The sequence below is a fragment of the Salarias fasciatus genome, chromosome 8 (assembly GCF_902148845.1).
Source record: "Salarias fasciatus chromosome 8, fSalaFa1.1, whole genome shotgun sequence".
NCBI classification, from domain to species: domain Eukaryota; kingdom Metazoa; phylum Chordata; class Actinopteri; order Blenniiformes; family Blenniidae; genus Salarias; species Salarias fasciatus.
This window is the reverse complement of record NC_043752.1, coordinates 10052117-10111894: the sequence shown is the minus strand read 5'-3', so window position 1 is coordinate 10111894 and position 59778 is coordinate 10052117. Positions and strand designations below refer to the sequence as shown.

At 43.0% G+C, this 59778-nt stretch overlaps 2 protein-coding genes across 2 annotated transcripts in view; both read right to left on the bottom strand.

The window, feature by feature from the left end:
- Nucleotides 1-3712, bottom strand: part of LOC115393758 (5-hydroxytryptamine receptor 3A-like) — a 12751-nt gene extending 9039 nt beyond the window's left edge. The window contains exons 1-2 of the mRNA XM_030098865.1: nt 3676-3712; nt 2999-3162 (exon numbers count right to left, since the gene is read on the bottom strand). Coding sequence (XP_029954725.1) covers nt 2999-3162; nt 3676-3712 — 201 coding nt within the window. The remainder of the gene's footprint in view (nt 1-2998; nt 3163-3675) is intronic.
- Nucleotides 3713-15235: 11523 nt separating this feature from the next.
- LOC115393757 (5-hydroxytryptamine receptor 3C-like) lies at nt 15236-37334 on the bottom strand. The gene is made up of 12 exons (XM_030098864.1): nt 37230-37334; nt 36839-36920; nt 36130-36293; nt 20611-20655; nt 20381-20490; nt 17237-17406; nt 16963-17126; nt 16042-16252; nt 15807-15956; nt 15648-15721; nt 15343-15472; nt 15236-15246 (listed from the first exon to the last, which is right to left on the bottom strand). The coding sequence occupies exons 1-12, from the start codon at nt 37332-37334 to the stop codon at nt 15236-15238; spliced, it is 1416 nt and encodes a 471-aa protein (XP_029954724.1).
- Between the last annotated feature and the right edge of the window lie 22444 nt (nt 37335-59778).

The following is a 59778-nucleotide window of genomic DNA, read 5'->3' as shown; positions in this document are numbered from 1 at the left end:
CACTCAAAGAAATTTACAAAATCCACTTACTTAACAAGATAGAGAAATCCCTTAAAGAACAGCAGTATCTGGACCAGGCCTGCTGACAGCTTTTCCTGGGCCCAGGACAACTTACTGCTAATTGGGCCCAGTCCTGACTGTCAGACCGGGGAGGGGGGGGGGGGGGCGTTGCAGCGCACAGAGCACTGCGGAACGGGACAACAGACCTGTTTGTCCGCCCCTGTCGGCGGGCCTGATCTGGACCTCCAGATGAAGAAGACGAAATTGGAAAGTGAGATACTGGAGCACAAGTTGCAGGTGGATTCATGGTCACAGGTGTATTATGTTCACTATTGTAACATGCACTGAACCCTTTGTTTTGTTTTTTTATATATAGGAAATAAAGAAGACAAAATGAAATGTGTGTCATGTCTTTTATTTGCTGTGGCGGTAATAATGGCGGTGATTTAAACCCCTAAGTGCTCTGCATCTCCAGTGTTATATAAAAAAACTCCCATTTGCGAAGAACCGCAGCACAACACATAATATCTGCTGGGATGTGAGTGCGCGACTACGTTTGGTTATGCTGCAGATGTATGGACAGAAAACATTGTGAAATGCAGCGCATGGACTTAGACGTGAAGCAGTACCGTTCAAAAAGATAACTGTCCGGAAACGCTAAAACATCTATGTGCGGTCCGTAAATAATTTCCCAACGAATATTCAATTCACGCTGATTAAAGGACATGCCATTTTGACAGCTACACAAAAACTCGCCAGCTGACTGAAAGAATGAGGAAATGGAAAAACGCCTGTAGCTGAACGGGGGCGGAGCCAGAGAGAAACTTCAGGATTGACTGAGAAAAACCTGCTTCTGACCAGGTCAGAGTCATGGAGTGTGTTACTGCGGTAACTGACCGACAGTTTAAGTTACCTCTCCTAGTGGAACAGGCCGGACTTACTCCTCTGTCTCTGGTTTGAGTTCTCTCCCTTTGTGGAATGGAAATCTCAGAGTTTCCCTCATTTCCGGGTTATTGAACACAGAGTTTTCTTTAAACCTGCTTGGTGAAATAGACCCCTGCTAAATGCTTTTGTATTGATGACTAAATTTGAGACAACAATAAACAAAACAAATGGGATTTGTAATTCCTCTTCATTGGAAAATATTCTCACCCTTATCTGAAGGATAAATCCCTGCTCACTTTTGATTTTTTCTATTTTGCTTACTGTATTAGACTTTACAAAATTTGCATATCATGCGTTATGACCGAGGTCATACGGGGAAAGCTGTGGCCTCCTTAGATGCCTTCCCTTCCCCCCTGACTTTGTGTGTGTGTGTGTGAGAGAGAGAGAGATTGGTTAATTGAACAATTCGCTGGCTGATGGCAACCAGGTGTGGGAGCGGTGCTGAAACTACAGGAGGACCTCTGATTGGCTGGCCAGGGAAGAAAAGGAAGTATTTAAGGCTGCCAGGGGTCAGCAGCCTGTCATTCTGCCTTCACACTTTTCCAACAATGTCAGCAACCATTGTGTGTGTGTGTGTGTGTGTGTGTGTGTGTGTGTGTGTGTGTGTGTGTGTGTGTGTGTGTGTGTGTGTGTGTGTGTGTGTGTGTGTGTGTGTGTGTGTGTGTGTGTGTGTGTGTGTGGTGTGTGTGTGTGTGTGTGTGTGTGTGTGTGTGTGTGTGTGCGTGTGTGTGTGCGCGTGTGCGTGTGTGTGTGTGCGTGTGCGTGTGGTGTGCGCACATGCAGGTTCTTTATGATTGTGTGTCTTAGTGTGAGCCTTTCTTAAAATTGTGAAACTTCCAGTGTATGTTTAGTATTTTTTGGGTTAATCACTGTGAATACTAACACTGTGATCACTAGTTTAGAGTTTGAGGGTCTTATTTTTTTATTTTTTTTTTTTTTAGCTCTGCCACTCCTTTTTCTTCTGTTTCTCAGAGTTTAGATTAGGAGTTGTCTTTTTGTTCCTTTTATCTTTTGGTTGGATTGGCTGAGTGCTCTTTGTATGATTTGGGTTCATTGGATTTTCACCCTGTACTTTCCATGAAAAAATGCATTGTTTTTGGTTCGTCTATTACTTGTAAGCACTGGCCTTCTTGCCAGTGGGAAGTGTTTGAGGGGCCCAACAACGTGTCCCCAAAATCCTAGACTGGGGACATAATACATGTCACAGCTAACGTGATTTGGATGGATGGAAGACTTTATGTAACCTGGCAAAAGCCATCTTGACATGTGCAGCAACGAATTGCTTCACATGTCAATCTGGGATTTCACTCAGCAAATCTGTTCGGGGAAGGAGGGACTTGCTGTAGAACTCTTTGCGTTCATTGGACTGAAGGACACAGTGCGCCCGCCTAACCATGTTTGGTTTCAGCCAATCACTGCAAAGAAAAAATGCAATAGAGGATTCATCCAAAACAGATTTAATCGCCGTCAGGACATCCATTGTTTTTGCTAGCCATGCTAATATTATTAGCAGTCCGTCGCTTCCTGCTTCCGTCAAAGCTTCATGTCCCGCCCTAAACGACGTGTGATTGGTCCGACGGGAAAAAAGTCCAAGCGCATTAGCGCGAGTAGTGCAAGATGGATTCTCGTGATGTGTGTGAACAAATACCGCGAGAATTCAGCTGGCCGACAAGGTTAGACTTTATGTCAGGGGCGTCTACCTCTGGTTCTCAAGGGCAGAGCCGGCCCGGGCTTCTCAGGCACCCTAAACGAGCCCGAGACGAGCGCCCTGTTGGAGCAGGGGTGGGGAGGACACACGCCCTGTTGACTTCCTGCGCTGACACTACGTTTAGTACTGTAGTTTACTCAGCATTAGTTTACTTAGACCAAGCCCAGTCTATGAATATAGAGGCCCCAGTGTTTGATCAATCTGCTTCATGAAATGGACCACAGGTGTGCTGTAGCTTAGAGATAGCTAAAACATTTAGTACTTCAGCCCTTAAACACTGAGTTCGAACACCCATTCTGTATGTATAAACTAAAAGAAAATCAAACCATATCTCTAGAAACTCACCACATCAAATATCGAGGAAAGCAGCATTTCAATGGATACCTTAGTAACATTTTTAAAGTGCTTGACAGGCCGACTCAAGGTAAACAGCTCCGTGTTTGTTGTCAGGTTGAGATAGTTCAAAATAGCTTCATAGCTGCAGCTGTCCTCATTTGTTGTCACATTATCTGGAAAGATGGAAAGACATATTCTGTATTATGTAACTTAAAAAATACCAGTGAATACTGGAGACTTGAAAGAACAATGCAGTTTGTCTTTAAAAGTAAGTCAATTTCATGGGTGAAGGTATTTTAATAAGCCGCCTTTTAAAGGACTGAATCCTCAAGAAAAGGAAGTTTAGGACTGTTCCTTCATATCTTCTGTATGAAATGCTCAGTGGGACACAGAAATACTCCGTCATTATGTCTGTCATCGAATCTGACTGAAATAATTGCCTATTGGCTTCATACCAAACCACTGAGGTGAGTGATGCAACATCTTTCAATATTCATTTCTCTTTCAGAAACAAACAACCTATAATTGTATTTCACCAGTGGCTGGTTTTTCTGACAATCAAATGAAGGAGTTTAATTTATTTTCATGTGGAGGCACAGACACATACAAAAGAAATCACATTTTAGGTTGAATTTGCATCAATGTACAATGTCATGCATGATATAGAAGTAGAGATCACAGCTTACCAGTGAGGAGGAGCAGAAGGAAGTAACCTACAAGCATCATAGGACTAAGCATAGTTTCATACCCCTGTAAAATCTGCACTGTCTGGAGAGGATCAGTCCTGTTTTGCCTATATTGGAAGAGAGTGGACAAACGCAACAATGTTTTATTTGCTTTTATCAGCTGTGACTGGCTGGCAACACCCACAGCACTTCACTGAGCCTGGGCAAATGGATTTGCCTTTCAAACCACGACCGTGTCTGTGGTCATATTGATTCTGAGATAATGGTCACTCTTTCAGATAGATATTTATGTAAAAAGATTCTGGTAAAAGTTAAAGCAGCCTGGTTTCATGATGGTCTGCCCTCTGTCCCTCCTACTATTAGTGGGAAAAGGCTTGCAGGATTCAGAAGATAAACCAGCAGTGAAGGCCATGTGAGATGAAGGCTTCTCTGGTATTTCTAAATAAAAGACTCCTGAAATCAAACTTAGGTCTCTCACAATGTGCACTCTGAATGATAACTGCAGTGTCATTGTTTTCAGGTTGTTCCTTGAAAGAGCAGCAGGTGCCAGTGGGACAGCTGAGGCCAGAGACATGTCTATCCACTATAACTTCCTCCAGAGCTTCCTATTTGATGCTAAACTGCTTCCAGACGAAACTCGAAGTAGAGTCTCTGCAGCAGGAGCTGGATCCACCTCAGCACATGCGGGAAGACCATTTAGCTGGGAGATCATTAATTGATGCAGGCACAGACAACAAGTGAGGCTGATCACAAGGAGAGACACGGACACAGAAGAGGATGGGAGACCCCGCCAGGGCGGCAGGGCCCAAAGGGTCCACACTAGAGCAATAACAGAAATGTCGACTCCGGTCGCACAAGTTGATGTAAATTTGAAGCAGTCGACAAGTCGTAGGTTATTCTTTCTCTCACCTGATCACCCGACAGCGCGCAAGCCTTCATCCAGCGCAGGTCAATGCGCTCATCTTTCTCCATGAAAACATGGAGCGCATGCCCAAGAATGTGATTGAAGGTGACATAGAGTAAGATTACTAAATTGATAGTGATCTATGAATATTACAGCAATAAGGATTTTTTTTTTTACCCTTTGTCTTTAGAGGCTGGCGAGTTTCAATTTTTTTTTTTTTTTATTATTGCAAGCTCAAGTTGGTTTCTTAGCGGTGTCTATTGAAGTTTTAATGGTCTGCATCTTGGCTGCCGCTGCCTTAAGCATTTTGCACTTTATGTTATGTAGTTAAATTTAAAAGCAACTCAAAGTATTAGCCTTTGTTTTGTTCGGGTTAAAATGTCAGAAGGACTGTTGATGCTTGTGTCTTGTTCGCGTCCGCTTTGGAGAGTCCGCACACCACCGATGTGCACACGGTTTCTCCCACACTTTTGGGCTCAGAGGTGCGCGTTCCATGCAGGCGCACTGATCCACACATCCTCGAGAAGCTTTTCGGCACTACAGACTATTTATCTACTCGTTTATTACAGATTGTTTATGAAAAATTAAGCACATGCATTATCAATTCATTATAATTTAGAAATAGAAATGTTTAGCCTTTTTTTTCTGTTTCTGAATCGTGGGGGTGGCACCCGAGTGATTAGATACTTTCTCTTCTGTCGGCAGACCTTCTCATTCCTCCAGACAGAGTCTGTTCTCTCCGTCCATGAGTTTTTCACTCTCTGGATGTCTTTGTAGAAGGAGCTACAGCATGATAGCTTCACAGAGTCACTTTTCAAAGTTACCCACTGTGCAATTTTATGTTGAAATAACGTCTAATCAACGTAATTTTTTGACCTCCAAATCAGGTCTGCTGTAGGTGCAGAATGAAAGTTTTTATTACGTCTTTTTTGGACGTCATATGGAGGTCCGAATCTGATGTCGTGCCGACCTCCAATGCAGAGTTGGTTTTAGTTAAACTGAGCAGTATAGCAGCAAAAGTGCATAAAATTAAAAATTAAATTGACCACATTCTAACCACTGGGCTTGCAGTCTGAGGTTCAGGCATATTCTTTCAGTCATTTCAGCATTTCATTACAGACCAGTGAAACACAGGTTTTGAACTTACAACTTACTGTTCAGCGATCCTCAGCCTTACCTGTTGAGTTATAAGTTTTACTGTGTATTTAATCTGTAAATGGGAGGGTGACCACTAGTTTGCAGAAAACTACTTGAATTATGCAATACACATGAAACAAAGTGGTGGTTTTAAAGATGTTTGTTTGTTTTGTTTTTCACCAAATTTCACGATTTGATGAAATTACGTACTAAATTTAACCGCTTGAGTGGCTCTTTTATTGGACATAATTCTGTCTTTACGAGACAATGAAAATAAACAGACTCAAAGAAAAAGAAATACAAGGCGGGGGTTAACATTCACATAAACACTTTTTCAATGGTAAATTTATCAACGTGTCTGGATGTTGAAATAACGTTTTTGTTCAACTGACATATTTCAGCAAAATTTTTAGAAGTCATGATTTTAAAAATACTGACGATTACATATACATCTAAAAAATGTTGATATTTCAATGTCGAATCCACAGTGAGTTTACGACACAACTTCAACCATTTAGTGTCAACGTTGTTTTGACGTTGAATTAACGTTTTTCATCAACTGACATTATTTCAACTAAATTTCAACGTTTAAGGTTGGTTGAATGCCAGCTGGGTCATTATGTCAAAAAAAGGTCTGAATCTAAGACCTTTTTTGTACGTTCTGCTGACGTCTAGATGTGGTCCTTCACAGATGTCCAGATCATGTACAAATGTGAAGGTCACTGTCACGTCTAAATGAGGTCCAATAATGACGTCTGAATCTTGGATCTATTTTGTATGTTCTGCTCACGTCTAGATTTGGTCTTTGGATGACGTCCAAATCCTGAACGTCATCATGACGTCAATAAAAGGTCCAATAATGACGTCTGAAATTTGGATCCATTTTGTACATTCTGTGGACGTCTAGATATGGTCTTTGACTGACCGACCCAATAATGACCTGATCTGCACGTCTTCCTGACGTCAGATATTTGTTGGGTAGCATCCATTGTGTGACAAGAATTATTGAAGGTTTATACTTCACAGGGACCAATGTGCAATGCTCACCTACGCAGACATGTGAAGCATGGACGAGGGCACGAGGCTGTACGTTGCAGTGAACTTTAATAGAAATTGCTCATTGCTGGACAGTTGTGTGTCCGTGTTGTTCCCCCCTGTCAATGTGATGACGTCATCACGATTTGCCTACTCGACCTCGACTTTATTGGCGGAAAAGACGACCTGAAAAAAACTGACAGACAGGATCCCCCTAACCCCCTCAAGGATGGGCACCTGCCAGCCCAAAGTCTGAAAGGTGGGCCACCCTGGCCCAGGAATAAAAGGGGCAAAACTGAAGTCTTCAGCAAGGAGTAACGAGACCTGGACTGCCACAACTAAGGGCCAAAGGACCAGAGGACCTGAGGCTGGGGAGACAGAAGACACTGGGGACAAACAAGGACTAGTAACTAGAGACTACACACTCCAGGGACACAGAAACTCAGGAGACTCACAAACTGGGTTAAGCTCAAGGGACTCGGAAAAATGGGAAAGGTCAGGCAACTCAGGCACCAGGAAAACTTGGAAACAAGGGCTGGAAACACTAGAAGACTGCTGAAACTGAAGACTGCTGAAGCTGAGAACGAGACAGACTGGGAATGGGCCTGCTGAAGCCAAAACTGAAATGGAGACTGAGAGCTGCAGACTAGGACCTGGAGACCTGAAGCCTCACCGTACATTCATTAATAACTTTTGATAAGTAAGTAAGTAAGTAAAAGTTTATTTATATAGCACATTTACAAGCGGCATAGCCGTGCCAAAGTGCTTCACACAAGTGCAGAGAATAGAAACAAACAAAAAACGGTGAAAAGACAAAACTGCACAAACAATTAAAACACATCTCAAACTCGAGCACCAAGGAAAGACCTAGCTGAAGGCCAATGCAAAGAGGTGGGTCTTCAGCAGTGATTTAAAAATTCCCACAGACTCGGCCGCGCGGATGTGGGGGGGAAGGGAGTTCCACAGCCTCGGGGCAGTAACAGAAAAGGCTCTGTCCCCCCTGGTTTTTAGCCTGGTCCTGGGAATGAAGAGGAGGCGTTGGTCAGCCGACCGTAACGCTCTGGAAGAGTTGAGGGGGTGGAGAAGATCGGTCAGGTAGGGAGGGGCGAGGAGATGAAGAGATTTAAAAACTGTTAAAAGAATTTTGAAAACAATACGGTAGCGGATGGGGAGCCAGTGAAGGGAAGCAAGAACCGGAGTGATGTGGGAAATTTCTAAATGAATTGAGGAGCCAACTTATCAGAATAACAATCATTTTAATTTCCAAGTACAGTTGCCCATACAAGGAATTTGGAGAGACGCCAAGGGAGCCATCGGCGACGCCTTATCTTGAAGAGTGGGGGGGGGGGGGGGGGGGGGGGTGTTAAAAAAAAGTACATCATTTCAGATCATGCTTCGTAAGGGAGTCATGATCAGACAAAAATAAAGCAATGACATAAGACAGTTTGCTTCCGTTCAGCAGATCAGCCATCTCAACTTCCTAGAGCGCCTGCCCATCAGCAGGAAGGGTGGTGTGAGGTGGTGGAGTTTGGGAGGGAGTGTGATGAGTGCAGTGTGTGGATTTAGTTTATGAGTTCAGTGTGTGTGTGTCTGTGTCTGTAGTAGGCCCGCCATCTCCTTTGGTGCTCCAGTCATTGTGTCCCAGTTTGCAGATTACAATTATTGTGGAAATGACCTCAACAGAAGTAGTCCAGAGGTGAAGCAGGTGGCATTGGGAGAGAGAGAGAGGTGGATATAGATCAGCAATCTTTTGGCATTGAGTATTTCAGGGGGTTGTTTTGAATGCCAAGGGGCACCAGGAAGGGTGGGAATGGGATGGGGTTGTAATGGGCAGATCCTGAACCCACACCCAGACCTGTGAGTCCATCCGATAGCAAGGAGCAGTGAAGCAGTGATGATTGGCTGCCCATTTCTAGGCCGACCCAGTGAGGAGTAGCATGAGGAGGGCATGCTCCCAGATGACAGCTTTAATGACAGATCAAGGCAGTGGCTGAGGGAATACTGACCTCTGTCTCGAGTGCTGGAAAAAAGGGAGTTTGGAACCCCAAAATACAGTTGAAGGGGAAGACCTCTGTAGAGACCTTGCAGGGTAGGGAGTTGTGGGCACATTTCACCTGGAGCATTGCCCAGGTACAGGGTTTCCAAGATGCCAGTTTGCAGAGTCCATTCTCCATCTCCTGGTTGAGCCTCTCTGATCATCCATTGGTCTGTGGGTGATAACCAGAGGAGAGACTCACCTGCGCCACTGGGGAGGATTTAGTTGGGTATAGGTCGACTTGCACCTCAAAATGGAGCTCGCATTGTGTTAAGAATGCCCTGAACTGGTTAGGATTTGTTTAGTATAGATATTGTGTGATACCTGTGTTGTTTTGTTTTAGATATTGCGCGATACCTTGCCTGTGTTTTTGCCTGATAAAGTTGCCCAGCATATTTTGACAACAATTTGAAGTTCGTACATATGTTTTGAAACTCAGAGTACAATATATCAAAACAGTCTTAAGCGGAAACATTGCATTCCTGAGTGGATATGGGAAATTACAGCATGTTTACGTTTGAGGTTTGTTAAAGCCAGGATGTGGCTAAACAAGGCTTGTAAATGAGTGCTTCTACAATTTCAAGCAGAACTAAGGGAAAAAGAAAAAACAAAAAGAGCTTCATAAAAGCCTCTCCTATTTGGAAAAGGCTTTACCGGCAACATCGTCAATAGCTGTTAATTTTCTTCTGTAAAACTGGAAACGTGGCACATCATAGAGCTTCCGATTTCAATCGCATTTCCAAGAAACTATATGAATAATGTTTTGCCACAACATAAATCTAATGGAGGTTATATAGTCTCTAACTTTCTACATGATGTAATTGTTTTGGAAAAACATTTTCAAAGAAAATAACCTAAACCATGCAGCAAATGAGGACATAGAGCTGTGGTCGCCTCTTGCTTCAGGTAGCAAGTTAATCGGCTACAGCATAAACCAGTCCAGTCTCATAACATCCTTTTTCACTGGAGGTGCTGTACTGAGCCACTTCATGAAGTTTGTACTTCAAGTAAGAAATAAGGGTAAAACAGGTCAGAACAATGTTTGATTGCCTGGAATTCAAATGTGGTCAATCAAAATGTATGGTATATGCTTTAAAAACATACAGATAAAGTATTTTCTCAGCTAATTATTTTCCTTTAAAAAAAAAAAACACCCATAATCAGCATAATGATAAACAGCTGTGTTCTATGTCTTAATGTTGTCAAATATAAATCTAGTGCAACTAAAGGGCAACACATATATCTCAGCTGTGTCAGGTTCAAAACCTGATAGAAAGCAGACAACAGACATGACAAAAAGACACAAGACTCGATCGAGGTTTTACTTCTGTCGGAAGGAGAGCCTGACTGAAGGACGTATCCTCCAGCCTGATCTCTGACTCTGTCTGCCGACGACTCTCTTTTATTGCGAAGGCATCACATACACACCTACACAGCAAGTCTTTAGATAACAATGAACTTTCATCCTATACGTCTTATGCTGAGACAGTGTTGAATAATTTTATAATATTCTTTACATCATGCTTATTATATTATGTTATTTACTATTGTTCATGTAATGCATGTCTCTGTTAGTTATAGTATGCTAGTAGACACAGGTGTAGAAAAGACATGTATCCTTTTTCTGTCCGCCAGCCTGCCATTTTTCATTTTTACGGCAGCCTCTTGGCAGCTGGACAGTTTGTTTTTTCTAAAGTCAAGACTTTAGGCTCTAATTTGACGGCGCAACTTGGCGATGATCAGCGGCGGAGGCAGCGCATTCCTATTTTCGACAGGCGCAGAAGAGGGTTTCTGACCGGTCTGCTGCACTTGCGCCGAGATGGGCGTGGCGGCGCACCAGGGGGAGGGCTCGACAGAATCAGCTGGCGCAGTGAGAGTTTATTGCAGAAGGTGTGAGCAGGCTGGGGAGGAGGATCTGATGATAATTTGTCTGAGAAAACCTCAGAGGCAGGGTTTCAGCTTGTCAGTGTCATGAAAGATACACAAAATCACTCATGAACCACATAATTGTTTTTATTATCTTCTTTAGCACTAGAACATCCAAGACGATCTGACAGACCATTTGGGTTTTTAGAATTCAAATAAATCTGTTAAAAATAATTCCCCTGTCCTCTAGTTCTTTGACTTTTCCTAAATATGTGTCTTGTATGTTTTTCTGAAGCAAATAAGGTCCTAACAATAACACAGATAATATTACAAAGCATTTATACCTCCAAAGGCCAACAGTGGTCTGTGAGACTTATTATTTATTTATTTATTATTATTATTATTATTATTATTATTATTATTAGACTGATTAAAAAGATGCACTTCACAGGGCTTTTTTTTTCTTCTGTGATTGATTTGTTTTGGGTCATGCGCGCATCTGAACAGGGGGCTCTGACAGCAGACAATCAGACAGATGGCCAAAAATATCAAGCAAATCCCAAAAGAAAGATAGTAAAAACAGGCATAAATAAGAGATATAAGGTGGAAGAAGCTTTAGCAATGATACAGGAGGTCAGTGAGGGGGAATCGGATGGCGGAGACGTGTCGGACATCAGCGATCTTGACTGGAGTGAAGAGGAGGAATGTTCTGAATCAGAGTCAGAACAGTCGCGGGCCAAACAGCGAAACAAATATAATGCTGCTGCCCCAAAAATACCCGACCGACCTCCAGCTACTGTACAGTCCAGCGTAGAACCTGCAGTGGCGCATGAAGCGCTCACGCGTCACCTCCAGGTAGAGAATTACTGTAAGCTGCTGTCAGTTTACAACTAAATAATAATAACATAAAATGGTGTAAAATTATTATTATTATTATTATTATTATTATTATTATTATTATTATTATTTAAACTAATGTAATAAATCTGAGCACAACAGTGAACACGGTATTGACAGCAGGGGCACTGCAGCGTCTCCAGATGTGCCAGTTACAGATTCAGGTAAAATATTATATCCTCCATTAAAGTACAGCAAACCATGTATTTTTCGTTTCCAAAAATTAATTTTAGAACGAACATATTTTCTGAATAAATACCTTTGTCCTGTTGAGCGGTGTGGGAAGGTGTCCGTCCTGGTGCGCAACCGGGGAGACTTATTTTACTAATTTTAATATGTTCTTGATTATTATTGACAGTTAATAATACAACTATTTTGTGTGTGTTGGCGTGTGTGTGCGTGTGTATCAGGGAAACGAGTGCGCGGAGTGTGAATGAGAGGTACGCTGCGCAAATGCGCACTGTAAAAAGTTCAATACATTTCAAAACCTGATTTGAGGCATTAATAAAGCAGATATGAGGCAGAAGTTTTGCTGATCCACTTGATTTAATATTTTGTTTCTTTACCTTAATTTCTAATGCAATAGATTACAGAAAAGCAACCTGTTGGTGTGCTCCTGCGCAAAAACACTGCATATGACAGTCTGGCTGACCATAGCAGCCTTTGGAGGGGGGTAAGAATGCTGGCAACACGTGAAGCAGAGCGGAGGACGGAGCAGATAGCAGATGTAGCCACCATTCTCTCATAAATGATTATCCTTCGTCTGGGATGGCCGGAATGCCATGTGTGTGATAGGAATTACAGGGAATCATTTCAGAGGACATCGATCTGATGACAACTGAACCAGCAGTCCTAAGTAGACTCACCCAGCTCCGCTGTGCAGCTGCGCTGAGTGATTGGCACCTGTAATTCTTTGTGCTTTCCCAAATGTATCTTTAAGAGTTATGATGCACACAAATAAAAACAGATTTTCCCTTTCCCTACAAAGTCTGTATGTAGCCGCTAAATGCAGGGTGTCTGCATTTTTATTTCATTTGTCTGGCTCCCCAAGCGCTACAAGAGATTATTTATTTCAAAATGCAGTCATATACATTGTTGCTTCACTATGGTTTAGTATTGAGGCCAGGAAATAAAATGTATTTCATCATGTTAATGTAGCAGTGTCCTTCTTTGAAAAAAAGGAGAGGTGTTCATTTGATTGGTCAAATTGCGCTCAGCTGGGTTAAACCCACTTTCTCTCCTCTCTCTTGCGCCACCTGCGCCGGTGGGCGGGATGGAGGCGTGACTGCGCCTGGTTCACGAAATTAGGACAATTTTCTGGACACGCCCCGTTGACTTTATCTGCCGACAGCGCACTTTGCGCTCCGCTGACAGCCGGCGGATTCGGCGTAGTCTACCAAGTTAGGGCCCTTTAGGTCAATTGTCTCTCTGTCTCCCTCTGGTGCAAATGAGGCTCATTGGATAAGAAAAGTGGCACTATGATTTGTTGCACAACACCTGGCATTTGGAGACTTGGAGGCTGAGAGGGCCTCCAAAGGGGTCACGGAAAATGACCTTTGTAGGGAGGGGAGAGCAATTGTGCCTTGACGAAGACTCAACTAAGACTCAACGAATGGTTTGAACAATTGTGTCTTGACGAAGAATTAATTAAGCAGCAACGAACTCCAAAGAAATAGTATAAATAGATGGAGCGGAGAGCGATCGGCACGTCAGTTCTTTTGGTCAACCTGGCTGCCAGGAGGTGTTTTTGGGAATAAAGTCCTCCTTTTACATTCTGACTCTGACTCTGCCTGATTTTTCTGAGGAGAACTACGATGGAAGACTTCAAGAACCAAGTGTGGATATACTTGAGGATTTTACGTTTTTTCTGGAATATATGTTTGTGGGGTTTTTTGCACTGTGACTAGCCTAGGATACTTTTTAAAATAAAATTCCACGACAACAGGTAAAATGTTACACATGTGTTCGTACTCTCTGAACTTGTTCCATCATGATAACATATTGTGCATAACTGGGACATTTGTGCAACGATAAAGCGCACGTACTCAGTGGCATAAGTATTTCTACTAACAGCTGGCACATCTTGATTGACTGTTGTTATCATGTCCCTTGCTTTACACTGCTGAAATACAAACTTGTTGTCAAGAGGAAAAATGGAAAACAAGATGGAAAGATTTCTTTGGCCCTGTGAAGACAAGAAACAGAGACACAGACACTGCTGCAGCTTGTGACCATTGTGAATGATATCAAGCCACATCCTCTGTGTGAGCATTTGTTAGATTGGTAAATTGTAGCCATCAGTCATAGGCAGTGGCTGATTGGCACGAGGCATCGGCGGTGGTTGATTGACCAACGCTTGCTCAAATCGCCAATGTATGTGCAAATTAAGGATCCACTATTTTCACTGAAAATAGTAAATAAGTAGATTGTGCACATCGTTGAAATGTGGCTGACATGAATATGTCCAAATTTGATTGGATGAAGGACCCATTTTACTGTGACGCAAGTCAGTAGACCTACCTGCACCTCTGCTGATTGATCTTTCAGAATTTAACTCTTCAGAGACTAAATTCATGAGTGACAGTGGAGGAATTCCAGTTTGGAGCTAGAGATGAGAATCCAGGGATCTGACTATGTTGTAAAATAGTTGGGTCCCTTTGGACCTGTGTGAAGGTGGATTCTGCTTGTGCGCATGAAGTCAAAGTACCGTCAGCATCTGGATATTCGGACTGAGATGAGCCGTGCCCTGTCTACGAGAGCATCTGACTTTGAAAAGCTGCAATGAGGTGTAAGTTCAGTTATCATATTAAATGTGCTGAATTGAGACAGAAAAGATAATCTACAACAGATGGAACAAACTGAAGCTGATAAAAGCACAGTGAAGCTTTCATGGAGAGTCTAAATTATCTGAAGGTGTGGCATCAATAATGGACTGGAAATCTGTGCAACATGCAATTTTAAGTTAAATTCCTCTGTATGTATGTAGAAATGAAACTATACCATATATAAAAAATATTACTCAACAAACAAAAAGTTCAGTGCAGAGGAGTTTGTAAGGTGTTACTCAGCATGCTTTTTGCCATCAGGCGTTCACCTTAGGAAAGAGTGTGTCACATCCGACTGGAGTAAGCGGGCAGTGTTGTGGATGTCAGAGGCACTTGGTTAGAATGCACTGGGTGATGCATAGTGGAGTTTGATATTTGTAACACATTACTCATGTATGCATGACTGACTCTTTTTGGGAGACTTCTGCATGTTGATTTGTGATGTGTGCTTATACAGAACCCACACAAGCGCCTCCTTTCCTCTTTAATTCACAGCATTTAGAATGGACCCTAAAATACAAGCTTGGACAACAGCAGGAACAGGACATTCAAAAAAATTGTTACATTCATTAAGTATACAGTTTAATATGTTTTCATCACCACGTGATTATGAATATACAGCAATGAGTAACTTTATTGAGTAACCTTACCACACTTATCAATGTATATTATTGTGTATTTCTTGAAGAGGAACATTGTGAGAGCTCAGTTTCCTGTCAGGGTTATAATGATGAAAGACTGGAAGGTATGAATAACATTATATAACAGTTTTTTTGCTTTTAGTCAATGGAAACAAAACACATGTGAACACAGATGTTACATCAGGAAAACTCTGTGTTAAGTGAGGAAACAGCATTTTCACTAATCCTCATCTGGCATTCTCCACAAAGAAAAGATGACAGTTAAAAACACACTGGCACTTATCACATAAAAAACTATGAAGACCTTGTTTATTTGCTTTGCCACACCGGTCCAGTAACCAGGTATCTTCTCTTCTTTTTCCACCTCCATGCCTGTCATTGTTTTCCCAATCTGCTCCAGCTCGTTTGAGATTTTTTCCAAAGTGACAGATGCCTCCATCAGCTGGCTGCTGCTGTCCTGCAGAAAAAAAAGATCATCAGCTTACAAAACACTCAGGTGTTTCTTGTTGTTATTTCTAATGAAATTCAAAAATCGTCATTTGTTCTTTACAGGAAGAATGATGAGATAATTTACTATTTGCTTCACAGTTTGTTCTTTGATTTTCAAATTCGTAGGTTAAGCCAGTTCTTACCTCTTTGGTGTTTGATGATGTTTGACCAGGAGAAACATCACTGATCGATGCACAGTTTTCACATTTCTTCAGCCCTGGGAGGATACATCAGGAACAACAATTAACAAATAGTTTGATCAGTATTGAGCATTTCACAGTTAATATAAATAACGTAGCTACCTTTTAAACAACTTTGTTTGCTCCTATTCAGGCTTAAGTCTCTGTTTGTCTCGTTTTGGGATGCGGCATCTTTCTCCATTAAATACATCACAACGATTGTCTCCAGGAGGCTCAACATCATTAAACCAAAAATCCCAATGCAGAAGAGCGCTGAAGGGAGGAGACAGCATCATGAATGTAGAGAAGTGACAAGTGAAACGCAATCCTATTTGGAAAAATGCCTCTGCTTGTTTACCTATAAGAGGGATCCTGTCCGATGAGGAAGGCAGAATCTCATTGAGAATGAGTTGCATGACTGTGACGGCGAGCATCACAGTGACCTTGAAGCTGAGCTTCTCTCCCCCACTGTCTGATATCAGGAAAGAGCTCAAGTCCAGACAAAAGAAGAAGAGGACAGGCACCAAGAAGTTAGCGATGTAGAGGACTGACCTCCTCTTCATGTGAATCTGTGGAAGAAGTTACAAAGGTCCATTATGCTTCTGATTTCCTCCAAGAAGACATGAACGAATAATGAATCTGTCACAGTAAAGTTATTTTCATGTCATTGATCAAATACTCTTCTTTCTCAAATCTTGTGTATGTCCAAAATATTTCATACTTCATTCTTCCTGTTCATTGGAATCCATTGAGTCCACCTCGAAGAATATCATGTGTTTTACATGATGAGTGAGGTGCTCCCAATGCAAACAGAAAATCCTACCACCCTCTGACCTTTACATCAGCAGCAGCAACACAAATACAAGTGAGAAAAACATTACAAATACCTGAAATTACATGGATTTTATATTTGGAAGTTTTGGGACTATGGAGGGAACAACAGTACTTTGAGGGGTGCGCACACATTCAGCAAGAACTCCACCGCACAGGTGTAGAATCGAACACTGCACCTTCTCACTATGAGTTTGGGAGGGCTAACCACGATAGCACCATACAACTATGTCATTTGTTCATGATACTTCAGTGATTCATTTTCATGTTTTTCAGATGGACAAAAACTCACACCACTAGTGAGAAATCTGTCCCAACAGGTGCTGCCTTTCATGAGGTTGACTTGCAGTCCAATGTCTTGCCCATTCACAAGCACGACCTCATCCATCATCTGAGCCACAGCTTCTAAAACTTCCATTTGTATGTGACTGAATCTGCAAGTACTTACAGTGTAAAAAACGATGGTTTGGTTTTCACCGATGTACAAATGCTCCGTTGTTCTGTTTACTGTCAACTCCAAGAACAGCCACTCATACTGTGTGTGCATCACGCTGCGGGACCAGTTGGTGATTGCTGCATTGTTGTCAATGAAAGTTAAATATAATTCTTCATCTGAGGAGGAAAAATAAAACTGATGTAAAGTTGTGTCAAAGATCCACAAGACAGAAAAACACATGTTGATATAGAACAATGTGCAGATTTGCATAGCTTAAGAGTCTCACCATTGTAAATGAGAGACCTGAAGGAGAGGTTGCACTTCTGGATGTCAAAGGGGAATCTGTAAACATGCATCTTACAGGAGCTGACCACCACCTGGTCATTAGAGTATTTCACAAGGCCGTTATAATATATTTGAAGATAAGGACTCACAGGGGTCTTGTCCTTCTCAACCCTATAGATGAATAAACACACACACAAAGCAGTATGTTTCACACTGAATCTCACTCAAGGGTCTGCTTTACATAGGCATTTTTTTTTTAAATCTGATTAAAAAAATAGCATTAAATGCACTCCACATTCAATAAAAAGGCCCCAGCTGAAGCGAATTATTAACCTTGCCGGCAAGCTGAATTCTCGCGGTATTTGTTTACACACACCACGAGAATCCATCTTGCACCGCTCGCGCTTATGCGCTCAGGCTCGGATTTTTTTCCTAAAAATCACGCGTCATTTAGGGCAGGATATGAAGTTTTGACAAAAGTAGGAAGCAACGGAGTGCTAATAATATTAGCATGACTAGCGAAAACAGTGGATGTCCTGACAGTAATTAAATCTGTTTTGGATGAATCCTCTATTGCCTCTTTGAAAAACAAACAACAAGAGGCACTTTGCGCATTTTTGAATGGCAATGATGTGTGTGTGTCTGTTGATGTCATTTTTTTCTTTACGGTGATTTGCTGAAACCAAACATGGTTAGGTGGGCACATTGTGTCCTTCCATCCAATGAATGCAAAGAGTTCTACAGCAAGTCCCTCCGTCCCCGAACGGATTTGCTGAGTGAAATCCCAGATTGACCTGTGAAGCTGTCGCTGCACATGTCATGTCAATCTGGCTTTTGCCAGGTTAGCGAATTATATGGTGTCTTCCCAAATGGACAACATATCTGTGACACGAATGTAATGTCTCTGAAGAAATTTTCAGGTTCTGATCTCTAACTTTGCAGCCAGCAGTCCTCAGCACCTAGCAGAGTGTTTTTATCTGCTGAAATGGTGCTCAAACGGTGTTCCATGATACTCTGCCCAAAGAGCGAGTGCTCCTCCAGCTGGCGTCCCGACTCATAACTCGGCACAACATTGGCTGGCCTCCAGCCCGCTGGGCTCCATTGTGGTCTTCCGGCTGGTGTCCCAGTGTTATGCTGAGTCAGGGCCGGCGATTAGGCTGGGCATCCGGGGCAGTTGCCCAGGGCGCCGAGCCATAGGGGGGCGCTTGATGTGGCCGTGAGGCGCAGCGCCAAAGTTGCGCTGCTGTGACGGCTGTTTGAGCAGCGCACTGCTTGGTTCGCTTGCTCGCAACCCCCCCCCCCCCCCTGCTCAACAACTTTCGGCGACACTCTGCGTTCTCATTCTACCCCCCCCCCCGCCCCCCCCCCCCGCTCAACAACTCTGGCGGCGCAACTCTCCTCGCCACTACCACGGGGCGTCAGGTTTGCCCAGGGTGCCTGACAAGCCCGCGCCGGCCCTGTGCTGAGTTATACACCAGCGGCTGGCCTGCATCATGCGGGGCTCCTTTCTGCCTGCCGGCCTGCCACTCTGCCGGTTGCTGGTAGTCTACCACAGAGCTCTTTGAACAACTCACTGTTGAGCGATTTGCATCCATCTCGCCTCCCAAGTATTTCCTCTGTCAGAGATTTTATCAAAAAGTTTTTCTCAACCAGCACCCTGTTCTTCTCTTTGTGTGTTTGAGTTTCAAAATTCCCAATTTCTGTTTGCTACACAAATCATTACATACGAGGGAACACATGTGCAGAACGATGCCCTCGTACAATCTGCTCCGCTGTCAGTTGAGGTTTATATGAGGCACAAGAGAATTATTGATCGGCGTAGACTACCTTGTACAATCGGATCCGAAATATAATCCACTCCGAGTGAAGCAAATATATTCAGGTGTTTATATGACACATGTACAATCCGATTCACCTTACAATCTGATCATAAGGAGGATTTGTAGCCATGTAAACATGCCTAAAGTTTGATCTACGAAAGCTTTGCAGGCATGAAAAGTGGCACAAAGGCGTTGTTTCACTGAGGATCATATGCGACATGAGCAATATAACACTACAATCCATGAAATTTGACTTAATGAATTGTTGTGTGGTGGTGGAGTGTGACCAAGCTCGGATGCAAGGCAGAGAGAGGGAGGTGGTGGCTGGCTGTTGAGAGGAGTGTGGGGAGTGTTATTTAGAGACTGAAGTCACCTGCAGAGGATTGCTTTGTCTCCCTCCTCCCTCTCTCAGCGCCTAAAGACAGCCAGTCCAGGAGGGGGAGGTGGATGGAAACTGACTGGAGAGAGTTTCATGGACAGACTAAACTGATGTTGAGGCACCGTCAGGCATTGAGGCAGACAGGCAAGGTTTTGACGTAAGCTGGAGGTACACCTGAAAAGAGACTTCAGCTGATGTTTTGAATTTTGGTGTTGCTTGGAGTGACACCAGCCACCACCTCCCTCTCTCTGCGCTGCATCCGAGCTTGGCCACGCCCCACCACCACATGCTGAAAAAATTTGTATAGTTTAAAGATGATTATGTTTTTCCAGAGTTTGGAAAGGAAGTGTAAAGTAGCTCAGCATCTGGTGAAAATATTATTTTCCACAGCAGGCTCAACACATCTTTTGTTTGCAGACGTTATAATAATACAGTTTTTGTGTTGGATCGAGAGATAAACCGATATGTTTTTTTCAGGGCAGATATCGAAATCAATTATCAGTAGTCAAGGAAGCCGATAACAGACATTTACAGCCAATATTCATTTGCGGTAAAAGTGAAAAATATTGGTGACTAAATTTTGATTAGTACAGAGCCTCTTGGGCTTCCACAGTTACTTAGCGTTTGTGTTTTGAAGGTTAATGGCAGAGTTTTTGTACTATTTTTCATCCTTTGTGAGTGAGGAAAATATATGCCTGTGAGTGTTGAAAATAATTAGCGTTTGTGTTTTGCATCTAGTTGCTCAATGTAACTAGGTATTTGTACTTTACTGTGCAATTTAATGTCCAATCTGAATTGATCGTGGATTATAAACATGCTTAAGATATTTTAAATGTATGTGTACTTGTTTCAGTTTCAGATGAATACCATTTAGTTGTGGAGCAAGTTACTGTTGTAGCCCTATGTGTGAATGCATGCACATGCAAAAAACAAAAAACAAACTTACATTTCTGTAATAGTTATATCTGGTTTCCATAAAGTCGTCGTGGGAACTTTGACATTTCTAAGTCCACAAAAGTCCTCTGGACTCCAGTAAATGTGTTGATTGAACCAATCCTAGACAAGAAATTTCAGAAAATGGAAAAAAATTGAGGGTGAATGTAAGAAATAGTTTAAATAACTAGTCTAATCATTGTGCAGTTGTTTGCAATATATTTTGCTTTCAAGACAACTCACCATATAAATGCGAATATGTGAAATCAGAGTCTGGTCAACTTCTCTCTGAGAACAAAGAAATACAATAATATGAAACATGAAAACAGTTGTTCATAAAAATCCAAGTTCAAAAATGATCAGACATCATAGCCAATTTGAGAGCACATTTAAAAATCTTTTAACATTTTACAGTGCAAATGGGGTAAAAACTATCATTGTTATATCGCTTATTGCTTCTAGTCAACAAGGTCTATTTACTTACCAATAAGTTAAAAACATGGGATTTGGATCGACCTGTTTTTTTTTTTTTGTTTTTTTTTTTTGAAACTATTGTCACCTTTTTATGAAGAAGAAATTCCAGACCACTTTAGATTTTATTTGCTTCCTGTACTAAGACAAACTATACATATTATGTCACAGCTAACATGTCTTTTAAGAGATGATTAAATGGAAAAAACAAGAAACAGTCAACTCAGAGAACCAATATTTCAGTATAAAAGCCAACCAGTGTCATTGTAACCCTTCAAAGTACACTGTATTAAAAAAAAAATTGGTTGAATTGATTATTCATAGGGTGAAGCGTTTCACGAAATGTTTTGAGTTGACACAATTACTATTTAAAAACATTGACTGAACGAAAAACTCTTCGTTGGCTATTAATTCAGCCAATTGCTTAATAATCGTTGACAGAACGAATGACTGTTGGCTTATTAACTGAGCCAATTGAAACAAATTAGTTGACACCATGTCATATTCCACATCATGTGCTCACTCAACTAGGACTTATTAGTCATTACAACTATAAAGTAATAATTGAGTGAATAACATAATAATGACTGCATGAATTAATATTTAAATGATATATACTCAACATAAAATATAGCCTAATTAAATAAAGACTAATAAAGACAAATTTACTTTAAATGTTTATTTTTCTGTGTACAAAACAAAACATTTAAATTCAAATTCAAAAAATTACACAACATTTGAAAAGAGTGCAAAACAGAGCAACACCAATAGCTGACAGTATAAGCTGTAAAGGAAAGTCTGGGGTTCAAGGCTCGTAAGGATGTAGCAATGGCGCAGCTTCCAGGCCTCCCGGAGGCCCCACAATCTCCAGGATACCCATTGGCACGGGGCTTGAGGCTTCGTAAACACCGTCTGGCTATAGATGGAGCACATTAATAAAAAGGAAATTAAAAACAATATCCAAATGATATTGATGGACAGATGGATGTTCTCCTTGAAATGCTGATTTACCTGGCAGGTCTTGAAAAGCTCGGTTTTCTCCCCCAGGTAATACTGCAGCCCTTTGACAGCCACCACCCTCCGATGTTTAACGATCTCTGTGGTCTGGATACACAGGACAAGTCAAGTCACATGCATATTGTTCATACATGTACATTATACAGCATATTTCATACAAGACGTGTAAACTCAAAGTGCTTAAACATGAAAACAAAGTAAACAGTTCTAAATTAAAACAAAAAACAACAATGTAATGCTGTCACTGTACATTTTTTTACAATGTCGACTCTTTCAGTCATAGTGTGGGAATGGAGTGGGCAGGCAGCTCATTTCACATCTAGAATCTAAAGGCTGATTCATTGTAACTGCATACATACATCTACTGTATGTACAGTGTACTGAAAACGGCTTCTACTGAAAATAGCAGACTGACAAGCTCACTATGTGACATTGTGAGCTTGTCGATCAGCTATTCTCAGCAGAAGCTTTACCCACAATAACAGAAAACACTATTTTCAATCGTGAGGGACTCCGGACACCCAGTAGGGTTTAAGTGATGAAGACACATTTGTCCGTTATTTTCCATCTTACCTGCTCGTCTCGGTACTCCAACAGACTCCTTAGTGTCACTTGAGTGGGGTGGTGAGCTACGGTGCGGAGCTCTGGTGTGCTCATCCAAGGAGGGGAAGAACGTTTCCATCAATTCTTTTCCTGTTACTCTTCTGAATTCTGCATGTACCTGCAAAACAATTAGATAATGAAGAGACAACTTGTGAATGTACAACCTGTAGACAGATCATAGCAAAAACCACAGATGTAGCATCATGTCACTTGCTCAGGACAGATCAGAGTGACCATCTTCAATACCAGGCTTAAAGGGCCATTCCACCTTTGAGGCATCAGACCCTTTATTTATTGTTAGGGTATAAGAAACATGGCCCTGGTGTTGTTTTTGTGTTTATTCTGTGTTTCTAGAAATATTAGTCTAACTTCCTCTTGACAAAATCATTACATCTGATTTCTCTTCCCACCTACAGTTAGTTCCACCCCTCTCCAGTGCATATGGTTGTCTCAGTTGTGTGACATTTTATGTGGAAGGAACAAAGTAAAACATACACAAACTTACCTGACCCAACAGGAATAGGGCTGGCCATCTCTGGCTGATTGTGGAGACATGCACATCTTCAGCAACGACCTCCTTTCGTCTGAGGGAGAAGATACATAACTATAGATATGCGACAGATATTTACAGGGTAGTGCAAGTCAATGAGAAGAAACTGTGTCAAGCAGAAGAAACTGCCCTGAGTAGAGAGATGCCAAAATAAAAAGTTAAGATGGAAGCCAAAGAACGGCACAGCCAATTTATTTCATGATGTGTAGTGGGCTTGTAGATCTGTTGTTTTCACTAGTTTGGGTCCTGGCAAATGTCATAATTCCCCTTTGGGTCACAGGCAAAAAGGTTTGGGAGCCACTGCTTTAGGAGACTGTGAAATGACCCTTACAAGTTAGGAAAAAGTGTTTTCCTTAAAGGTATAATGGAGGATTTTCTCGATAAAGTCGAAGCCAAACGTCTGTTACTCGCTTATTGAAAAACGCGCATGCGCCAGACCGTCCTACCTGCTCTGCTGCTCCGACGAGCGCGCTTGACGGCGTGACGCAAGCATTTCTTCAGCGTGATTGACATGTCAGAGGACCAATAGTTGACGCTCGCATCACGCCATTCATTGGCTAAAACATCGTCCATTATACCGTTATATATTCAAACAACTTTAATGGGACTGGGGTCCATTTAGTTCAATTTGTACTTTGTCAGAGTTAAGGGAACCCAGTGGTTTGAGAATGACAGGATTACAGCTACTTCCAGAGCAAGTATTGATATAAATACAAATGCTAGAAAAGCTGACCTTATTAAAGCCTTCAAAGCTAGCTTTCCCGCCGAGACGTTTGCTTCCCGACTGATGGTTTGCTTGCTAGGCTGTTTACCAGGCAAAACCATATTATAAATCTATGCTAGAGCGAGCTGGCCAACGAGCTGACGGCGTTCGTCCGCCAACAGCTCTCGCACAGAGGCGCTGCTATGCCCACGCCGGGGCGAGTGTCAGCTAGCCGGCTAACGGGCGAACGTGCCGCTCGCGGGACAGGAGCTAGGCGTCAGCTAGCAGGCGGACGTGCCGCTCGCGGGACCGGAGCAAGCGTCAGCTAGCAGGCTTACGGGCGGACGTGCCGCTCGCGGGACCGGAGCTAGCTTTAGCTAAACCCTGCCCCGCGGGTTTGGCTAACGTGCGGACGTGCTGCTCGTGGGGCCTCGGGCGCTGTTAGACAGCTAATGCTGTTAGCTGGCTTAACATTGACCTTATGAATTAGAGGGGTAATATGTAAGTTAGCTGCCCGGCTACCCAAGCTAACTGGCTAGCTAGCAAGCAAAAAATGTTACAGTCCCCCAAGAACAGATTCCACAGAAAAACAAATTTCTTTTGACTCTGGTTTCAGAGATTGACAATGTTAATAAGCAAACGCACAGTGTTGCTTACCTGTCACTCCTCGTCCCTCCGTGAGGCCGTGTCGACAAACTTTGTGGCTTTGCCGTACTTCCTTTGCTCGAAGTTCATTACCGCAAATGACGCCGCCCACATTTGTTCAGTCAACAAATGCAAAACTTGTCCAATCCATTCACTCAATTACTGTATGTTAGTTGAGTCAATATCAGCCATTGTGGGCGTTCACCCAACAACAATTTATCACCTGACTCAATATTTTTTATGAATAATTGTACAAACATTTATTAACTGGCTTTCCCAATAACAACACTTGAGCCAATGGTCTATTTCAACTTGCCTTAGCAATCTTCTAATTGAGTCAATGTTTTGGTAATTGGGTTTTTTACGGTGTACTGCGAAATGCAGTACACACCAGAACACTCTTGTCGTTCATTTCTCAGGAATATCAAGGGGTTTTTTTTTTTCAGTTTTTTTTTTTTTTTTTTGCTTTTTTGTTTGGATGTTACAGTACAGCTTATGGGGGAGTAATTAAGTGTTAACCTTTCCCGCCTTCTGTCTCCTAACTGTGGTTGGGAGACGCAGGGAAGATCTTCTCCAGGGCCAAGGATAATTTCTCCTCTGGGGTTAACTCCCAAAAGTAAGGCTACTTCTGCATGGAGACTGGTGGCTAAAAGAACAGCTCGAGGAGTGCTGAAGAGCTGGGGCACTTTATTGCTGCACTGCACAAAAGTTCCCTATCTGCCCCAGTCACCGTGCCTGTCCTGCATGCTCCTGCACGCATCTCACACACTTCTGCTCCGCGGTTCTCTCTCCGGGCATGCAGCTCAACCGTGCGCACACGCACACACATGCATTCTCTCTCTCTCACTCATGCACTGAGCTCCAGAACACACACACATAGACACATCTCACAACATAAGGAAAACAGCTTGGGTTCTATTGGAGATAGGATCAATAGCACAAGAGCCAAGCCTTGGAGGGGCGATGAAAAAATAGAGCCAAGGAGATGCGACACAAACTGCTGAAGGAGTCAGATGGAGAGCAAATGAAAAAGCAGAAAAGACAGTCAAACTATGCATGAAGGTAAGCCCCCACAAAGGGTTTTTAAGTTTAAGTGGCAAAGGCATTAATGCACTCTCTGTGCTTGGGGACCATGGAAGACACTCGAAGAGGTACAGGATGAAGACATTCCAGATGTTGTTGTTACATGTGTTTGTTACTTACTGCAAAGCTGAGCTTGACTTAAAGCTGCGGTAATCGATTTTTTTTTTCTTGTTTTAGAGTAAATTTGGATTTACTGTCATAGTGTGATGTAATCACACAGTTCAGAAAGTTTCATCAGTGAGCTCTCTCAGCCTTATAAATAAGCATTTTATCCTGGCGAAACCCGGAAGACAAAGTCACTTTGTCTTTGCACGGTCCGGGTTCTGATCCGTCAAAGAAATTTCGAGGTGAGGAGGGGCAGGCTTAGCACAGGCAAAGCCAGCCTCCAGCTACCTCCACAAATACCCCTTTCACACTGCAACTAGCGGGTCGACCCGTGTTTTCGACCCGCTAACAATCGCCTTTTGACTCCTTTCACACTACCCGCAGACCTGCCTGCTGGTGAGCAGACTCGCTGATTATGTCCCTTGTTGATGACATCATCAGCGCGACGGAGCAAAGCGAAAGTCAACAATGATTTTTCAGCTCAGTCCCTGTTACCTGTAGACAAATCTCCTCTTCCTCTCAGATCCAGAGGAGCTCTCTGGTCTCGCTATCTTGCCAATACTGGGTCATCTTGACGAAGGAAATCTCACGCTGTGTCTAAAAACAACAACAAGCGCACTGACGTAGCCACGCTACGTCGACATCATCACGTAAGTTACCGTGTCGACTCGTGTCTGCCTTTCACACTCCCATTTGCCCCTCCCACTAAAAGCCGATAGTAGCCGACCCGCTAAAAACCCGCATCGATTGCAGGGTTGAAAGACTTGGGTCGAAATGCCAATTAAACCCTTTCACACTGCCATGAGGAGCCCATTATTAGCGGGTTTAAACGGGTTTTTTTGGCCAGTGTGAAAGGGACTAAAGAGTGCACGCGCGAGCCGCCAGTAAACCAGAGCGCCACAGCAAACAAAACATGTCTCACGCTGCTTTGACAAGTGACAGTGTGACAGACAGACAGATAGACAGAGCCACAGCCTGATAGCTTCACACAGACACACAAAGACACTGAAAAACTGGTGGACGGAGAAAGCAGACTGTGTCTGGAGCAATGAGAAGGTCTGTCGACAGAATCAAACTCAAATCAAACTTTATTTGTAGAGCACTTTTTCATATTTATAAAAACAACGCAAAGTGCTGCACAGTAAAAAAAGTCATAAAAACAAAAGAATAAAAACCGCACCATCAATCAGTATACGCCACACACACACAGGCACACACACACACACACACACACACACACACACACACACACACACACACGCGCACACACACACACACACACGCTCACACGCGCGCACACACACACACACACACTCCAAATTATTTGCACACAGCCGAGGAGGCATGGCATGGCACTAAGCATCATGGGAAAACAGTACCAGTGGGGCCGTTCACACCAGGAGAAGACGAAGGTCATTAATACTGGGACCCCAGCGCTCCACCCCCAACCCCGCCAGACCAAGGGGAACCCACACACCGAAGTGTGGAGACCCCCAGGCCAGCCAGGACCAGAGGCGCAGTGACCCCAGCAGAAGACCGGAACCAACTCCCGGTGTGAAGGACCCCCTGAAGGAAACACTGGAGTTAAAACAGATAAAAACATAAAAAGACATGATACAAAGTTTATACTAAGATAAGATTATAAAGTAAAAAAATTAAAATAAGTGAGAAGTACATAATAAAAATAGAACAAATAAATACATTAAAATAAAAATGATAATAAAAATAAAAATGATGGCGATAAGAACAATAAAAGGTTAATTAAAAGCCAGATTAAAAAGGTGTGTTTTTAACCTCCCTTTAAAAATATCAACAGTCTCTGCGGTCCTGAGGTTCTCTGGCAGGCTGTTCCACAGGCGGGGTCGTAATGCCTGAAGGCCGCCTCATCATGAGTCTTGGTTCTGGCTTTTGGAACACACAATAAGGCGCTGCCAGAGGACCTCAGGGCCCGTGAGGGTCGATAGGGTAAAAACAGATCAGCTAAATAAGAAGGCGCAAGGCCATTAAGACAATTGAAAACTAATAAGAGACCTTTAAAATCAATCCTGAAGTGGACAGGGAGCCAATGCAGCGACTGTAAAACCGGTGTAATGTGGGCCTGCCCCCTGGTCCTCGTCAGCACGCGAGCGACTGAGTTTTGTAATAACTGGAGGTTCGAAATATTCTTTTTGGGAAGACCAGAGAGCAAGGCATTACAATAATCTAATCTACGGGAGACAAAAGCATGCATTAGCACCTCTGTACTGGCTGTGTGTGTGTGTGTGTGTATATGTGTTCTCGTATTTCTATCCTTGTTGGGGCCAAATGTCCCCACAAGGATAGCAAAACGTGGAACGACGTGCCTTGTGGAGACCTTTTTCCGGTCCTAAGTAGGAGAAACAGTGTTTTCTTGACCATGTTGTTGTTACTGAAATAAGTAAAAGTGCAAAAACATTTCTTTAGGGTTAGGCTTTGTTTTAGTGTGGGTTAGGGTTAGGGTTAGGGTTAGGGTTAGGGGCTAGACATGAATGGGAGTCAATGGACGGTCCCCACGAGGATAGAAATACGAGACTGTGCGTGTGTGTGTGTGTGTGTGTGTGTGTGTGTGTGTGTGTGTGTGTGTGTGTGTGTGTGTGTGTGTGCGCGCGGGGAGGTGAATATTCGGATCACAAAATTATTCGCCAAATGTCATCATAGTGACCGTCTTCTGACCATCTTCTGCATGTACATGGGCGCAATCTTGTGGGGAAGGAGCTTCCGGAGAGGGAGAGGGAGAGGGAGGGACTGTTTGAGAGTGGCGTGAAGAAGGGGGCGTGGTTTACAGTTCCAATCCAGAGAATCAGGTATTGTAGCTTTAAAGGAGAACTATGCAACTTTTGCTCTTGCGCTCCCCCTACTTGTGTCCTTGAAAGCTCACTGTCGTAGTTCTCCGCATCACCCCCCCCCCCCCCCCCCCCCCCCCCACCCCCGCTCCCACGTGTAGAGAGTGTCCCACTCCCGTTTCCTTTGTTTCCGCTCGTCAGACAAAGGTTTTTTCGGTCTTTTTGGTTCTGACAGCCGTGAATACCTAACGCCTGGTTCACACAGGACGCCAGGGCGCTGCGCGCGGAAGTGTCAGCACGCAGGCGCTTGGTTGTTCATACAGGAGTTCATACAGGAAGCCATTTCTGCTGCGCTCCGCAAATCCGGTCAGACATCAACTGAGCCGGCAGTGATCGGTTGTTTCCACCTTCTTTCAGTTTTCAGCGTTCCATGGCGCGAGCCGCTCCGTGTGCGGCGCTCCCCCTTGCCTCCTGTATGAACCTTCAGATAGGTTAACAGGAACAGGCCCCCCCCCACCCCCACCCCCCCGGCCTGCCCATCCACCCCCCGACCCACCCCTCCAACCCTGTCCTCTCCCACCTCACTCCCCCCCCGCCCCAACCCAACACTCACACCCAGTCGCTCACACTGACACACAAACACACATGCGTGCACTCACACACACGCACGCACACACACAAACGCACACACAGACACACACACACACACACTCACACACATCCCTAAACCAAACTAAACCGGTCTGACGTCACTCCGGTGAGTGTTTTCCGTGTTGGTGAAGCTTGCTGCAGCCTGCGAGCGACTGAAGTGCTTGCTGTCTCTCTCTTGCTATTACTGTTAATTCACGAAGCAATCAAAAATCGGGGTTATTTACGCCCCCGGGGTTACTTCGCCCCCGATTGACCAAGCGATCTCTCGTGAATTACATTTCTTCTCCGCCGTTAGCGCCACCGGCGTGCTAACTAGCTTAGCGTGCTAACTAGCTTGGTCCGCCGGGACCGCTATGGCGTCCTCCCCTCTGTCTTCTTTTCTTTCCTGCTCAGTGTGCCGTATGTTGAGTCAGAACCCTGCCTCCCTTGACGATAGGGGTATTTGCGTAAAGTGCAGTGTATTGACAGCGCTGGAGGCCAGGGTAACCGAGTTAGAGGAGCGGCTGCGCAGATGTGAGGGGCAGGGCAGCGCTAGCTATAGCGAGGTAGCGGCAGGGCTCGCAGCCCGTTCCCGCAGTGAGAGGAGTGTTAGTAAGCCTAGCCCCGCAGCGTGTCCCGAGCAGCCGGGACAAGACCAGGACCGGTTTGTGACAGTCCGGAGGAAGGCTAGTGCTAAGCACCGCCACGTAGCACTCCAAGAACCGCTTCACGTCTGCAATAGGTTCTCTCCCCTCAGCGACGACACGCCGGCTGAACTGGACACGCTGGTGATTGGCAGCTCTATAGTTAGAGACGTGAAGCTGCCAGCGGTGAAGGTTAGGTGTTACCCGGGGGCCAGAGTGGGGGACATCGAGGGGAACCTTAGGCTTTTAAAACAGGAAGGTAGGAGATTCCGTCGAGTCGTGATTCACGCAGGCGGTAATGATGCCAGGCGGAGACAATCAGAGGTGCTCAAATTACAAGTAGCCTCGGTGTGTGAATTGGCTAAGTCGATGTCTGATGCCGTAATATTCTCTGGTCCCCTGCCCAATTTGGTCAATGATGAAATGTATAGCCGACTTTCATCATTCAATCGCTGGTTGTCTAGATGGAGTGAGGAAAACGGAGTTATTTTTCTAAACAACTGGTGCACCTTCTGGGGAAAGCCTGGGCTCATCCGCAGGGACGGCATCCACCCAACTTTGGATGGTGCAGCCCTTTTAGCTCGCAATATGGCTGATCGGCTTCGTACTCTAAATTGACAATCCAGCTATGAGCCCCGGGCGCAGAGCAGTCGTGTAGAACGCTCCTCTGTTGATCTTGTTGATCCCGTCACTAATCCTGCTCCCGGATTTTTACAAGTCAAGCATGGAGGTTTACCTAGGCTAACAGAGACTGAGTCTGTCCAAAGTGCTCAAAGCATTAAAAAAAAGTCAATGGGTAAAAAGCTTAACACCTGTACGAGACAGAATAACTCTTCCAGTAGGAAATACATAAAATGTGGTCTACTAAACATTAGAGCAATCTCCACTAAATCTCTGTTAGTTAATGACCTTATCGGTGACAATAATATTGATCTCCTTGCTCTAACAGAAACTTGGCTCCAGCAAGATGATTATGTGAGGCTCAATGAATGTACCCCTCCAACCTATGTTAATTTCCAAACAGCTAGATCAACAGGTCGAGGTGGAGGTGTGGCAGTGATTTCCCACTCCAGTCTTCTTCTTAAACCCAAAACTAATGTTAAATTCAACTCTTTCGAAAGCTTAATACTAACGCTTACTTGTCCAAATTGGAAGAATCAAAAAGCTGTGCTATTAATTATTGTGTATCGACCTCCTGGTCCTTACTCTGACTTTTTAACTGAGTTCTCAGAGTTTTTAAGCAATATAGTATTGACTCATAACAAGATCCTTATAATAGGTGACTTTAACATCCATGTGGATGATTCTGGTGATAGTTTGAGTAATGCGTTTATTGCAGTATTAGATAGTATCGGTTTCACTCAAAATGTTGATGAATCCACTCATAGTCACAAGCACACCCTGGATCTGGTCTTAACATATGGGATAGAAGTCAGTGACCTAAATGTTCTCCCTCAGAACCCTATACTCTCAGACCATTTTTTAATTACTTTTCAGGTTTTGATTGAAGACTACTGTGCTCAAAAAGATAAAATTCAGCTGATACGGACATTATCTGAAAAATCTGTGGCTCGGTACAAAGAATTGATCCAGCCTGCATTTGCTGCATTATCCTGTGAACTCACAGAAATGAGCTTATTGACCAGTGGTGATAATAGTGATCAGTTTGTTGACAGTGCTATGCACTCACTAAAATCTGCCCTTGACGTAGTGGCCCCATTGCAGCTGAAAACCAATCGACCCAGGCGCGTTGCTCCATGGTTTAATTCTGAAACCCGTGTTCTCAAACAAAAAACTCGGCAATTAGAAAGACTGTGGCGTAAATCTAAATCAGAACAATCTCTGAAGGCCTGGAAATGTAGCTTGCTAAGCTATAAACAAATTATTTTTAAAGCCAAGACATTATATTACTCTCGTTTAATAGAAATAAACAAAAATAACCCTCGGTTTCTATTCAACACTGTAGCCAGACTGACAAACAGTCATACTGTAGTGGAACCAGTAATCCCAGAATCTTTAAACTGCCATGACTTTCTTAAATTCTTTAATGATAAAATCATAACCATTAGAGGTAAAATCAGTGAAGCGCTTTCCTCAGATCAAGCTCAGGGAATCCAGCCACTGCCTCCACCTGAAATACCTGAAATACTAGATAGTTTCTCATTAGTAAATGGAGCTGAGATTACTTCAATTGTAATGTCTTCTAAAACCTCAACCTGTCTCCTAGATCCAATTCCAACTAAGCTTTTCAAAGATATTCTTCCAGTTATCTTAAATACGATCATAACTATAATAAATACCTCTCTAGAAAATGGCTATGTGCCACAGTCATTTAAATTCGCAGTAATCAAACCACTGCTGAAAAAACCTAATCTCGATCCTGATATTCTAGCTAACTACAGACCGATATCAAATCTGCCTTTTATTTCAAAAGTCCTGGAAAAAGTTGTGGTTAAACAGCTTTACCGCCACCTACAGGACAATAGTTTATTTGAGAAATTTCAGTCAGGATATAGAGCTTATCACAGCACTGAGACTGCGTTAGTTAAAGTCACTAATGACTTGCTATTGGCGGCTGACGCAGGTCTAGTCTCAATCCTGGTTCTCCTAGACCTCAGTGCAGCTTTTGATACAATCGACCACAATATTCTCCTGCAGAGGTTAGAATGTGAGGTTGGCATCAGAGGAAAAGCCCTCTGCTGGTTCAAATCCTATTTATCTAATAGGTACCAATTTGTTCACGTTAACCAACAGTCCTCACCGTGCTCCCAGGTCAGTTATGGGGTTCCTCAAGGGTCCGTGCTCGGGCCAATTTTATTTCTGTTATATATGCTTCCTTTAGGGAACATAATTAGAAGTCACGATATCAATTTTCATTGCTATGCAGATGACACACAACTGTATTTATCTATGAAACCTGATCAAACTAATCAAATAGACAGACTCAGTGACTGTATCAGAGAAATTAAAACCTGGATGACTACGAACTATCTCCGTCTGAATCCTGGCAAAACAGAGGTCATTATACTAGGCCCCCATAAACTGAGAGAGTGTCTATCCAAACAGATTATCACCTTAGATAACGTCAGTGTATCCTCCTCCTCTACTGTGAGGAACCTCGGGGTCTTATTTGATCAAGATATCTCATTTAAAGCACACATCAACCTGGCTTGTAAAACAGCATATTTCCACTTGCGCAATATAGCTAAAATAAGAAACATTCTACCTAGAAGCGATGCAGAAAAACTCATCCATGCATTTGTTTCTGCGAGATTGGACTACTGCAACTCCCTTCTCGCAGCCTGCCCAAAAAGTGTATTAAAAAACTTTCAGTTGGTTCAAAATGTGGCCGCCAGATTATTAACTGGAACTAGAAGACGTGAACACATTACTCCCGTTTTAAAATCTCTTCACTGGCTTCCAGTCGAGTTTAGAGTTAGATTTAAAATCCTTCTCCTCACTTACAAAATCCTAAATGGGATGGCTCCAACCTATCTCCAAGATGCTTTAACGCCTTATCAACCAATCAGAGCACTTCGCTCTCAAAATGCAGGGTTACTGGTGACTCCTAGAGTCTCTAAATGGACACTAGGTGGAAGAGCCTTTAGCTATCAGGCACCATTTTTATGGAACCAGCTTCCAAGTGGTGTCAAAGAGGCAGACACAGTCTCCACATTTAAGGTTAGGCTCAAGACGTTTCTCTTCGATGCAGCCTATGATCAGGTCAGCTAGGGACTCTAAACCAAACTAAACTAAACTAAACCAAACTAAAACAAACCAAACTACAGTAAACCAAACTAAACTAAACTAAATTAAACTAAACTAAACTAAATTATACTAAACTAAACTAAACTAAAACAAACCAAACTAAAGTAAACCAAACCAAACTACAGTAAACCAAACTAAACTAAACTAAATTAAACCAAACTAAACTAAACTAAATTATACTAAACTAAACTAAACTAAACTAAAACAAACCAAACTAAAGTAAACCAAACCAAACTACAGTAAACCAAACTAAACCAAACCAAACTAAACTAAACTAAACTAAACTAAATTATACTAAACTAAACTAAACTAAACTAAAACAAACCAAACTAAAGTAAACCAAACCAAACTACAGTAAACCAAACTAAACCAAACCAAACTAAACTAAACTAAACTCAACTAAACTAAACCAAACCAAATTACACTAAACAAAATTAAACTAAACCAAACTAAATTAAACTAAACTATACTAACTAAATACTAGTTTAAACAGTTAAGTATCCACAAAGCTGCCCCAGGAGCTAGAATGCTGTGGGAAGTACGGTGCACTGAGCCCTGTCCTCTAATGTCTGAATGTTATTCCCTTTAGTCCGTTCATTGCTTTTCACCTGTTGTCCCCCCCTTCGAGGGGGAGTCTTCTCCAGTTTCAGTTGCTGACTCCACTATTACGAGGACCTATGAACAAGCTCCGTCCGGACCGGGAGGACACTCCTGTCGGTCCTGCCCGTGGACTGGCTTCGGTTCTACTGCTGGGATCCGTGGTTCTTGTGCTGGACCGTCCAACGGACTGTCCTCAACATTGTCCTAGGCTTTACTTCTTATTGTCTCATGCTAACTGTTGCCATAGCTGTCCGTCCCTGGGAGAGGGATCCCTCCATACTGTGGTTCTCCCCAAGATTTCTTCTTTTCCCACTGGGTTTTTGGAGTTTTTTCTTGCCGGATGTGAGGGTCGAAGGCGGTGGTTGCTTCGTTCTGTCTCGTTACTGTAAATATTGACAGATTACCATTATGCTTATTCACTGTTTTTACTTTTGCCGACCAATGTAACATCTTGAAGCCCTCTGAGGCAACTGTTGTTGTGATACTGGGCTATACAAAAATAAATTGATTGATTGATTGATTGACCAAACATACTCACATTCTGACACACTCACACACCAGCAAGCACATACACATGCACACACACACACACACACACACACACACACACACACACACACACACACACACAGTCCACCCTACCCCAAACACACTCACATTCCCACGTCATCCAACCGTCATGTCCTGTGGGAGACCCTCCCGGAAGGCAAGGGAACACCGGACCCCACATCCAGGCCCCCCCGCCACCCACAACTGCCGCCCCCACCCCCAAACTCCACCGACGCAGACAGGCATGCACCCCCCAGAGCCAGCAGTCCCCCAAACCACAGCCGGTCCAAACCCCAGGCCTGTGGGGAAACAACAGCTCTGCAGCAGCCGTCCTCAGCGCCATACAGAGTGTTTTCATCTGCTGATATCTACTCAAATAGTGTCCCAACATCTCCACGATACGCTACTGAAGGAGTGGCTCCCCTGACCGGAGCAACGCCATGCCGAGCTCTGCTCCATGCCGATGTTTCGAATTAACTGGTGCCCGTGTTAGCTTGTGACCAATACATGGCTGAAACATGTACTCGTTCTGGCGAACGTCGGTTATCGACAGTTACAGTGAGTGTATACGTTTAAAGTCTTTTGTGAGTCTTACTTTAACAACTGCTGTTATCAGCATGTGTTTACACAGACCTCGCCATCATTCGTTAACACGGGAACCCGTTAATCCATAACACCGGCCGGACGATCGCTCGTATTTTGCCACGGAGCTCTTTATACAACTCGCTGTTTCACAGTTTGCTTCCATCTTGCTTCTCCAGTGTTTGTTCTCTCGGGATTTTTAATAAAATTGTGTTTTTCTGCTTGTTTTTGACTGTCCTACTTCCTGTTTACTGTGCACGTCATCACGTCATTACATACGGGGATCCCTCGTTTAATCCGCAACGCTGCCTTGTCCCCACTGCCCTTCACTGTGCCGTAAAACCGGACTTTTCAAATGAGCGCGAACGTGAACTGCGTGTGCCACTCATTCTTGCCAAAGTGAGCGGCGCTCTCGTTCACGTTCATGATATGAAAACTGAATCACTCAGTTCACAATTCACCGTAAATATGAACGTGTTCAGTGAACGCTGTTCATTGAACTCGTTCATGCACAAGACTGCCCATATGAGTGCCGTAAAGCAGGTTTGTTCTCGCGAGATGTAGACGGTCCGCTCCTCTGAAAGTTGCAAGTACTGTTTTCAGGACACAGACACTGGTAGGATTAGAGGGACCGGCGAGTCACCATGCCATGTCTTTGTTTACCCCCACAGGGATTCTGAAAAACATTACTGAAATAAAAAAGTTGCATAGTTCTGCTTTAACGTTTTTGAGATCAGTTGCATCATGACCAAACTGATCTGCGGTGTACTGCATGCAATCTGCTGGCTAATGGACATAAGAGTTTGCATTTTTGCCCATCATTTTTATCATACATACTTAATATTTCTCCCACAACCCCAAAAAAATAAGTGAAAGGTAAACTGCTCATTGACCTTAAAGGCTAAGATAGGCATCTGTTCCCAAAACATCTCCAAAAGGATGGATGGATGAATGGATGGCATTGCACTGTATGTAGAAACAAAGAATGAAAGCAGAGAAATCAAAACTTACCACATCAAGAATGGAGGAAATCATAATTCCGAAGTATACAAAAGTAACGCCTTTAAAGTGTTTGACAGGCCGACTCATGGTAAACCGTTGTTTGTTTGTTGTCAGGTTGAGCTTGTCCAAAATAGCTTGATAGCTGCAGTTCTCCTCATGTTTTGTCACATTATCTGAAAAAAAACAGAGAGACACATTCTGTATTATGCCATTTAAAAATATAGTGAATACTGTTGCAGGTTTGGGGGACCAACACAATCAAGTCTTCTTTTAAGATGTAGCTCCGAATTTTTCCTGCTGACTAAGTTCACCAGTTGACGTGTACATAATGACTGTTTCCCACTGAGATGCTGCATATCGAAATCTTTGTCACCTCAACTTTAGAAGGACACATCATTACAAAACAGCAGTATTTCAGGTCAAATTCAAATGTGTAGAATGTGAAAATCACGAAGGAAACCAAATAAGCCCATACAATGAACATAACTACCCAGCTGATATTGCACGCTCCATCAGTGACTCAGCCCTGGGCACTTGCCCACATTGCCCATAGCAAAAAGCACATTTTCCTACACCAGTCATATCATCATCAGCCCATAGAGGTCCGGTAAGAAAGACACTTAGGGAAAAAAGAAAAAAAGAAACTTCTATGACTGCATGGGCCGAGTGGCTGAAGATTCTGGACATCATTGTCCTCATGCAGGCCAGTGAGGCTGACAGGAGGCAAATCTGAGAGTGTGACTGGACCAGAAGATGCGGAAGAGGTCAGTGAGGTACAGAGGAGCAAGGTTATGGAGGGCCTTGAACGTCACAAGTAAAACTTTAAAATGAATGTGTAGTTAAATCGAGAGTCTGTGGAGGCTCTGGAGAACTATGGCAATGCCATGGATTGAAGAAGTTTTGGTGATGACACAGTGGCAGCATTTTGAACTAGTAGGAGTTTATGGATACATTTGAGAGGGAGACCTGATGGATGGGGAAATGCAGTAGTGCAGGAAGGGAGTGACCAAGGCATGGGTCAGTGTGGCGGTGCTGCTGGTGGAAAGGCTAGTCAGATGGACCGGGCTAACCAGGCACCACTGAGGGCAGAAGATAGGGAGGCAGGGTACCTTCAAGGCGTTGCCACAGGAGGAGTCCTGACACCACAGGGCCCCCTTGGGGAGGGAATGGGGCAAGCCGTCATTGGCCTCACAAAGGTAGCCTAAGCCAATCATGCTGTTGTCCTGGGCCCCCCTCGGAGACGCTGCATGTCTGGCCTGGCTGCTTTTTCACCTTCTTAAACTGGGCTTAAACCAAAAGATTTTCACAGTCCTAGACTAAAAACTGAAAATCTTTTGGAAATCTAGGATTTTAGCTGGAGTCACAGATCCTCTCAATCGTTTAGTTTAGGCTTGTCATCATTGCTGTTTTGCACCAATCTTTTTCCAGTCTTGGGTTTGCAATAATATCAAACCTGTTAAACCTTTTAACCTGTTACAAGTCTTTTTTTTTTTTTTTTTTTAAATCTCAGTCTGAGACTAGGCTGTTATTAAAAAACTCTAAACATTTGTATTTACATGTAGGAAGGTGGGAGCTGATAGTTTTCCAAGAGCCTTTTCTGAATCTTTTCAAAGTCAAAGTCCTCTGATGTATGAGTGACATTATGGAGAGGAAGTAATCAGCCCATGTTGAGTCTCGGGTGACTTCAGTTACCCTCCTCCCACGCAAACTAAAACTCTTCATAGAGATTACTGTTGAAGATTTGACAGTAAATTTGGGATGTAACTTTTGTTTTTTTCTGCATTCTCTGACAGAAATGGAATGGAAGTTATTGAAGTCGTTGAGTTCTGAGTGAGGTTTCTTTAAAGCTAGGGTCGGCGATCTTGGAAAACTAGCATGTAGCACGAATGTAGCATCTCCCCAAGGCTCCGCTTAACTCTGTCCAGCTCCCACCCCATTGGAGGAGCTCCCGTTGAGAGCGAACGCACTGGACGCGGAAGCGCCACGCGCACAAAGATTGTAATCACCTCCAATGTATTAACCTTTCTGACTGCCCACACACAACGCGCATAGGAGCGCAGCGAGCCCACTCCGATTCGTTCTATTTTTCACGCGAGCCGAGAGCGCCTTGGCAACACGCGCGTGCACTGAGCCAGGGCCAGTGCACGCCATTGAAATGTACGCGCAGGGGGCTGGTAGAACGGCAAAGGGATTTGATTGGTTTCTTAAGAGCGGTCCGCGCCTTACGATTGGTCGGAGTTTTTACTGTCCTTTGGCCGCTACAGTTGTCTGATTTTTTCCGCACCTTTTTGCGTACACAAAATGTATTGACGTCTCCCAGGGGGCAAGGAGCGTTTCACTCAGTATGACAAAAAGTGCTTTTGGACAACATCGTCTACCCTAGCTTTAATGCTGGCAGTCAATTTGAAATATATAAAACAAAACCAGAGGTGAAGGAGGATCAGATGATAGTTGTTTATCAGAGGTGACATGAAGGAGATACATGATTAAACCAGAGATGTTGTTGTTGAGTCAAGCTGACAGATAATTTGAATGTGGATGTGATTTGTCCTACCTGCTGTTATTGCCTCTGAAGTGTGATTAAATGCAGGATAATCATCAGAAAGTTCTTGGAGCTTGGAGACACGTCCACCTGACAAAAAACAAACAAAACAAAACAAAAAAACACAAAAACACACAGTATCATTTTTACAGTGCAGTACTTTTAGAGTGATTTACTCTTTAAACACAAAGTTGTTTTTCCAGCTGGAGGGGTCACAAAGCTCTGCCACAAACAGTAATGCAAGCACAACTCCAAGTCCAGCCAAAACACGCTGCCAGAGGTCGGATGACACGACAGCAAAGTCGATCATCGCCCTCCGACCTAGAGTGTCCTGGTGCCAAGTGCACTTATGGACACCCCTGTGCTTGAACATGGTGTCCGTTATGGACAAACTGTGACTAGCACAGAAGTCCAATGACAGAACACCACTCGGGTTCAGATCAGGGAGGCCGTGCGTTCCAATCACCCCCTATCAGGTCTCAGTGTTGCTGCCCACGTAGGCGTTGAAGTCACCCAGTAGAACAATAGAGTGTGCAGATAGAGCACTGTCCAGCACTCCTCCCAGGGACTCCAAGAAGGCTGGGTACTCTGCACTGCTGTTCGGTCCATAAGCCGAGACAACAGTGAGGCACCTATCCCTGACCCAAAGGCACAGAGATGCGACCCTCTCGTTCACTGGGGAGAACTCAAACACATGGTGGCTGAACTGTGGGGCTATAAGTAGACCCACACCAGCCCGCCACCTCTCGCCACGGGCAATGCCAGAGAAGTGGAGAGTCCAGCCCTTCTGGAGAGATTGGGTTCCAGAGCCCCAGCTGTGTGGGGAGATGAGCACGACTATATCTAGCCGGTACCTCTTCACCTCGTTCACAAGCTCTGGCTCCTTCCGAAGGAATACTCCGAAGGACCTCCTCAATTCCTTCCGTGGAGGAAGCAGAGGCTGAGGTCTCAGAGGTGGACTCGTCCATCACCCAAGCTGAAGTCACCGAGGTGGTTGGTAAGGCACCGGGGGTGGATGAGATTTGCCCCGAGTACCTTAAGTGTCTGGATGCACAGGGATTGTCTTGGTTGACACGTCTCTGCAACATCGCGTGGCGGTCGGGGACAGTGACTCTGGATTGGCAGACCGGGGTGGTGGTTCCCTTTTTTAAAAAGGGGGACCGCAGGATGTTTTCCAACTATAGGGGGATCACACTCCTCAGCCTCCCTGGGAAAGTCTATTCCAGGGTACTGGAGAGGAGGATTCGAATGATAGTCGAACCCCGGATTCAGGAGGAACAATGCAGTTTTCGTCCTGGTCGCGGAACACTGGACCAGCTCTATACCCTCCATAGGGTGCACGAGGGTTTGTGGGAGTTTGCCCAACCAGTTCACATGTGTTTTGTAGACTTGGAGAAGGCGTTCAACCGTGTCCCTCATGGTGCCTTGTGGGGGGTGCTTCAGGAATACGGAGTCTGGGGCCCCTTTTTAAGGGCCGCCCAGTCTCTGTATGATCGGAGTAGGAGTCTGGTCCACGTTGCCGGCAGTAAGTCGGTTCCCTGTTCCCGGTGCATGTTGGACTCCGGCAGGGCTGTCCTTTGTCACCGATTCTGTTCATAATCTTTATGGACAGAATTTCTAGGTGCAGCCAGGTGGAGGGGGGCACCCGGAGGGGGTCTGGTTCGGGGACAACAGGATTTCATCTCTGCTTTTTACAGATGATGCTATCCTGTTGGCTTCACTGAACCCGGACCTACAGCATGCACTGGAGCGGTTCGCAGTCAAATGTGAAGCAACAGGGATACAAGCAGCTGAAATGAGCTTCCTCTGTAGTGTGGCTGGGTGCTCCCTTAGAGATAGGGTGAGGAGCTAAGTCACTAGGGAGGAGCTCGGAGTAGAGCCGCTACTCCTCCGCATCGAGAGGAGCCAGCTGAGGTGGCTTGGGCACCTCTTTAGGATGCCTCCTGGACGCCTCCCTGGAGAGGTGTTCTGGGCATGTCCCACTGCAAGGAGACCCTGGGGAAGACCGAGGACACGCTGGAGAGACTATGTGTCTCGTCTGGCCTGGGAACGCCTTGGGATCCTCCCAGAAGAGCGAGAGGAAGTGTCTGGGGACAGGGAAGTCTGGGCATCTCCGCTTAGACTGCTGCCCCCGCGACCCGGTCCCGAATAAGCAGTGGAAAATGGATGGATGGATGGATGGATAATGAAATCTTGAGATTTATCGATATTTATGAGTGAAATATAATTTTGATGTTTAGTTTGCCTTTCTTTTAAATATCACTAAAGATTCAAGGGTTTGTTTCCTTGTGATGTTTTAAAAGTATTTAAATATCCTCCTGGCTGACATTTCGTGACTGAAGTTAGCACCATTTAAGGGGTTGAAACCTCAACAAAAGGATTTGTGTTCAGGACTGTTTCTTCGTGTCCTCTGAAGTTACCTGGTCAAACTACAGACTGTGAAGTGAGTTTACAGGAAATCCTCAGTAGGACAGATAAAAATGCTTGTCATTGAGTCTGACTGAATCCATGGACTACTGCTTCACACCAAACCACTGAAGTGACTGATGTAACATCTTAAATTTCTGCTTCAGAAACACACAACCTAAAATTACATTTCACCAGTGGCTTGTTTTTCTGACCATCAATTGAAGAACATCATGCTAATTATTTCAATGTGATGTGGAGGCACAGATACATAGAAGAGAAATCAAACTGTTCAGTTGAATTAGCATCATTGTACAATGTCATGCATGATACAAAAGTAGAAATCACAGCTTACCAGTGAGGAGGAGGAGAAGGAAGTAACCTGCAAGCATAGTAAGACTAAACATCGCTTCATTCACTTGTAAGATCTGCACTGTCTGGAGAGGATCAATCCTGTGTGGCTTATATTGATAAAGATTGTAACAACCAACCTTTTATTTGTTTTTGTTCAGCTGTGACTGACTGGCAACACCCACAGCACTCCACAGTGTGTAGGCTAATTAACTCAACCTTCAAACCACAACTGTCTCTGTGGTCGTACTAATTCTGAGATAATGGCCACTCCTCCGGATATGTTTTTGTGTAAAAAGACTTTGGTAAAAGTTAAAGCAGCCTGGTTTCATGATGGGTCTGCCTTCTGCCCCTCCCATCATTAGTGGAAAAATGTAACGCCTTGTACCCCTGCGGCCATATGGGGGTGCTCGGGGAACAACAGGATAAATCAGTAAGTGTAAGCATGAAGCAATGATTATAACTGCATTTTCTGAACAATAGAACTTTAGATTTGAATAGGATTTCAAAGAAACAACCACATAAATTATGTTTTCCCTCAGTGTAAATTGTCAGATGAACTTCTCAGGCATCAGTAAATGGACTACACTTATATAGAGCTTTTCATCTGCATTAGCAAAGCCCAAAGCGCATTATCACATCTCCCCATTCACACCCACCGGTGGAGGCGGCTGCCAGTCAAGGTACTCAATCCAACCATCAGGGGCAATTCAGGGTTCAGTGTCTTGCCCAAGGACACTTCGACATGCAGACAGGGGGAGACAGGAATCGAACTAACAACCTCCCGGTTGTCAGATGACTGCTCTCCCCACTGATCCGCAGCCGCCCCATCAGTGTGCAGGATGCCTTGTGGTGTTCACCTTGGGAAAGAGTGTGTCACATCTGAATGGAGTGAGGGTGCAGTGTTGTGGATGTGCTGGGTTAGAGTGCATCAGGTGATGCTTGGTGGAAGGAAAGGTTTGTTATACTGACTGACTGAGAGACGGTTGCAGATTTAAAATTACATAGAATGTGCATAGGCTAGTTTTCGACTCCAGTTTCTGTTTACAGTCCAGAATGATTTGTCTAATTTAGAGGCCTGAATTATCTTCAAGTTTGGGTGTGTCGTGTGTCAAAGATTTAATATTACTCTCACAGAGAGGTTTTTTAGCCCCTTTCTGTTTTTTTTTTTTTTTTTTTTATATCTGAGCTCTTTGGCAAATACGGAGATAAAACTGAACAGTGCTCAGATGTCTTCGTCTTTGATATATGAAACTACAATCAAAACGAATGGCCCTACTGTAATTCATTACTCATATATGCATTATTGACTCTTTTTGGGAGACTGCTGAGTGTTTGTTCATGACGTGTGCTTTTAGAAACCCCACACAAGTGTCTCCTTTCCTCATTTATTCACATCTTTTAGAATGAATCCCAAAATACAAGCTAATGTTGGACAACAGCAGAAAGAGGGTTTTGAGAAAATGCAACATTTCTTAAGTATACAGTTGAATATGCTTTCAGTACAATGTGATTACATTCAGCAATGAGAAATGATATTTAGTCCGTTTAACACATTTCTCAATGTATATTATTGTGTGTTTACTAAACAGGAGCATTGTGAGAGCCCATTTTTTTTCTTAGAATAAAAAGTGCTATAAGAGCTGCAGGCACAACGAACATGACAGAATTGTTTATATTTGCTTGTTATTTTGCTTTATTGCCTTCAATTTCAAACATATGTATTAGCCACACTCATATGTGAACAAATGATAATCAGTAATAATCAAACACAAATATGCAGTCTTTCTCATAAAAATTAAAAAAATAATATCTCCATCCCTTTGCTCACTGGAAAGGGTTACACGTCCCACCTGGTTAGGGTTAGGGTTATGTAGACAGACAGGTTAGGTTTGTCCCTAACACTTCCTTTTACAGTACAAATCCACTTTAATAACTATGCAATTTCCAGGTAGATATTTTTCTATTTACTGGGTAACAAATGAGTAGTTACCAAGTAATAGCGTGGAAACAGGCCTCACTTCCTTTTGCAGTAGTCTACAGTTCAACCGTAATTACCAGGTAAATGTTGTAGTTACTGGGAAATACTAAGAAGTTACCAGATAAGTAGTAAAAAACACTTGACCAATAGGGAAATACATAGCGTACACACCTAACAGTACCTAGTAATACCTAGTAAAAAGTCCCAATGATTACATGGTAATTACTTAGCAATTACTTAGTAAGTACTTGGCAATTACCGACATAGTTGTTATATAATTATAATTACCCCAGTAATTAATACTTACTACCAGGTAAGTAGCTACTTGGTATTTGCCAGGAATTGGCTTGGTAATTACTCTAGGTAATTAGCAACATAGTTACCCTGTAATTACATGGTAATTTTACAGTAACTTCTCCTTATTACATGGTCCTTACCTCATAATTACCATGTTAATACATGGTAATTAACGTACTGTAAAAGGAAGCGTTACCGACGAGGGTCACATCTCAATGGAGTGAGGGTGTGGTGTTGTGGATGCAAGAGGTGCTGGGTTAGAGTGCATCGGGTGATGCTTGGTGAAAGGAAAGGTTTGATATACTGACAAGTTATGAAACTTCATAGTAAGAAGGTTGCAGATTTAAAAATACATGGAGTATGCATAGATCAGTGTGCTACTCCAGTTTCTCTTTACAGTCCAGAATGATTTGACTAATTTAGAGGCCTGAATTATCTTCAGGTTGGGTGTGTCGTGTTTCAGAGAATCAACATTACTCTCACAAAGAGGGTTTTTTTCCCCCCCTTCTGTTTTTCTATATCTGAGCTCTATGGCAAATATTGAGATAAAACTGAACACTGCTCTGTCTTTGATATGAACCTATGATCAACAAGACTGGCCCTACTGTGACTCATTACTCATATATGCATTATTGACGGTTTTTGGGAGACTTCTGAGTGTTTGTTCGTGATGTGTGCTTTTAGAAAACCCACACAAGTGTATCCTTTCCTCTTTTATTCACATCTTTTAGGATGAACGGTAAAATACAAGCTATTGTTGGACAACAGCAGAAAGAGGGTTTTGATAAATTGTAACATTTCTGAAATTTAAAGTTTAATATGTTTTCAGTACCACGTGATTATAGATATACAGCAATGAGAAACTATACTGAGTAATCTTAATACATTCCTCAACGTATTCCATTCATAGCCGCGGGAACGTATTCTCAGCAGGGGGTGCTGAGAAAAAAGCTAAGCACTGCACTTAACTCGCAACTCCCTACATTGATAAAAAAAAAAAAATATATATATATATATATATATATATATATATATATATATATACATATACACACACACACACACTGCGGCTTATACGTGTGTTATACGCATTGGTATGAGTGTCATCATTAGAAATAAAGAGAAAAGAGAAAATCATTGAACACAACACAATGAGATGTTAGGTCAGTTCTCTGTCAAAAACAGAAGGGGACTTTTAATTCAGAGCTGAACCAGGAGCATCGGCCACATTAATTAAGCCTGCAAAAATCTTAACACACAACAATAAAGGGAATTCTAATTTATGTCAGAATCCGTGGAACTGTCCATGGTGCTGATCATCTTGAGAAGAGTAAATAATTTGTCACAGTTGTCCATGACTGAATGACAAATCGTTTCTTTTCCAAACGTCCTTCCTGGAAAACTGCAGCTAGTTGGTTGATGTGGTGCCTCTGAAATGTGAGCATTTTCACCTGGGACGTTAACCTGAATTACAGGTGCACAGCTCCTGTCAATACACCCCTGGTCCCGGTCATCACAGTCTGGGGGTGCTGCTGTTGTTCTGGTCATTTCAGGTGTGCTCAGACTGGGGTATGAGTTCTGACTCTCTGTTGCTGCATCTCCTTTTGTTTTCTTGAGGCTTCCCAAAAAAGTCTGAAATTCATTTTTGCGCCATCGGTGGTCAGTTCGGTAGACTACAATGGATGATACATCACCTTACGATACTTGAACTTACTTGTGGTCATGTGACTAGCGTTACACAGAACATTAATGCTGAATCCCATTTCACCCCTTAGCCCTCCCCCTTGGCCCTACCCCTCGTTTTGTGCATTCACGTGGAGGGGTAGGAGTGTCCCAATTGTCATTATGACGTAGGGGTAGGGCCAAGACGGAGGGCCAGTCACCCCTTCAAAAGGAGATTCTCCTGAGGCACACTTCAAACGGAGGGGTATGATCTAGTGGCGGCTGGTGACGAGGGGCGCTTGTTTTGTCATCCTACACCATGAGTGGCGGGCGGGGTGAGTTCACTTACACATTGGCGGGAGCGATCGTTTCCACACCCGCGCATTCCAGGCGCATTCCAGACACAACAGATCGACGATTATTTTCAATAAACTGGTTTCTTCAACACTGCCTGCCTGGAATGCGCGGGTGGGAAACGAGCACCCCCGCCAATGCGGAAGTGAACTAACCCCGCCCGCCAGTAACGGTGTAGGTGGGCAAAACAAGCGCCCCTTGCCACCGGCCGCCACAGATTTCCCAGAAAGCCTTCCAAGATCGGCAAGATGGTGGCGTCCGCAACGAAAGAAGTTCATAAATGTAAGTTTTTTGTCAATTAATAAAGTTTTAAAATGTAAGAAAAACATTCTTCTTCGGCAAACAATTGCCACATCTGCCTCCGTCATCAACAACGGCGACTACTGATGACATACGCGATTTTCAAAGGGGTGTCCCAATTCGGAGGGGTTAACTTTCGGCCCTACCCCTTAGCACTCTGTTTCAAAGGGGCAAGGGGGAGGGCTGAGGTGGAGGGCTAGAAAGAGAAATGGGATTGGGCCTCAGTCAGACCACGGCAATTTATAATTATTATTTCCCAGTTAACGTTTAGAATTTTCTTTTTCTCCCATTTTATTTATTTATTTATTTATTTTTTTTACACGTTATTTCATGTGCTTGTTTTGGGGTAGGCCTAAATACATTTTTTGGTTGCCTCCAGGGGGTGCTGCAGCATGCCAGCACCCCAGCACCGCTACTTTCCAGTAATGTGTACCATTATGTATTTACTGAACAGAAACATTGTGAGAGCTCAGTTGTTTTTCTTAGAATCAAACTGCTGGAAGAGTTGCAAACATGAATAACATGAGAGAACAGTTTTTTATTTGTTTGTTTGTTTGTTTTGCTTTCATTCAGTGAAAACAAAACAAATAAGTGAACACATATATTACATCAGGAAAACTCTGTTAAGTGAGGAAGCAGCGTTTTCACTGATCCTCATCTGGCATTCTCCACAAAGAAAAGATGACAGTTAAAAACACACTGGCACTTATCACATAAAAAACTATGAAGAACTTGTTGATTTGCTTTGCCACAGTGGTCCAATAACCAGGTACGTTTTTCGCCTCCTTTTCTCCCTCCATGGCTGTCATTGGGTGCGTTTACATGCAGTCAATAACCCTTTCTTAACCAGAATATTCGCAATAACCCGGTTGCGCACAGCCATGTAAACACGTGCAAAAACCTGAATATGCTCATATTCCGGTTTTTAAAAACCTGAATATTACCCCTGGGTTACTCCTTTTCTAACCTGAATTTCTGGTCATATAAACGCGCATCGGAATATCCCGGTCGAAAGGGACATGAAATACTGCTCTGCGCATGGTCTACCCGCAAGGAATCTCGGTCATTTGAGTCCAGGAACTACTTGTGACACAGTTTAGCTTTTAGCTGCTACTAAGTAAATAAAATGTGCCAAAACGATCATTCAGTTCTTCTCTTTTACTGAAAAAAAAAACGGTGCATCGCATCATTAAACATATTACCAGGTCTTGCTGGCTTACTCTTTTTCTAACAACATGCAGAGAGAGCCTGCAGCGCCCTTCTTTTTCTGTGGTGTCTGTGTAAAATAAGGTTGAACATGCAAACAGCACACCTAGTGGCATAAAGTGCAAATGCAGTCATGCCGTCGTCTGTGGCTGTGGTTTGAATGGGGATATCCCTGATCATGTAAACAGGAGTAACTCTGTCTGTTTAAGCATGTAAACGGGTTATTCCAAATGATTCAGAAACCGGAATATTGACCTTAACCCGAATATTGACTGCATGTAAACGTAGTCATTGTTTCCTTAATCTGCTCCAGCTCGTTTAAAACTTTTTCAAAAGTGAAGGACACCTCCATCAGCTGGCTGCTGCTGTCCTGCAGAAAACAAGATCATCAATCTATGAAACACTCACGTTTTTTTGTTTCAAATTCGATTGGAATATCGGCTTTTATTTGTTAGGAACAATGAGTAGAGAATTTACAGCCTGTTTCAGAGGCTGATTTTTTTTAATCCTTAGGTTTACTCAGTTCTTACCTCTTTGGTGTTTGATGATGTTTGATCAGTAGAAACATCACTGACAGATGCACAGTTTCCACATTTCTTCACTTCTGGAAGGATACATGAGGAACAACAATTCACAAACAGTTTGACTGATATTGAGCCTTTCACAGTTAATAGAAATACCATACCCTTAAAACAACTTTGTTTTCTCCTGTTCAAGTTGAAGTCTCTGTTTATCTCATTGTTTTGGGATGCAGCATCTTTCTCCATTAAATACATCACAAAGATTGTCTCCAGGAGGCTCAACATCATCAAACCAAAAATCCCAATGCAGAAGAGCGCTGAAGGGAGGAGACAGCATCATGAATGTAGAGAAGTGACAAGTCACACATGTGAGATGGAATCCTTTCAGGAAAAAAGCCTCTCCTTGTTTACCTATAAGAGGGGTCCTGTCTGATGAGGAAGGAAGAATCTCATTGAGAATGAGCTGCATGACTGTGACAGCGAGCATCACAGTGACCTTGAAGCTGAGCTTCTCTCCCCCACTGTCTGATATCAGGAACGAGCTCAAGTCCAGACAAAAGAAGAAGAGGACAGGCACCAAGAAGTTAGCGATGTAGAGAACTGACCTCCTCTTCATGTGAATCTGTGGAAGAAGTTACAAAGGTCCATTACTCTCCTGATTTCCTCCAAGAGTCCTCCACAGTAGAGTTGTATTCATGTCATTGATCAAAAACTCCCATTTCTGAAGTCTTGTATATGTCCAAAATAAATCACATCAATCACAAATCTGACTTTGTTCTACCTGTTTCTTTGAGTACATTGATTCCACAGCTTCTTTTGCAAGACTTAATGGCCCAAAAGATTTTTCAGTCACGTCATATAGGTCCCAGAAGCCCATAAACATAGTATATAAGTATGTTTGCCCCCAAATTCATCCTATGTTCGGAGTTTGAGCGGTCTAAAAAGTAACTCTGACGAGCCCTCCTCAGAACAGGCTGTTTCTGAGCCTGCTTTACAGTATGCACTTGAACGCATCTGTCCACACCCACTCTCACACACACACAGGGTGGGAGCACAGTCACGGGGGAGGAGTGAAAGCCCCTTATTACAGGATAAGGGGACCAAAATAATTGACCGTTTCAGCTTCAGTATCAGTTTCATTTTCAAAAATGTCATGAAGCTACAACGCATACTACTATAAGAAGCTCGTCACAAAGTGAAAAAAGCATAATATATGACCTTTAAAGAACGTCATGTGTGTTTTACATGATCAGTAAGACGCTCTCGATGCAAACAGAAACTCTTACACCCTCTCACATTTGGAGCTTTTCCCTGCTGACAATGGAAAATGTTGACAGACACACACTCACATTTACATTTAAAGGCAATTCACATGAAAGCTAATATTTTTTGGGACTATGGAGGGAACTAGAGTAGCCGGAGGAGTCCACACACATTCGACAACAACTCTACACATAAGCCTCAAACTCCACACCTTTTGTGGAATTGACTTACAAATCCAACGTCTTGTCCAATCATAAGCACAACTTCTTCTGTGACCTGAGCCACAGCCTCCAGAGCTTCCATTTGTATGTGACTGAATTGTCAAATACTTAGTGTAAAAAAGGATGGCTTGGTTGTCACCGATGTAGATGTCATCAGTTGTGTTGGTAGATGTCAACTCCAAGAACAGCCACTCAGACTGTGTGTGCATCAAGCGCTGGGACAAATTGGTGACCCATCTATCATCGCCAAAAAAGCTTAAAGATAAATCTTCATCTAAAGAGAGAGAGAAAAAAAAATTCTGTGAATTTGTTTCAAAGATCAACAGGAAAACAACAACATGGTGATATGTAACAGTGTGCATCAGTTGGATTTACAAAGCTTGTTAACAGGCTCACCACTGTGGATGAGGGACCTGAAGGAGAGGTTGCACTTCTGAATGTCAAAGGGGAATCTGTAAACATACATCTTACAGGAGCTGACCACCACCTGGTCATTACAATAGTCCACATAGCCTTCATGATCTATTTCAAGATAAGGACTCGCAGGGGTCTTGTCCTTCTCAACCCTGTGGATGAAAAAATACACACAGAAAGCAGTTTGAGTTTCACACTGGAGCTACAAAAGCTTTGTTGATGTAAAAAGGGATACAAAGATACTACTTCACAAAGGCTCTCATGCAGCATGAGCAGTATAACATGCCATTACTCATAACATTTGACTTAATGAATATGGATTAGAGATAGACCTATGTGGATTTTTCAGGGCCGTTACCGATTCCGAGTAGTCAAGGAGGACGATTACCGCCGATATTCATTTTCAGTAAAATAAAAATATTGGCATCAAATTTTTTAACAGCCTCTGTGACTTTTTTTGTTTTTGAAAGACAGAACAAACTAGAGGCAATCACTCGGACAATCAAGAAAAGAGATCACAAACAAAAAGATAATTTATTTACTGATGAGTGTACTTTTATACTGTTGACTTTAAGCGATACTTCAACATTTTGGCAAATTGGCCCATTTAGCTCAATTCCTTAGTCATTACGAACAGCATACTTACTTTTTTGTGAGGGCGAGCTGTTGTTTATTCAGAGGTGAGTCGTGTAAGGTTTTCAGGATGGTTACAATGGAAATGGATGGTATTTTTGTTCCCCCTCGTCAAACTCATCAAATACAAAATCCAACAACCCCAAAACACTTTGGTGGACACGTTATAATCCGCACATTCACTACGCTGTGGAACACCAACAAATAATACTGTAGCGTTACAACACTGAAGCAAATACTGGGAACTACTTTTTCTTTTGAAATCACTACGCCCAGACGCCATGTTTAGTAAGTAGTTCCGTCTTAGCAATCTTTGCATAAAAAACTCAATCTGGTAATTTTGCATTAATATTTCACAGCATAGTGAATGTGCGGATTATAACGTGTCCACCAAAGTGTTTGGGGGTTATTGGAGTGTGTATTTGATGAGTTTGATGAGGAGGAACAAAATTACTGTTCACCTCCATTGTGTCCGTCCCGAAAACCTTCCCCGACTCGCCTGTGAATAAACAACAGCTCGCCCTCACAAAAAAAGTAAGTACGCTGTTCAAAATGACGAAGGAATTACGCTAAATGGGCCAATTTGCCAAAATGTTGAAATATCGCTTTAAGTAGTTTTGCTTTCACCTTGGATGGTTGTTTGCACTTCCCTCTTTTATTTCTTGAGAAAGCATGTTAACAAGAGGAGCTTTGTACTTATATGCTCATCTTGGAAGAGCAAATCTGTCAGGCACAACAGCTACCTCCATTCTGCTGCTTTCATGCTGGACAGGACAGGTTAAAATGAATAAATAAATAAATAAATAAATAATGTACACTCATCTAGGCCTCACATGCTGAAATGAAATCAAAAGAAAAAGAGACATTTTTCTGCATATTTTTTTGGAAACGGTATCAGACATCCTTTTAAGAGACGAAAAATAAACTGATTTTTAAAACTGATGGAGGGATTTTTATTCTTCCATTTACTACAGTGTAAACGATATTTTCCCAACATAAGAAGTATTTGAATAACGGTGAATAATGCTGTGATTTGTGTTTGTGAAGAAGAAGCTGGAAGGTGCTCAAAAGCCGTGGCACAGGCAAAGCTAGGGCAGTGGATGACTTGGGAAGGGGTGGTGAGGAAAAAACTCTCCTGGAAAGATCTATGGGAGATGGAGGCATTCAGGGCAAGCTTTATAATCAGGGCTGCTTACGATGTTTTACCTTCCCCCGCAAACCTGAGCCAGTGGTACGGTGAAGACCCCACATGCTCTCTATGCCAATGTCCGGCAACACTGAAACACATCTTAGTGAGATGCAAGACCAGCCTAAGCCAAGGCTGGGACACCTGGCGACACAATCAGGTGCTAAGGTGTCTTGCAGCAGTGCTGGAAAACCAACGCACAAGAATGAACGCCCTTCCTCAGCCACCATCACATTGGCAGCCAACATTTTTTTGCCCGGGAGGGTCAAGCAAGCTGCGGTATTACCAGTTCAGCTGACATTGGGCAGCTGGGTAGGGCACGGAACTGGATGTTGCTGGCAGACTTGGACAGAAAACTTTGCTTTCCACTGGAGATTGCACCCACCAATTTGCGTCCAGACCTCATTCTGTGGTCATCCTCGCATAAGCTTGTTTATATCGTTGAGCTTATACCCTGAGAGAGTGTAGTGGAGGAGGCCTATGAGTGGAAGATGCTGAGGTATTCCGATCTCGCAGCAGACACTAAAGAACAAGGCTGGAGTGTGAAAGTACGCCCAGTGGAAGTAGGCTGCAGAGGCTTCGTAGCCACCTCAACATCTAGGCTACTTTGCGGGGTAAGGCTGACAGGCAGGCTGTCAGGGACCTCTCCAGGGCCGCTGAGGAGAGTCAGTGGCTGTGGAGCAAAAGGAAGGACTTGACCTGGGCCTCCAAGTGTCTGATGGCCGATGGGGGTGAACCTGGGATGCTGGGATTCACTGCTGAACCCTCTGGAGGTGTCGTGGGCTTGTCATCAAAACACATATGAAGGAGGGCGCCCACTTGACAGCCCAAAGGATGCCGTCATTCCTTTGCCTGCCACAGTGTCTCATCGATGCCAAAGATATCTATTGAGGGATATTAACATCTAGTCCTGCGTAACAAATCTGCAGGCTAACAGCAGAGTTTTCAGGGTTTTTCATTGTTGTTCATATTTTTCTGATATGTTGGTATTTAAATAATTAGGGTTTGTGTTTGTACTTAGTAAGTGAAATGCTTCTCAGTTGAATTTGTTCCAGCAAGTTCCACAACTATTGTACTAACTGTTAGCATGTCAATGGGTTGCGTGTCACCGGAATGCGCCAAAAAATTTGAAAACAAAAAGTGGCAGCGCTGATTGGCTCGGCCGTCACACTGCTCTGTCACATTCTCTTTGTATTTCCTTGTCCCCGGACCGACCCCAGCTCCAAAATCCAAATGTTGGATGTGGAGTGGGCCGGGCTGGTTTATGAGGCTACCTCACTTCAGCCAGAATAGAAGAAAGCCTCCACCAGGGGAGTTTTTCCTCCCCACAGTCGCTTTTGTTTGCTCATGTGGAACTGTTGGGTTTTTTTCTGTAAAAGTGAGTGTGTTGTACTTGGAGCTATTTAAATAGAGATGAATTATTTTATCCAACAAACATTTGAGAAAACACCACAATGTGGAAAGACAATCTATCAAAATTAGAAACAAATATGACGGCCTGTTTTATATATTTGACAGTAAATGATCTAACGACGACAAATAACTGTACATCAGCGGTAGCAAGTAAAAAGTAGGTGTGTGTGTGTGTGTGTGTGTGTGTGTGTGTGTGTGTGTGTGTGTGTGTGTGTGTGTGTGTGTGTGTGTGTGTACTTGTTTCAGTTTCGGATGAATATCATTTTGTTGTGGAACAAATTTCTGTTATGACCCAGTGTAAATACATGCACGTGCAAAAAAAAAAAAAAACAAACTTACATCTCGTTCATAATTAAATCTGGCTTCCATAAAGCCTCAGTGGGAATGCTGAGTTTTTCAAGCCCACAAAAATCCTTTGGATTCCAGGAAATGAAGTCATTGAGCCAATACTAGACAAGAAAATTCAGAAAATGGAAAAGGGACAGGAAGAAGAAAATGTTAAAACAACTAGTCTTTTCATTCTATAGTTGATTTCAATAAGTCTTGCTTTAAGAAAAACTCACCATATAAATGTGAATATGTGAAATCATAGTCTGGTCAATTTCTCTCTGAGAACAAAGAAGTACAATAATATCATGAAACATTACAGCTAAGATCTGCTCCACAATGCACAGTCCACGATACACTCTGCATTTGTTAACCTTGAAATTTCAGTTTCACTAAGGGAGATAATTCAACCCAGAGAATAACGGATAACTCTCATCTGTTTCACATAGAGGGGTAAATTAACTTCTCTCGATAAGTAACCTGGTCTGGAACAGCTTTTTCCCTCAAAACAGTTCTCTCTGACTCCACCCTTTTTCAGTCACACAATGAGTTTCATTCAGCTGGAGAGTTTGGTGAAGCATTTTTCTGCTGTCTGTCATTTAAAACAGAAAATCAGTCAGTCTTTCTTATATTAGAAGTCCATGAGGTTCAGTAGGTGGATACTTGTTTCACTAACGTGCCGTGTTGTTTTGATAACGATCCGTGTTTGAAGGTGCAGAGTTCCTGCAGCATATTAAATATTGATCAGGACATTATTATCAGACCACCGCATTTCCAGATCTTTTTTAATGGTAGTTTCACATCATAGTCCATCATCACCCACAGCCTGTTCCGTCCTTTTATGCAAATAACAGTGTTTCACCTAAATTACATAGATTAATATTCTACAATTCAAGCACTTTCCCCTGCAACATTATTGTTATTTCAAAGGACTGCATTTAAACACTGACCTGAGCAGCAATGTCCTCCCTCTTTTATGTAGATGCATCATGACATTACTTTCAAAAAGCATATTTAAATGCGCCATATGATCACATTAAAATGAAAATCCCTCCCTCCGCTTCCCTGTTGCCATGGTGACTCAACAAAACATGGATCCATTTATGCCATCTTTTTAAAGTTATGGTGCACATGCTTAACTCTGGGGGAAGCTTTTCAGAGTTGAATTCAAATCAGCTTTTCTGAAACCAACAAGTCAGAGATTCTTGTCTTAAGTCAAGACTTGTTCATCCTGCTTCGTTAAATGGACCACTGATGATTGAATTGAACTCACCAATAAACTAAAAACATGGGATTTGGATTGAACTCTTTTGTAATTCTTTTTAACTGGAAATTATTGTTACCTTTTTCTGAAGAATACAATTCCAGCTCACTTTCGATTTTATTTGCTTCTTGTGCTAAGACAAAATATGCATATTATGTCACAGCTTATATGACACTTTAGCAGATGTTTTAATGGAAAAAGGTAAAGGTAGTCAACTAAGAGAACCAATTTTTCAGTGATAAAGCCAACCCAGTGTCACTGTAACCCTTCAAAGTAGGCTGCTAAACCCATCACACACACCAGCACGCTGCTGTATGTTGATGCTAAAATACACACATATTAGTGGAGGTTAAATCTGAGATGTGGGGTGATTTTGCATTGTGGGTTGTGCGTGAAGATGAGAGAAAATTTGTCACTTTTCTCAGGAACATGAAGATTTTCTGTTTTGATGTTCATAAAGTTTGTGTGTAGGGAGGTGTGGGGGTCTATAAGGAAAGCGGGCTGGGTTCTATTAGGAACAGGATCAAAGGCATGACCTCAGCTGCTGATGGAGTCAGATGGCACAAATGAAGATGCAGAAAAGACAGTCAAACTATGTATAAAGTCTGGCCGTGGTGGACCGCATCAGATCTGCTGGCTCATCAACTTCAAGCAGAACTGTGCAACTTTTGCTCTTGCGCTCCCCCTACTGGTCTCCCGTGAAAGCTCACTGTCATAAACATTCTCCGTCCCCGCCCCCGCATGCAGAGAGCGTCCCACTCCCGTTTCCTTTTTTCTGCTTATCAGACAAAGGTTTTTTTCTGTTTTTGGTTCTGCCATCCATGAGCACCTAAGGGTGGCGGTGCTAACGCTAGCGAGGGTTTAATGTCTGTTTTTCTCGCTTTTATACTTGTACTTCTGTATGAGTGCCACAAAGTAGGTTTGTTCTTGCGAGATTTAGGCTGAATCCCATTTCACCCCTCAGCCCTTCCCCTTGGCCCTACCCCTCGTTTTGCGCGTTCACGTGGAGGGGTAGGAGTGTCCCAATTGTCATTATGACGGAGGGATAGGGCCAAGAAAGAGGGCCAGTCACCCCTCCAAAAGGAGATTCTCGAGAGGCACACTCCAAACGGAGGGGTATCGGCCGATGGCGAGGGGCGCTTGTTCTTTCAGCCTAGGTCATGCCTGGCGGGCGGGGTTAATTCACTTCCGCATTGACTGGAGCGCTCGTTTCCACACCCGCGCATTCCAGGCGCATTCCAAACACAACAGATAGACGATTATTTTCAATAAACTGGTTTCTTCAACACGGCCCGCCTGGAATGCGCGGGTGGGAAACGAGCGCCCCCGCCAATGCGGAAGTGAACTAACCCCACGGTCCAGGTGAACAAAACAAGCGCCCCTCGCCACCATCGCCACTGGATGACAGATTTCTCAGAAAGCCTTCCAAGATCGGCAAGATGGCGGCGTCCGCAACGAAAGACGTTCATAAATGTCAGTATTTTGTCAATTAATAAAGTTTTAAAATGTAAGAAAAACATTCTTCTTCGGCAGATAATTGTCGCATCTGCCTACGTCATCGGCAGCGGCGACTACTGATGACGTACGCGATTGTCGGAGGGGTGTCCCAATTCGGAGGGGTTGACTTTCTCCCCTACCCCTTAGCACTCCGTTTCATAGGCGGAGGGCTAAGGGGAAGGGCCAAGGGGAAGGGCTAAGGGGTGAAATGGGATTCAGCCTTACTTGGGTCCGATCATCTGAAAGTTGCAATAGCTGCTTTCAGAACACAGACCCCAGGGGGGAGTGGAGGGACCAGCGAATCACCGTGCCAAGTCTTTGTTTACCCCCACAGGGATTCTGGAAAACATTCATTGAGGTAAAAATGTTACTTAGTTCTGCTTTAAGAGTTTACACATTTGCCTATGTAGGTTTGATCATACATACTTAAGTTTTACCCCCCATCTCAAAAACATAATTGATTAAAGGTTGTGATTGGCACCTGTTCGAAAACAATTAACCAGTCAGATGGATGGATGGAGCGATGAATGATATTGTATGTAGAAACAAAAAGACAATCAAAGCACAAAAATAGAAACTCACCACATCAAGTATGGAGGAAATCAGCATTGCAAAGTGTACCTTTGTAACCTTTTTAAAGTGTTTGACAGGCCGAGTCATGGTGAACTGCTCTTTGTTCGTTGTCAAGTTGAGATAGTCTAAAATGGCTTGAAAGCTGCAGCTCCCCTCATGTTCTGTCACATTATCTGGAAAAACAGAAAGACGCAGTCTGTGTCATGTGATTTAAAAATAGAAGTGATACTGTTGTAGCTTTGAGGGAACAATGCAATCACTTTTTCTATTAAGATGAAGCTAATTTTTCCTGCGGATTAAAAGTTCACCAGTTGATGTGTACATAATGACTGTTGCCCACTGAGATCCTATATCCAAATCTTTACAGCCTCAACTTTAGAAAGGCACATCATGACAAAATAGTATCATTTCAGGGCAAATTCAGATGTGTAGAATGTGAAAATCAGGAAGGATACCGAAGAACAGTATTTATCACCTTGCACGGTTTGTTTAGGGAAAGAAACAAATGTTTTGCCTTTTTCTTTCTCTGGCTGGTGTGCTGAACATTTAACATTACTGTTAGAGAAGTAATAGTCAATTTGGAATGGAACAGTTTTTGGTGTTTGTTTTTGTTTGTTTCTAGATTCTCTGACTGAAATAGCAAATTCACAGTTGCATGGAAGCTCTTGAAGTTGTTACGTTCTGAGCCTAGTTTCTTTAGGACGAGCAGGAGATTTGAAAGATCGAGAAAAATACCAGAAGCTGGTGTTGAGTCTAGCTGGCAGATAATTTGGATGTGGGGGTTTGTTGTCCTACCTGCTGTGACCGCCTCTGAACTGTGATTATAAGGATGATGATCATCAAGAAGCTCTTGAAACTTCGAGACACGTCCACCTGACAAAAAATATATTGATCATTTTTACAGTGCCAGAGTATCAAGTGCAGTGATTAAGATTAATCCTTTAAACACAATGGCCGTCATTTATCAAACAATCTTTGAAATGGGTGCAAATCTGAGTGATGAGCTTATCGTACGACAAGCAGGTGTTGATAAATGTGGCGGCTGAATTTGATTGTTATTAAAAATGTTACACCCTGAAACATTCAAGGTTCTGAAGCCTCTACCACTGAGGTCAAACACGGAAAGGAGCAATTTTTGAACAAAAAAGAAACTTTTCCAAGCTGGAAATGGATCTTCTCAGGTCTGAGGTGGAAATAAAAAAGGAGGAGCTCTTTTTTAGAATGAAAACAGGAATTAAAGGCAAACAGAAAAACATCTGGAGGAAGATCATAGCAGCAGCGAATAGCGTCACCATGGACGAACAGACACTGGCGGAGGTCTGAACAGATCATAGGTCCGTTAATTGACCTATAATCAGTTAACACAGATATAACAAATAATGAGGCTGACACGCGTTATACAACTCAAATTTTCATGTTTTTGTTTAATTGTGCCTCAGAGGCAGACAGCAGCGGCACCACAGCCAGGTCTCCTCCTCACAGCGGTGACGATCCCCCCTTCCACACACCGAGTACCGGGTCCGGATCCAGTGCCTCGTCGGACCCGGGACTCAGGCCACTGAGGGCGGGAGCTTGCATTCCACTCCTGGTGCTGCTGGACCGGCTATCATCACGGCGGAGATCCTGTAAAGACAAACAGAAACCTGCCGTTGATTGGCTGCAGTACTGACCAGGCTGGAGAGAATCAATAATCAATAATACACTGAACAAAATTTATTACAATTTATAGTAGTCTTGATAAAATGTTTGACTAAACGTCCATTGTGTGTGTTTAATCTTCCTTTAGCTAATGTTATTTCTCGGCTACTGGCATCACATCCCTGTTTAAATAAATAATTTGCTAAACTTTAGAGAATATTTACATTTCAGAAGCAGTTCATCAGGTCCTGTCTCCTCCGTCCAGCCTCCAGTAGACGCTCTGCTGGTTCTCTGGACATCAGGTCCTCTCGTTACACCGGCAAATCAGACGTCGCTCCATCGGTCAATGTAACATTGTGTAAAACTGCACAGGCCAAAATAAAGTCACACCTTTTCAGTACTCATCTCCATGGCAGCGGAGTTATTGAAAGTTGAAAATCTTGCATACACGATGTTAGACCTGTCGTGACATTTCATCTTGTCGTATAATCTCGATCATATTGATAAATGTCGATCTCGTCTTTCGTAAGACCGCATTCCCATATCGTTCCCATAACGATCGTTTGATAAATGAGGGCCATTGAATTTCCAGCTGGGGGGGGGTCAGCTCTGCCACAAACAGTAATGCAAGCACAACTCCAAGTCCAACCACATGCATTACATTATGCACACAACCTGGACAATATATTAAAGCAGAAAACTTCGTTTCAAAGGAAATGCTTATTAAAAGCAGAGAGCCAAACTCCAACACAGTGTTTATTTGATAATGCTCAAATCAAAAAGTGTTGCACGATGTCATCCTTTGAAAAATTCTTTCTCCTTTGAAGAGGCATGTTAACTTGTGCATTTCTCCCCTTTTCTTCAATTGTAAGTATGATAAATTTCAAAGAAACCTTTTACAGACATTTACAGTGAGAATTTTATCTAAATAATGAAATCTTGAGATTTATTAATATTTCTGAGTGACATATATGGTAATAGAGTTTAGTTTTTCTTTATTTTAAATGTCACGAAAGATTCAAGGGTTTGTTTCCTTGTGATGTTTTCAAAGTTTTGAAATCGCCTTCTGGCTGATTTTTTTTTTTTTATGACTGAAAGTATTTCAGTTAGTACCATTTAAAAGGTTGAATCCTCAACAAAATGATTCGTGTTCAGGACTGTTTCTTCATGTCCTCTGAAGTTACCTGATCAAACTACAGACTGACGTTAGTGAGTCTGCATTAAATCCTCAGTAGGACAGAAATGTTCTGTGCTGAAAGTGTTTGATATTGAAACTGACTGAATTCATTGACTATAGGTTTCGTACTTAACTACTGATGTAACATATTTGAAGAAAATATACGTTTGTTTCAAAAGCACACAACCTGTTTTCCTGACCATCAATGGAAGAACATCATGCTAAATATTTAAATGTAATATGGAGGCACAGACACATATAAAATAAATCAACCTGTTAAGTTAAATTTGCATCAATGTACAATGTCATGCATGACATAAAAGCAGAGATCACCGCTTACCAGTGAGGAGGAGCAGAAGGAAGTAACCTGCAAGCATAGTAAGAGTAAACATAGCTTCATTCACTTGTAAGATCTGCACTGTCTGAAGAGGA

Excerpts from the sequence above, each read along its gene's own strand:
- LOC115393757 (XM_030098864.1), bottom strand. The coding sequence starts at position 37,334 with ATGATTGGCTTAGGCTACCTTTGTGAGGCCAATGACGGCTTGCCCCAT. Across the intron at positions 17,127-17,236 it reads CAGGTCTCTCATTTACAATG|ATGAAGAATTATATTTAACT; the intron begins GTGAGACTCTTA and ends TTTCCTCCTCAG. Across the intron at positions 15,473-15,647 it reads CATCATCAAACACCAAAGAG|GACAGCAGCAGCCAGCTGAT; the intron begins GTAAGAACTGGC and ends TTTTTTCTGCAG.